The following is a 72089-nucleotide window of genomic DNA, read 5'->3' as shown; positions in this document are numbered from 1 at the left end:
GGTTATGCCATTTGGTCTGAAGAATGCTGGGGCAACTTACATGAGGGCCATGACTGCCATTTTTCATGACATGATGCATCAAGAAATAGAGGTGTATGTGGACGACGTGATAGTAAAGTCCAGGATGCAGGATAATCACATCCGATACTTGAGGAAGTTCTTCGAGAGACTGAGGAAATACGACTTGAAGCTGAACCCAGCCAAATGTGCTTTCGGAGTCCCATCGGGCAAGCTTTTGGGTTTCATAGTAAGCAGGTGAGGTATCGAATTAGATCCAACAAAGATAAAATCTATCAGAGATCTACCTCCCCAAGAACGAAGAAAGACGTGATGAGTTTGTTGGGCAGGTTAAACTATATCAGTCGATTCATTGCCCAGCTGAAGAGCACGTGTGAGCCCATATTTAAGCTATTGAGGAAAGACGCGGCGACCAAATGGACGGTTGAGTGTCAAGAAGCTTTTGACAAAGTCAAAGAATATCTTTCAAATCCCCCAGTCTTGGTCCCGCCAGAACTGGGGAGACCACTGTTCTTGTATCTGACAGTCTTGGAAAATTCTTTCGGTTGCGTCCTCGGGCAACATGACGTAACCAGAAAGAAAGAACAAGCGATCTACTACTTGAGCAAGAAATTCACCAGCTACGAGGCCAAGTATACTCTGTTAGAAAGAACGTGTTGTGCTCTGACGTGGGTTGCTCAAAAGCTGAGACATTATCTCCAAGCTCACACTACTTTCCTCATAAGCAGGCTGGATCCTTTGAAGTATATATTTTAGAAACCAATGCCTACTGGAAGACTGGCCAAGTGGCAAATCTTGCTTACTGAATTCGACATAATCTATGTCACCCGCACGACAATGAAAGCCCAGGCATTAGCCGATCATTTGGCCGAAAACCCGGTTGATGATGAATACCAACCATTGAACACTTATTTTCCGGACGAAGAAATAAACACCGTAGAAGTGGTCTCGGAAAACACCCATGTTTGGAAGATGTTCTTTGATGGGGCCGTAAACGCCAAAGGTGTAGGAATCGGGGCAATTTTGATTTCGCCCTCCGGTCAGCATTATCCTGCCACAGCTAGACTGCGTTTCTTCTGCATGAACAATACATCTGAGTATGAAGCCTGCATCATGGGCATGCATCTGGTGATCGATCAGGATGTCGAAGACTTACTGATTATGGGAGATTCTGACCTGATTATCCGGCAAGCCCAAGGCGAATGGGAAACTCGGGATGTCAAGCTTATTCCTTACCGACAGCACGTGGAGGGCCTCGGTAAGCGTTTTAAATCAATAGAGTTCAGGTATATCCCGCGGTGTCACAATGAACTAGCGGATGCACTTGCTACCTTGGCTTCAATGCTACCTTACCTGGGCAACGCCCACGTCGATCCCTTGGAAATCCAAATCAAGGAAAGACACGGTTACTGCAATGTAATCGAGGCGGGATCAAATACGCAGCCTTGGTACCATGACATCAAGAGGTTCCTGAAGACACAAGAATACCCCGAGCACGCTACTGGAGATCAAAAGAGGACCATTAGGCGACATGCAAGTGGTTTCTTTCTGAGCGGTGAATTGTTATATAAGAGGACCCCGGACCTCAATCTCCTAAGATGTGTCGATATCGAGGAAGCGAGAAAGATCATGCACGAAGTACACGCAGGTGTGTGCGGACCTCACATGAACGGGTATGTCTTAGCGAAGAAAATCCTTCGAGCAGGTTATTACTGGATGACCATGGAAAAGGACTGCTTTAGCTTCGTTCGGAAGTGTCATCAGTGTCAGGTGCACGGTGATTTGATTCATGCACCTCCCACGGAATTGCATCCCATGTCTACACCTTGGCCATTGTTGCCTGGGGCATGGATGTCATTGGTCCGATCGAGCCGAAGGCCTTAAATGGACATAGATTTATACTGGTTGCCATCGACTACTTCACAAAATGGGTAGAGGCTGTCACTCTCAAGTCGGTCACTAAAAAAGCTGTAGTGGATTTTATACATTCAAATCTTATCTGTCGTTTTGGTATTCCTGCAACTATCATCACAGATAACGCAGCGAACTGAATAGTCACTTGATAGGAGATGTATGCGAGCAGTTCAAAATAACGCATAGGAATTCTACTCCTTATCGGCCCAAGGCCAATGGCGCTGTAGAAGCAGCAAACAAGAACATCAAGAAGATTTTGAGGAAAACGATCCAGAGTTCCCGACAATGGCATGAACATTTACCCTTTGCATTGTTGGGATATCGCACTACTGTACGCACATCAGTGGGGGCAACCCCTTATCTTTTGGTTTATGGGACCGAGGCTGTGATACCAGCAGAGGTGGAAATTCCTTCGCTTCGAACCATTGTCAAAGACGAAATCGAAGACAGCGAGTGGGTTAAGACTCGATTGGAGCAGTTGACTTTGATTGACGAGAAACGAATGGCTGCTGTTTATCACGGGTAGTTGTACCAACGAAGGATGGCCCGTGCTTACAACAAGAAAGTCAGACCCAGGAACTTCGAAGTAGGCCAACTGGTACTAAGGCGCATTCTGCCACATCACCAGGAAGCGAAAGGAAAATTTGCTCCAAATTGGAAAGGCCCATACATCATAAGGAAGATACTGCCGAGAGGAGCATTGTATCTAGGTGATATCAAAGGAAATGATCCCGAAACAGCAGTAAATGCGGATGCAGTCAAAAGATACTATGTCTGAGTGACACCCCAGCGGTCCTGACACATTTGAAATGTAGGGGGAAGCTAAGAAGTGTCACGAATGGAGGCCGGTACACTCTAAATTGAGAGAAATAAAATGAGAGAGTCTCGTCGGTGAAAACCTTCGGGAACCATGAGGCGACGGGAGTAGAGAAACCAAAATGAGAGAGCTTGTTTAATAAAAACTCGCAAAGAGTGCTATCGAGCGACAGCAAGGAGGGAAATGAGAGAGGTCAGCTAGCGAAAACCCGCAAAGGGCGCTGTTGGCCGAAAGGAAGACTCCACCCCAGGAAGTCTCGGCAAAGTTCCATCGGTTTGGAAACACAGATCCATTTTGGTTCGGGAGGAAATGCAAGTTCATTGAAGGTCAGGCGTCCAGTCCAAAGAGCATGTCATGTCCATTTAAAGTCAGCATTGTTTTCCTCAGATAAGTCTTTCTTGTCCCGAAAGGGACACTTCTTTTCTGAAATTTTCTTTCTCCGTTCTTTGTTTTTCTTCGAATCCCTTTCATTTTTAACCCTAAGTTCCAGATATACCGGAAAGGATAGGTGGCAGGATTGGTTTCACGGAATTCCGTTTCGTAAGGGAAATGCCCCGCTTCGTTGGTACGTTTGTCCGAACCTGATGATGGTTCATGATGTTGACTGCATTCTAAGTGAAGTCACGAAAACAAAAAATATATATATAAAAAAAAAGAGAAAAAAAATCCCCACAGGTTTCCCCTTTGTACAAGTCGCCACAAAGCCTCCCTTTGTAAAAATTCCCCAAAGAGTCTGCCCCAGCAAAATCCCCACAGATTTTCCCTTTGTACAAGTCCCCACAAAGCCTCCCTTTGTAGAAATTCCCCAAAGAGTCTGCCCCAACAAAATCCCCACAGATTTTCCCTTTGTACAGATCCCTACAGGGTCCCCCTTTGAAAAAAAAAATCCCCAGCAAATCCGCTTTGTAAAATTCCCCAGCGAGCCTGCCCCAACAAATCCCCGGCAAGTCCGCTTTGTAAAAAATCCCCACAGAACCGCTTTCAGACAAATCCCCACAGAGTTTCCCCTTGTGCAAACCCCCACAGAGTCTCCACAATAAAATCCCCAAGCAAAACGAGGGGGAAAAAACCAAAGCCTTACAAGGCAAATCATCACGGAATCTGGAAATGCAAGCCTGAGCAGTCTAAAAGGGTTTCGCCATTTGAATCCAATCAATGGCAGAGTTTCTCAACAGAAATAAGGACACAACAAAGCAAATGGAACAATCAAGGTCACCGAACCAACCGCCATTTCCGAGCTAACAATTGTTCTTTGTTTGAAAAGTTGAAACAGGTATGATCCAAGACAACCGTGCAAGAAGCAGGTGTCGCCCAAAGAAGAAAGTACATGAGTGAAAGAAACAGTTTGGCAATAAGGAATCCACTCGAAAGGGAAGTTTCCACGAAATTCTCTTTTACATTTTTACTAAAACAAGAAAATTCAAAAAAAGGGGGTCAGTTAGTATCCTTGAACTTTTCCACTTTAGTCAGCATTAGGGCTCCAACCCTAAACTGAACTTTTTCCTGTTAGTCAGCATTAGGGCTCCAACCCTAAACTGAACTTTTTCCATTTAGTCAGCATTAGGGCTCCAACCCTAAACTGAACTTTTTCCATTTAGTCAGCATTAGGGTTCCAACCCTAAACTGAACTTTTTCCATTTGGCCAGCATTAGGGCTCCAACCCTGAACTGAGCATTGTCTGTTAGACAGCATTAGGGCTCCAACCCTGAACTGAACTTTTACCTGTTAGTCAGCATTAGGGCTCCAACCCTAAACTGAACTTTTTCCATTTAGTCAGCATTAGGGCTTCAACCCTAAACTGAACTTTTTCCATTTGGTCAGCATTAGGGCTCCAACCCTAAACTGAACTTTTTCCATTTCGCCAGTATTAGGGCTCCAACCCTGAACTGAGCATTGTCTGTTAGTCAGCATTAGGGCTCCAACCCTGAACTGAACTTTTTCCTGTTAGTCAGCATTAGGGCTCCAACCCTAAACTGAACTTTTTCCTGTTAGTCAGCATTAGGGCTCCAACCCTAAACTGAACTTTTTCCATTTAGTCAGCATTAGGGCTCCAACCCTGAACTGAACTTTTTCCATTTAGCCAGCATTAGAGCTCCAACCCTGAACTAAGCATTGTCTGTTAGTCAGCATTAGGGCTCCAACCCTGAACTGAACTTTTTCCATTTAGCCAACATTAGGGCTCCAACCCTGAACTGAGCATTGTCTGTTAGTCAGCATTAGGGTGCCAACCCTGAACTGAACTTTTTCCATTTAGCCAGCATTAGGGCTCCAACCCTGAACTGAGCATTGTCTGTTAGTCAGCATTAGGGCTCCAACCCTGAACTGAACTTTTTCCATTTGGCCAGCATTAGGGCTCCAACCCTGAACTGAGCATTTTCTGTTAGTCAGCATTAGGGCTCCAACCCTGAACTGAACTTTTTCCATTTAGCCAGCATTAGGGCTCCAACCCTGAACTGAGCATTGTCTGTTAGTCAGCATTAGGGCTCCAACCCTGAACTGAACTTTTTCCATTTGGCCAGCATTAGGGCTCCAACCCTGAACTGAGCATTGTCTGTTAGTCAGCATTAGGGCTCCAACCCTGAACTGAACTTTTTCCATTTAGCCAACATTAGGGCTCCAACTCTGAACTGAGCATTGTCTGTTAGTCAGCATTAGGGCTCCAACCCTGAACTGAGCATTGTCATTTAGTCAGCATTAGGGCTCCAACCCTGAACTGAGCATTTTTTCTGTTAGCCATCATTAGGGTTCCAGCCCTGAACTGAGCATTTTACCTTATGGCGACATCAGGGCCCCAATCCCGGAGTTGGCATTTTGTAGACTAAAATTTTCCAATCCCTTCATCAATTCTATAATCTTCCTGGCAATTAACTCACGAAATTTTCCTAGTGAAACTGGGGCAGAAAATTTTGTTCATCTGTTTTTCCCCGCAGGTCTGACCTCGAGACGCACGGATCGAGACGACCCATGGGATGAGTCTCAACCCAGAATAAAGAAAAGAAGAAAAGACAAAAAGAAGATGTTACGAGATATTGGGAAAAACGAAGGGCGGGTCGCTCCAAGATTTGATCAAGGTCCCGAGTTCTACCAATCCCGTCTCACTCAGTGTCGCAGAAATAAACAAGCGCCTACAACTTGCAAGTATCAAGATTTGGATTGAAGTCTACAAGCAGAATCAGCTAAGACCCAAGATCAAGTTGCAAAAGAATCATAGATAGGAATCTTGTAACTAGCGGTTGACAGGCATACGTAGTTAGTTCAGTTTCAATTTTCCTTTGGTTGTAATAAGGGAGTCGGTAAGCAGCAGCGGCTACATCAACAGCAGTAACGACAAGCATTGCAATCCCATGGTAGTCCCAGCTACCAAAGCTTCCCGAACTGCATTGACCTGATTCCTGTTTAGCCCAGGATATGTAGGAAATCTTTGAAGCGAAGATTCGGTCAAATCTTTCAAAAATGTGCTTCACACGGAGTATTCCAATAGGCAAAAATCGCTCATATCCGCTCACTTTATCTTTGCACGAAAACTCTTCATGTTTTCGAACAAAGAAGGGCAGCTGTGAGCACGTGATTTTTGTTTTCGCAACAATCACTCCAAAAGAAACAAAAAATAATAGCAATTGGTCTTGCTGTACAATTTTTTGGATTTTACGTGGCATTTTTGTTAGTTATTTGTGATCTTGTCCGTTTTTATTTTTATCAAACAAAATACAAAAAAAAATGGGTCGTGTGTAGTTGAACCATAATCCGGTTATTAAAAGAAAAATTACAAAATATGCATCTTTTGTCCTATTTGTTGACTTGGTGTGATTTTACCTATTTTAAATATTTTAATATGTGTGTAATAATTGCATTAAGTGTTAATTAATGGGGTTTAATTTTATTTAATTAGGTTTTGTGTTTTAAAAATTAGAAAATAAAAGAAAAGGGTGCAAATTGGTTTAAAATCGGATTGGGCCCGTTTTCATTTTTAAATCTGAGGCCCAAAAGCATGCCGGTCCAAGCAGCCCATCTCCCAGGCCACCAAAACGACGTAGTTTGACACAAAAACTACGTCGTTTCAAGGCCAACCCATCTCGGCCATCGAACCAAATTGATCTTACGGTCCAGATCTCTCACCCATAACCCCATTACCCGACCCATTACCCGAACCAACCCTGACCCCAATACTAAACCAAACGAAACCGTTTGGATTGGCCTTTGGATCCAGGCCGTTGATCTCGAGTGATCTAACGGCCAAGACCCAACCATTCACCTCGTATAAAAGCCTCCATATCGTACCCTGCCCCCTATCCAAGCACCCCTCCCCTTGAGTCGTCTCCCTCACCAGACCCCAAACCCCACGAAACCCTAACGCCGCCCCCTTTCCCCTCACCATTAAACCCGGCGGCAAGGATGCCGGTGACCACCACCGTAACACCATAGGACCACCTCACCACCCTGAACATGGATCTGTTATCCCTTTGCTTCGAATCAACCCCTAGGTTCTCGAATCTTTATTTGAAGATTCGAGCAAAAACTCGATCTACACCAAACCACCCCATATTAACACTAGACACTCCCCTGACCTCCCTCGTGACCAAACCAGGCTTGGTTTGGTCCGAATCTACCCACAAATCCCAAAACCCCAAATCTGAAGATTCAAACCCTAGAGCACAATAATCTGTGAAGTCCGTTTAGATTTAGCGGAAGTTTGGGGTCTAGTAGACCCTAATCGAAGTGTTCTCCGTCGAGAACACCTCAGTTAGGATTTGTTCGACTTCAAACGGGCAAATCAAGCCTGGGCCTGGGGTCATCTGTGTTTAAAGCTTTTCAGGTTTGTTCATTTGTCCCTTTTGTTATCCATTTTTAGTTTAGATTAATTTATCGGCATGTTTAGTTTGTTTGTCTATTTTTGGGATTTCTGTTATCAGTTTGTTTCCCCATCTCCATAAGACCTTTTATTTGGTTGTTTGTTTATTCTGTTATGTTAAATTCATGTAGTAGTATACTTATTTCAATTCAATTGATACCGTCGAACCAATAATGCCCGTTTGTTTTCCTGTATCGTTGCAAAATTGTCAAGAACAGTGTTATGCCTTGTTTTGTGTTGTTTTGTTTGGTCGACTGCTTGTCCTGTGTTACAATTAGTATAGTCGAGTCGATATACGTCGCCAATTAGTTTAGCTTTGAATGATAATAATCTGATTCATATTATGTTTTTTTTTGTGAAGTTCTGTCTGAATCCAACTAGGAACTAAGTATAGCTGTTTGTGGTTGTTCAATTTGAATCAGAAACATTTATGGTTTAGTTTATAGTTGCAGTTCAGACTTTGGCTTAAATGGATAGCATGTTCATTTGGTTTAGATTTTGGGCAGCATGTGCTTGGTCAGCTGTTAAGGAATTTGAATAATTGGACAGCATGTGCTGTCAGATTATATTCTTGCTGCCCATGTCTGGGTTAATTCAATAAAATGATAAAGGTTTGTCAGGGGAATCTCATGGGAGGTTTGTTATTTTTAAATAAGTTGAGTGGAAAGACAGCAGACCACATGAGAGGGGTTCTGATTTTCTTAACAGGCCGTAAATGGCCTGAGGCTAGGCCATAAAAGGAGGGAGTACATATAGAGAGATACACACATATACACAGGGAGACACATAGACCAAACACACACAGACACAGATACACACACATATACAAAGAGAAGCTGAAACTAGAGAGACAGCTTTGGAATAAGAAAGAGAAGTTTCAGAAAATCAGGGGGAGATAGATAGGCATATACAAATACACATTGAGAGAGGCATATATACAGGAGACAGTTAGAAAAACACACAGATAGATAGAGAGCGAGAGATAGAAAACACACAGACAAAATCAGAAACTGTTCTTCCTATTGTTGTCTTGATTTCACTTGTTTCGACCTGTTTAATCAATACTGATTTTTCCAAGTCCCAACTGAGGTTACTGGTTGTGTGTTTCATTGGTTTATTTCTGGATTTGGTCTGTCTGAGTTCTGATTCTACTCCACTGCTTGCTGCTGTCATTTGCTACTTTTTCCATCGGCTATAGTTGCATCTTGCACTGGAACTTGTTCTACTATTACTTGTTTGTTACTGCTGCTGTTCGTTTGCCACTGTTACTCTACTGACCTCTCTTCTTCTTCAATTATAAGCATTTCCAGGTACATACTTCTGAAACCATGTGTTGTTGAAAGCTTGAAGTTTGAAGTAGAAATAAAGAAATGAACGTCGTTTGCTTCGCAGTACTTGTGCTCAAAGTATAGCAATAGGTTGAATGATAGTTAGCCTGTATTTGTTTAAGCTCATTCCAATTACATTTGTTTTGTATGAGTTAATACATATCCTAATTGAGATGGACTACTAGATAGTATGTTGTTAGGTCAGACGTATCTCCATGTGTATAACAATTTAGTCTGATTTAGTGATGACAGTATAGCATAGAATCATGGCAAGCATCTGTATGTATTCCTGTCTGGACCTTTGAACTGCCAAACCTGTTATATCTGGTCCAATTTGATTTCAAGATAAACGTATCCCGAACAAATTCTCATATGGTGTTACGTTAATGGGTTAGCCATATATGCCAACTCTCTTGTTAGATTCCTTGCTTCGATATAGGTTTGATAAATACTGATATTGGCATCGGCCCACCATTTAGACAAAGTGGCTATTAATAGGATCAGCAAGTTTTTACCTATTTTGAAGCACGAAATAACGCAACAATTTTGGGGAACACTAATTTAATAGGCATGAGTTGGGTAAGATGGTCTGGTGCTTAGATCAAATAAACTCCCAAATGAGCATTAATAATTAAGGTTAATCTCAGCACTAATAGTCGCGGACGATTATTCGTTTGTTCACATAATTATGAGGAGTTAATTTAGCTATAGGATAATTAATCATGTTCGGATATATTATTTCATCATCCTCGATTTTGTTTATAATTTCTAGTAATGTTCCTTTCAGTAAATGCCGTAAACTAATAATTAATAAGTTACGTTTTTAGCATGTAATTAATTAAGAGATTTTCTTTTATTTTAGAGACGAACTTAATAGGAAAATATAGTCACTGTAGGTTTATCCTTTTAAATAAAAATGAGACGAGCCTCGACAAACAAAAATGCACAAGCTGCGGGGCCCTCTAAATGTATATATTAAAATACTTAGAATTCGGGACAGGCCGTTTAGCGAATTTTACGGCCTTCCCAAAATAACAATACGCTAGTTGCTTTAGGCGCACCTTTAATAATTTAACCTTCTTAAACACGGGTGCACATTGATGTGACCCAAATCCGAATCTCAACGGAGTCAAAATGTGTCGACGACCACGGGTGCATTGATTGTGACGTGGTTCGAGATGCATTTTCACGACGTTGCAATTCTATAAAAATAAATGATAATAATAAAAGCGGTTTAAACTTAATAAAAGCACATAAGTCACAACATGTATTTAAATCAGATATTTAGCCATTATAACAATTTAAGCGACCGTGCTAGAACCACGGGATTCGAGGGTGCCTAACACCTTCCCTCGGGTCAACAGAATTCCTTACTTAGAATTTCTGGTTCGCAGACTTCATTTGGAAAGTCGAAAATTTCCTCGATTTGGGATTCAAGATAAACCGGTGACTTGGGACACCAAGAGCCAAACCTTTCCCAAGTGGCGACTCTGAATTACATAAATAATCCCATTTCGAATATTGTCACTTAAATTGGAAAAACTCCCTCGCGCATTTACCCTTCGGGGCAGGCGCGCAAAAAGGAGGTATGACAATCTCGATTTTAACATGGAAAATCATTGGAAATTAGTGGAAATTTGGAGTTTGAATAAAATCCTAGAAATTTATATTTTTAGATTTTGACCACAAAATTGGACATGGAACTTGGAATAAATTATATATTTGAGTTCGTGGTGTTATGGGTAAAGTTTATTTTCAAAAAATTTCTGAATCCAGGCACGTGGGCCGAGGATGATTTTATCGACTTTTCAAGCGGAGTTGAAAATTATTGTAAATAGTATTATAATGGGTATTTGAGTATATATTAATGAGTTTACATAATTATTGACCAGTTTTGGAGCGTTGGGCATCGGTTTGAGTCGTCAGAAGGTCTTGGAGACGATTATCGAACTTCAGAGCGAGGTAAGTCTCCTTTCTAATCTTGTAAAAGAGAATTAACCCTATAGGTGAAATAAATTATTATGTTCTTCTATTTGTGGGGGCTACGTACGCACGAGGTGATGAGAGTCCGTATGTAGTTACTAGCTATACCTATGTCCGGGTAGTTTTAGGCTTATGTCATGCTTTGTTGATATTATTGTTGATTTATATTTATTGTTTGCCTTGAGAAGAAGCGATATTGAGTTAGCTTATTAAATGTTTTTTGAAAGGAGTCGAAAGTGAGGAAAAGTTGGGAACTTAAAAATTTTCATTTGAAATTCGTAATTTAAAAAGAATTGAGGAATACATTAATAACTTAAGAATTCTATGTGTAAGCGCATCACACCTATGATCCCCGAGCGGGGTAATTCCATAAACTTATAGTTGACCGTGTCGCAAGTATGATTCGCGACGGGGAAATCCCTTAAACTTATATTTGACCGTGTCACAAGTATGATTCACGAGCGGAGTAACTCCTTCTACTACTCTCATGGGAGCGGGCCGATCGCCTCAGCAGGTTAATATATGTATCTATGGTTCGCGCCGTTCGACCCTCGATAGTGCACAATTTACTTTTATGTTGGATCGGGCCATACGCCTCGGCATTTCCTATATATATATATATATATATATATATATATATATATTTCCTATATATATATTATCCCCATGGAATCGTGCGTAATATTTGGCAAGAAGTTAGTGTATTTGAGGGTTTTTCCCTGATTTGAATTATGACAACCTTTTTGATGAAATCCACTGTATCTATATATATGCTCCAGTTACGGAAGATATATATGTATGCTCCAGTTACGGAGGGAACTTGCTAGTTGAGAGCTTGAGTAAATCGTAAAGAGAGAAATTGTACCACATATTTTATACTTGTTTGTTTCATATAATTACTCTATTTCATATTTATTCACTTCTTTATTGTACCTGATATTATTGGACCACTAGTAAGTGTCGAAGTCGACCCCTCGTCACTACTTCTTCGAGGTTAGACTGGATACCTACTGTGTACGCATTGTTTTCACTCATACTACGCTTGCTGTATATTTTATTGTACATGCACATGTATGTGTAGTGGCCTCGTGGGCGCGGCGGTATGGTTGACACGGAGACTTAGGTGAGCTGCATCTTATAAGACGATCCGTAGCTAGCAGAGTCTCCCTTAGAGTATTTTCTTTTCTGTCCAATTTGTATTCCGGGCAGTTATTATATTTGATTTTATTTCTTAGTAATTGCTCATGCACTTGTGACACCGGGTTCTGGGATGATGATGGGATATTCAGTAATGAAATGGTAAACATTTTTATTTATTTTGTAAAGTTCATCTGTTACTAGTGAAATTGAAGGAAACTTTATGATTTCAAAAATATAAAAGAGAATTTAATTAACTATTTAGTGTTGGCTAGATTGACAGCGTGTCCGGCTCTATCACGACCTTTAATGGATTTTGGGTAGTGACAATATGGTATCAGAGCACTAGGTTCACTTAGGTTTCACGAGTCATGAGCAAGTCTAGTAAAGTCTTGCGGATCAGTATGGAGACATCTGTACTTATTTTCGAGAGGCTACAAGGCTGTTATGAGCACTTTCCTTCTTGATTCCTCATCCTGCAGTTTGATTCCTTTGAGGCTTATTCATTTGTTTATTTCCTACTCAATCTTATGCGACATGAAGCGCGTGCTATCGATCGAGAATTGAGAAATTGTAATGGTACTACAGATGTGGTACGGGATGTTCCTCCCTGCGTATTTTATTGGGCTATTGTCGTTGTGAGCACGTGATTTTTTTCCTATATGAATTATTCCCATAGATTCAACAAAAATAAATTTTTTCATTATTTGCAATTTCGTAGATTTTCGTAGCATTTTTTGTTATTGTTTGCATTTGTCTGTGCATGTTTATATTATTTAATTCATGAAAATACAAAAATACATTGCATTTGTATTTAAGATTTTTTTTACATTTTTAGAATTAACCAGTAATTATTTGTTTTATAGAAATTCTAAAATTACAAAAATAGCTCATTTTTACATTTTTTGTCTTTTAATTCTTAGCTTATTGATTTTTCTCTTTTAATTTAGAATTAAGTATTGTTTATAATTTTTATAATTAGCTAATTAGTTTAACTTCACATTTTTTGATAACCTAGAATTTTAGTTTTAGGATTTTTAATTAAAGAAAAGAAAAAGAAAAGATAAGAAAAAGAATTTGAAGAAAAGATTTAATTGGATATTGAGCTAGTTCTTGTACCCAAGTTAGGCCCAAATTTTCCTACCTATATAGGGAGAAGATTAGGCCACACAAAGATGAGAGGGATGGCACCCCTTTCTCTTTCAAGATCAGAAACAGCGCATCTGGTTTGGTCAAGCTTTTCTCTATTTTCATCAAAAAACCAAGAATCTGATCCTCTCCCTAAAACAATCAGTCACCTTACAAACCCCTTCTTCTCAAAAAACCAATTCCATACTTTCATTTTTCTCAGCTCCCTTCCTTTTCTCTGAATCTTTCTTTATTTTCTTCTTCAATGGGCTCTCGATTCGTGTTGCCCTCTCTGACTTTGATCAATTTCAAAAAAAATCTTTTAAAAAAACAAATTGAAATCCAAAAAATATTTTCTTTCTTCTTTGTAAGTATTTCTTTCGGAAAAAAAAAACAAATTTCAAAATCCAAAAAAAAGAGTTAGTTTATTTCCTTTATTTCTAATCTTCCCGAACTACGCAAGATCTGATTCATGTTCCCACATGATACGTAGGCAACCCACATCAGGTTTGATCAACCATTCAAAATAAAGATGAGGAAAAAAAATGAAGAAATGAAAAAATATTGATAATAATAAGGACCGACTGAGTCCATTCTAACATGTTTTGTTTTGAATTGTGAAAAAAGTTGAGGTAGTCGGTTTGTGGTAAGCTGGAAACACAAGATCCAAGGAAAAATGATAACTGACATCGAAGCTGTTACAAGTGCTCAAGAGACTCAGGGTTAGAGGGTTCAACAAGAGTCAACTGTGTTTGAGAAAAATAGAATACTGAAATAGCAAATGACCGAAATGTGTCAAGCATGGGCCAGTGGTCAAGGATAGCCTCGTCATGAGTCACAATTTGCAACACAGCAAGAGCAGTACCACTCTCCTGAGTACCACTCGTACTCGTTTGATCTTCCTGCAAACATTGAGAAGCCTGCTCGAAAGATGGTACGGGAAGAAATGACCCAAAGAGTGAAAAGCTTAGAACAACGGTTGAAAAACATGCAAGGGTTGGCAGGTCAAAAGAGTGTTGCCTTCAAAGATCTATGTATGTTCCCTGATGTCCACGTGCCGCCTGGTTTCAAGACTCCCAAATTTGAAAAGTATGATGGACATGGAGATCCCATAGCCCACCTGAAAAGGTATTGCAATCAACTGAGAGGTGCGGGAAGAAATGAAGATTTGTTGATGGCTTATTTTGGGGAAAGCCTTACGGGAGTAGCCTCCGAATGGTTTATGGATCAAGACATGTCTCGATGGTATGTCTGGGATGACATGGCACATGCCTTTGTCAAACAGTTCCAATACAACATTGACATTGCCCCAGACCGCAATTACCTTTCAAACTTGAAGAAGAAACCAACTGAAAGTTTCAGGAAATATGTCATTAAATGGAGAGAGCAAATGGCCAGAGTTAAGCCATCCATGGATGAGCACGAGTTAATCACTATCTTCTATTGTGAGAAAAAACACTCACGCAAGTGCACGTGATCGTCAAGTAATAGAGTGGTGAGTAGAGTATTGTTCCCACGAAGACTTATGATTAACTGTTGACTAATTCAAACTCAATTAATTTGTCTATTCAAGAGGGTTTTTCACAAAATAGAGATGTAATTGTTTCACTACCTAACTACCAAGCAATAATCTAACTAGAGCAATTAACCAAACAAATAACAATTTCGAATAACAAACAGTAGGAAAGAATATTCCAGGGTCACAGGCTAGTTAACAATCGTGTTATGTTCTTAGCTTAAAATGACTAATCGATTTACCTGGATTGTTGATTGACAGGGTTAATGTTACTCATAAGAATCTGTCGAGTCCTTACTCGCCTATTCAAGTTAACTCAATGCCTATATGTCTATGGAATTAAGATTAACAAGAATGCATTTACAATTCCTGTATTTCAACCAAGCAAGGCAATTGGGTATATGTCTATCCCAATTGCTAATCCGTTCCCCGAGGACCGTGTTCAAGAACTTGCTCTATTTAATTCTATATGCAATCTAAAGTTCCCACTTTCAAGTTCAACTAAAGATTCGTAGATAGTATTTCACTATTAGCTACTCAGCAAAATAATTAAAAGCAGAATTAAATAAACAACTCAATATGATAAACCAACTTTGTCAAATTAAACATCAAACAACAACATTCATGTTTCACCCATGACCCTAGAACAATGGGTTTTAGCTACTCATACTAGTGTTCATCACAAATAGGTTCAATTTCATCCCAAATAGCAAAAACCAAGAGAAGAAAAGAAGAACTTGATGGTCAAATCTCCTCCTTGCCTCTTGCCTCTCTATTTCTTGCACTAGACTATGAAAACCTTCCCTCTCTTCCTTGGGTGAGCTTGACTTTATATAGGTTAAGTGAGTTTTTCTCCAGGTTTCCAATTCTGCCCCTAAATAACTCTTCCCGGATTTTGGACTAGCGCGACCGCGCACTTGGACGCGCATCTGGCCACGCTAGTTGGCTGAGATTCTGTCATGGACGCGCTAAAAGGAGCGCGGTCGCGCACCTGGACGTACATGTCCAGTTCTGTGTTTCATCACTTCTGCTCCTCGTCTTCAAGTGTACTCAGCTCTGAGGGGTTTTTCTTGCTCCAAAATGGTTCCAATCACAACTGTTTAAGGCATCACCTAGGCTCCTCATCCTGCAATATATACAATTCACAATTAGAGCCTATTTTCATCAATTAACCATGTTATGATATTGGAATATAATCGAATGAGAGCATAAACAATCGCCAAATTACCTAGATTTAACCTATTATCAACACCCCACACTTACTTCATTTCTAGTCCTCGAGCAATCAAACTATACATTCTACAGGTTCCTTCACTCAACCATTTCCCCTAACGCCCTACACCCAGAACAATTTACATACATTACGCCTAGCAGTGAACAGTCCTAGCCTCAAAAGTCGACTCTTCAAGTGCCATGCAATATTCATACTTCCCTAACGTACTCTACACAGAAGTCAAGACTTGCTTTTCCGTCACGAATCATATGCCCTCACAATCACATCAACGAAAATTGAATTCAATCCACACATTCGCATCGTATGCTCACATATATCAAAGAAATCACTCACCCTCACAACAGAAGTCACATGCATGCAATTGGTACCATAAGCTTTCCCTTAATGTAAATCTCTACTAAAGTAGGCTTGCTCGACCCAAAATCAATTAGGACTTTTTCCTGGTTGTAATGTGGGCTAAGGGACGGGTAGGATATATTTAGGAATATTGACTAACCCTCCTAAGCACTTTAACACATCACATGAGCAACTTTAGCGCAAATTCTTCAACCCACTTCACTTCCATAAACAATATCACCCTACAAATACTCTCTTTTTCTTTAAGCACTATATTAATTCATACCCACTAGCTGGAACAAGACATAATATATTCCTCTTTTTTTTTTACGATATTTCCGCTAGTGGTGTATTAGTTTACAAAATAAGTGCACCTTTCTTCCTTTTATTGGTTCCACTCAAAAAGCCATCCCACATTTAGTTCCTTCTTACTTCTTTTAGCGCTCATCTCACAATTAAAGTGCTTTAAGAGGTAATAGGATCAAAACAATGTCGATTAAGAACAAAAAGGGTATAGGCTCGTAATGCGGGTGCCAAACAAAAGGCCATAGGCTCAAAAGGGTTAACTAGGAACAAATTTTATTTGTGACAAGCAATTAAGCTCAAAAAGATCAAAGAAAGCCTAAAATCATTTTTCAAACCGAGCATCACCTAAAATTTCGCTTCAACTCACATACTGAGCAAGTTCTAGACATAAGTACAATACATGGACTACACAAAAACCTCACCACACATGGCATACGACTCATTCCAAATTAGCTCATCAAGACGCTCCGTTACGAGCATTCAATTCAGCAACAAACATACAGATTAAGGCAATTTAGTGAGATTCAACAAATAAGATTAGGCGTTAGACTCCAGGGTCTATTGTGTTCAGGTGTGTCAACGCTATGGGTTCTCTTTTGATTCTCTAGCTCTTAGCCCATTAACCTAATCTACAAATCGAAAAGAAAACAAAATAAAAAGAAAACTACCTATACCCGGTTCAAGTTAAACCCTTGAAAAAGAACCGTGGCCTAAAGAAAAACCAAGGGGGAGTTGCTACACTATCTAAGAAAGAAAAAAGAATAAAAAAATCTTTTTGGTGTTTTGTCTAGACTAACTTCCCTCAAGAAAATTGTCTAAAGGATCCGTCATCAGGAAGAGTCTACGTATTTGCCCCTTTTTTTTCTCTCGACTCAGTCCCTCAAGAACCCCGTCGATAGGGATCCATCGTCGGGACGAGCCATATATCTATTTTAAACTAACGATTCCTACTTAACAACATCAAAATTATCAAAGCAGAATGAAACAAAACAAAACCAACAGTCAATTGATACAATCACATACATACAATGAAGGAATCCCCACCCCACACTTAAAAATGAAGACATGTCCCCATGGCTTAAAATTTGAAAGAGCAGTGAGGTAAAGGAACTTCCCCAAAGGTTCACTCCTGGTCAGAGATGGTGTCTGGGTTGACATGGCACGCACGACCCAGAGTTCGCAGCCAGCCCATGAATTTTTTTTCCGACTTCACTTGTCGGTCAGCTACCGTGTCTACTCAAGTGACCAAATCAGTCATGGAGGTTCACAAACCAGCCATCTCCGCCTCCATCACAGTAAAACGGGACACCCGGGCAGCTCCTGAAGATGTTGCTGTCCCAGAAAGTCCTGTTGCTGCCACATTTTGCTCTTGAGCCTGCAGTGCTCTCCTCATGTGCTCCTCAGCATCCTATCCGTCATGAGAATCATCAGAGCTACTACTCGTAGACTAGCCACCTCTCGCCTCCTCCTCTACTACTTCCGGCTCCTTGCTCGTGGTCACCTTATCAGCGCCGAATTGGCCTTTCCTTTTCACCAACCTATCCACAGCTAGATCTTCGGGCACCTGAGCATCCCTGCATAGTTGAGTAACTAAAGAAGGGAAAAAGAACCCATACCTTTTTACTTGGCTACGGACGAATATCTCTTCATGCATCACTTTGGCCACGTCGAAGTCGTGACCATTTACAAATCACCAAATCAACGCAGCGTAGGGCCCATTGACCTCTGTAGTATTGTGAGACGGAATCAAGCGGTTGTTTATAAGGTACAGCCAACACTTCCCTTCAAAGGTGAGTGCTGAGGAGTGAAACTTCTCTCCATAGTCCATCCATACCACTTCTTTCCCAGGTGCACAAATTGTCTCAAAGAATCGCGCCCATTTTTCGTTCGTTGGGTTGCGGCCGTATTCATAGAAGTCATCATAAACAGCTAGAGGTGGAGGCAGCTGGTAGGCCATCTGTATCGCCACAACAGAAGCATTCACTGCCCTTCGGCCGTGACTACTCCATTATCATGCTCCGGTACATTCGCATAAAATTCCGGCACAACCGGTGCATTGCCCTCACCGGGCTCATTGATGAATGTGTGCAACCTCGCCTCACCAACTCCTCGTACATGTGAGAACAGTGTCTCTGGAGCTGTCTAACGTTAATACCTCTCTCTGAAATTGGCTTTTTACGAGCCTTTTCCTCAAAGCGGGCCTGAGCATTGGCCGAAACAAATTTGGAACTATCAAAGGAGCATGCAAGTGCAGCCCCTCGTGACCTAGATGAACCAGCCTGGCTGCTCGACGAGGCTCCTGTGGCACGTCATTTCCTAGATGGAGTCATGATTCCTGCAAAACGGAGACACATTAGCACAGGCCAACAGAAATTTTGTGACTCAATGCAGTTACTCAGACTTCACACGCATAAGGGGTCACAAACTATATAATCATGATCATTGGGACCTTTCCACAAACACCTTGTGAGCATTAGGCCTTCACAACCCTATTTTAAACTTTTTAGAACAAGAATCACCCACTTACACTCACCAACATCACATATCAAGTGGGATTCTACCCCACACTTATCATCCACCAACACCACAACATCTTGCACCAATTTCTCTACAAAATCTAAGTACAACTACTACAACATAGGCATAAGAATACAACCAAAAAATTCTGAGAAATAGAGAGAGAAATAAAAATAAATAAACAAATAAAAAAAAGAAGAAAGAAACTAGGGCTCATACCTATGGTGAAGGAGAATGGGGAGGATGTTAGTGAACTAGGGGGGGGGGTCGTGAGATGGGGGACGGGAGGGGTTGGGATTTGGGAGTGTTGGGAGGAATGTCTTGTTGTTGTTTGGGTTGGAATGGGGGAGGGTATTGGAGGAGGGTTTATTAGATGGGGGAAAGAATAAACAAAAAAAATGAAAAAATTAAAATACACTTGAAAAACGCTGGATTTTTGACGAAACTAGCGCGCCCAGATGCACGAGCACTCTAAATTTAGTGCGTCCAATACAGAACCCAAGAGCTACTAGCACACCCAGATGCGCGGTTTCACTATTAACGCGTTTAACAACGCGATCAGGTGTGCGTCCAAGGCAGAAACTTTGCAGTTTAGCGCACCTAGTAGCACGTCCAGTAGTGCGGGCGTGCATCTAGGCGATTTTTTTCTTCAACTTTTCACCTGTTCTTACCTCGTTCGATGGCCTTAGCACCTGCCCTTTGTCACCTACATTGGTTATCTCTTCCTAAAACACAAAATTAACACTACTACTATCATTGGGTTGCCACCCAACCAGCGGCTTATTTAACGTCGTGGCATGACGGTTACAACAATTCAATGGGTTGCCTCCCATCTAGCGCCTGATTTAACGTCGCGGCACGACTCAACACGTTCTCAAGCATCCATCAAGTCCACCGAGGTCTTGTGACGTGCAAAGTCACCACCCCAGTAATGTTTTATCCTTTGACCATTCACCAAGAAAGTACCATTTGAACTCATATCCCGCAACTCCACAGCTGCATGAGGCTTCATACTTACCACAACAAAAGGGCATGACCAACGAGATTTAAGCTTTCCTGGAAAAAGCTTCAACCTCGAATTGAACAAAAGAACTTCTTGCCCTGGCTCAAACTATCGATGTTGGATGTGCTTGTCATGCCACCTCTTAGTCTTCTCTTTATACAATTTGGCATTTTCATATGAGTGCAAACGAAACTCATCAAGCTCGTTGAGTTGCAACAACCTCTTCTCGCCAGCCAAGTCCCCATCCATATTCAGCTTTTTAATTGCCCAATAGGCCTTGTGTTCAAGTTCGACGGGCAAGTGACATGCCTTCCCATAAACTAACTTATACGGAGAAGCACCTATGGGAGTTTTGTATGCAGTTCGATATGCCCACAATGCGTCATCTAACTTCCCTGCCCAGTCTTGTCTATTTGCACTCACTGTTTTCTCAAGAATCCGTTTCACCTCTCTTTTTAATACTTCCACTTGACCACTCGTCTGGGGGTGATAGGCAGTGGAAACTTTGTGCTTGACTCCGTACTTTGCAAGAACATTATTCAGCAGTTTGTTGCAGAAATGCATTTGTCACGACCCAAACTAAAGGGCCATGACTAGCACCCGACCACACTTGCCGAGCACCAACGTACATTTCATCTAACCTTCATTATTATCTTTTAGGGCTGACGAGATCAATATAAATGGTAGACCTAGATCATGGACAACCAGCAATAAAATATGACGGCATGAACATACATAGCAGGGGATGACCAGACAATCAAGAAACTACATATAAGGTATGAGCTACCACGCTACTATGAAAGACTATACAACAAAAACTAGCCGACAAGGCATACCAAACTATACATGAGCCGACACCTGTCTATGAGCCTCTAAAAGAACATAAGTGTTGCAACATAGCCGGAACAGGGCCCCGACATACCCATAATGTCTATAACAAAAATTGCATACCAAGACCAAGGCAAGTCCGGAGAAGGGATCTCGCCAATCACCGCTGAACTGGACAGTCTACTGTGGTGGGGGAGCTGCACCTGCCTGTCTATCAGGACCTGCAGCACGACATGCAGCGTCCACAAATAAAAGGACGTCAGTACGAATAAAGTACTGAGTATGTAAGGCAAGGAACCATAAATACGATCAGTAATGTAAGCAAGGATAGAGAATATACAACCTGTAACATCTTAGTACCTCTGAGGGCTACTTACATGAAATGCATGATACATATGTATAAATACATAAACCTTTAAAGCATTCGCCTCTGTGGGCATCATCATCATCATATCGTACCCGGCCATAATAGGCTCGGTAGAATCGTACCCGGCCACGTGGAGCTCGGTAAAACCCAACTGATCAGTGGTTGCACAATAGGTGCCGTACCCGGCCAACTATAGCGTGGCTCGGTAGAGTAAAATAGATACATATATATAATGCATGCTCGACTCATGGAATCACATTCTAAACCTTTCGGAGTGACGTAAGGTCGGTATCCTCTGTACACGTTATTAGGACTAACTCTTCACTATGAACCTTATAAGAATCAGGAAGTACCAACAACATTGATAACATAAGACTAAGAGAAGCAACATTAACATCAATCGTTCCATAAGAGGGAAAACAATGTAAGTACTGCTAGCTTCTAAGAGTAGAGTATCTTGGAAGATCGTTCATTACATTATGTACAATCGGAGTCGTGCAAAAGAAGGAAAGGGATAGCCTCACATACCTTGTATATACTGCCCCAATCTCAAGCTATGCAATTGTCAAAACTCCTTAGTCTACAATAAGAGAAACGATACTATCGTTATCATTTAAGCGTCATAACTATTATGTATCGACCACAACCTATTTTACGATGAAACGGACAGCACCTCCCCTATATATATGACCTCACACCATTCAAAACAGTCACCAAACAGCCCAAACAACATCAATAATAAACATATTGAGCCTCCCAAAATAGTCCACACACAGCCTAATCACTCCATACATACGACGACCACCGTAGTCGTGTCAAACAACCTGGAAATGTTACGAATAACTATCAGCCCATAACCCTACATATATATGGTGTTTCTCCACACCCTTCCTCCTCCAAAACTCCACAAGATAGTAGTAAAATACGCAGCCCAACAACAATGCAAAACAGTCCACAAAACAATAACATTACTACCAAGCCTTTCGATATATATCTCACAAGTTCTAGCTTCAATGGCTTAGCCGCAACTTGGATAATCTTAAATACATATAGAGTAAGAGGTTCCTTACCTTTATATAGAAAGAACAACTCCAATTTGACCTTAAATTTCCATGAAATATCCCTCCAATGCTGCCACAACAACAACAAAGCGAAACTAGCGATCAATTAGTGTTTTTCGGCACTAGAATCACTTTAGAAGGCCTGAAATCACCTAGGATTGATATTAAGAACATGAGGGAGTATTTACAGAACATAAACCCTTTAAAACCACCTCCCACACGAGCTGGAACGACACAAAAATGAGCAACAACAAGAAGAACAAGAGACTTACTAGCGCCACGGAATTCCCGACACTTGATTTGTGTTGTTTGCCCTTTTTTTGGGTCTTGAATCTTGAGAGAACCTTGAGAGGATGTTCCTAGGGTTCTAAGGTCTGAAAATAGTGAAAAGAAATGACTTAAAACGGGTTGGAGTCATCCTATATAGGTCCAAATATCTTAAACCGACTTAGTGGGCCCCATAGAGAGGTGCTTGGCGCAGTCTCGCGAAAATACGAATATCTCTCTACTCTGAGATTGTATCAATGAATGGTTTAATGTGTTGGAAACTAGACTCATAGATCTTTAATTTGGTTGGTATATCACCCCGTAATTCCTTGTAAATTATGAGAAAAGATTAGAAACATTTGACCTAATGTTTAAGTAAAATTATGAACCTAAGTTGCGACAACTTTTGTCGACTTTTGTTTCATAACTCGTTTGACTTCAAAACTTATGATACGGATATTATATGATTAAAATACCTTAATAAATGACCTCTTGAGTGTATTAAGCGCCGCTAGATTACCTGAAAATACGAGTTACAACATCCTTGATTCGTTTAACTTCTAATACTGGTTAATCACTCTTATACACTCTTGTATCACTTAAGACCAATAGGATTGACTTCTTATCATCTCAAAGATAATTCCTTTTTGGATTTATGTTAACTAATATATGGCATGAACTAACACATGTGGATATGGGTTGTAACAGCATTCCTCCATCACTGATCAACACTCTGGGAGTTCCAAAGCGTATGAAGAGTGCTTCTTAACAAAGCTTACCACCACTTCTGCATCATTAGTGGGAAGAGAAATGGCCTCCACCCACTTAGACACATAATCGACTGACACCAAGATGTACCTATAACCATTGTAGTACGGAAACAGTCCCATGAAGTCAATTCCCCAAACATTAAAAAGCTCCAGTACCAGAATATTTTGTAGCGACATCTCATGCTTCTTTGTGATCGTTCCAGTTCTTTGGCACCTGTCACACATTTTAACAAAGGCGTGTGCATCCCTAAACAATTTTGGCCAATAGAAACCTGATTGTAGCACTTTCTGGGCGGTCTTGTCTCCACCATGATGACCTCCGTATGGCGAGGCATGACAGCTATGAAGTATGGCATTCATCTCCTCCTCAGGAACACATCTCCGCACCAACTGATCTGCACAGAGCCTGTATAAGAATGGCTCATCCCACATGTAAAGCCTCACATCATGCAGGAACCTTCTTCTATTATCGGGTGTCAATTCTGGTAGTGTCACCCCACTTGCAATAAAATTCACATAATCTGCATACCACGGGGCTGTGCTTGAGGTGATTGCCAATAACTCTTCATCAGGGAATGTTTCTTTGATTACACCCCCTTCAGCTACATGATTCCGATTTTCTAATCTGAACAAGTGATCAGCCACTTGATTCTCTGTTCCTTTGCGATCTCGAATCTCTAGGTTAAACTCTTGCAAGAGGAGGACCCACCGAATCAGTCTCGGCTTGGCGTCTTTCTTCTCAAATAGGTATTTGATAGCTGAATGATCTGTATAGACGATGACTTTGGTCCCCACTAGATATGACCTGAACTTGTCAAACGCCCACACCACGACAAGCAACTCTTTTACAGTGACTGTGTAGTTCATATGAGGTGGATTTAGAGTTTTGCTCACATATTAGATGGAGTGGAAGATTTTATTTCTCCTTTACCCCAAAACAGCTCCAATAGCCAAGTCACTCGCATCGCACATCAACTCAAATGGCTGCTCCCAATCCGGAGCAATTATGATTGGTGCAGTCACCAACCTTCCCTTTAGCTCCTTAAATGCCTTCAGACAGGAAGCATCAAATTTGAAGGCGACATCCTTCTCAAGCAACTTGCACAAAGGAGAGGAAATTTTCGAGAAATCGATCTATCAACCAGCTGCAACATCACAGTAGTGGGCCTTGGAGCTCCCAGGCCTAATTGCTTGAACAAAGATAGGGGCATCAGATTTATGCTCGCCCCCAAATCGCAAAGAGCACAACCCACATCAATATTACCAATGCACACAGGAATCGTGAAGCTGCCAGGATCCTTAAGCTTTTGAGGGAGCTTATTTTGGACACTTGAAGTGCACTCCTCAGTAAGTGCCACTATCTCAAATTCAGTTAATCTTCTCTTGTGAGCCACTATATCTTTTATGTACTTAGCATACTTTGAAATTTCATGAAGCACATCAATAAGTGAGATATTCAATTGAACCTGGCTCAACATAGAGAGAAATTTTGTGAATATGCGATCATCATTCTTTTTCTGCAATCTCTGGGGGAAAGGTGGTGGTGGCCTTGGGGCCTCCACTGGCTCTGGAATTTCAGCATCATTCTTTGGCTCGTGAGTCACTTTAGGGATCAACTCTCCCTCAGGTATGGGCTTGTCTCTCTTTTTCTTTGGCACTTTCTCTAGCTCCCTCCCGTTTCTAAGTGAAATTGAATTCACTTGAGGTTTTTTTTCTGTATCAATGGGGAGAGCACCTGCAGGTCTAGTGTTTTGATTTGTTGCTAACTGCTCCATTTGCCTTTCAAGATTTCTGAAGTCGGTCCTGAGTTGCTGATTGTCAATCAACAACTTCTTTAGCAAATCATTGGTACTTTCTTCCATTTGTTGGGGTGGTCTCTGAGGTTGATTGAAACTCCCTTGGGGTCTATGCTGATTCTGATTCTACTGATTTCCACCCCATGAGAAGTTGGGATGATTCCTCCAATTTGGATTATAAGAATTCCTATATTGTGCATACTGATTCGGTGGACCTCTGTTCTGTTACCCCACATAATAGATGGATTCTAGATTCGTGGGGCACATATCACTCATATGATTGTCGCTATAGAGTTCGTAGCAAATAGTCATTTGTTGTACATGTTGCATTGTCTGTGGCTGTTGTGTCATCCTAGTCATCTGATTGGCCAGCTTTGCAATATCGGCTCTCATGGCTGACACTTCATCGAGCTCAAGTAACCCAGCTGATTTTTGTTTAACTATCTTTCGTGAATCACCCTCACCTTGCCAGTTATTATCATTAGCAGTGAAGTTATTCAGCAAGATTTGGATTTCACTATATGGTCTGTCCATGCAACTACCCTCACAAGCTGAATCAAGATTCATCTTTGAAGCATCATCTAACCCATCTACAAAAGTGTGACCCAATACCTCGTCCATCTGGAAATGATGAGGACAGTCTCTGAGCATCTTCTTGTACCTTTCCCATGCTTAACGAAGTGTCTCGCCAGCTCGTTGTTCAAACCCAAGAATTTGATTCCTCAATATCTTTGTTTTCTTAGTAGGGAAAAACTTGATTAAGAATTTCCTTGCCAGATCATCCCAAGTGTGGATTAAATTTGCTGGCTCCTTATTCAACCACTCCTTAGCTTCCCTGATCAGTGAAAAGGGGAAAAGTGTCAGCCTGACAAAGTCCTTGGAAATGTTCGGATAATTGTAAGTGTCCGTAATTTCCAAGAAATTCTGAATGTGCCTCTGCGGTTCTTCATGATATAAACCCACAAATAGCTCTGTGGATTGGATCAGCTACACCATGTATTGTTTTAGCTCAAAGTGCCCAGTGATATCAGGCTTCACAATAGCCTAAGTCATATTAGCCAGACTGGGCCTTGCGGCTTCGATCACCACGCGTTCCTCATTAGCTGCCATCTTAATTGGATGTGGTTGAACTACGATGTCCAACTCTCTTTAAATTCTAGTTCTAGCGTCCACCTCCCTCCTCAATCTGTGAAGTGTTCGTTCAATTTCGGGATCAAGAGGAAGGAGATTGTTTGCGCTTCTACTTCTTCGCATTCAAGAAAAGAAAACTTGTATTGGCACAAACAAAGTGAACTGAAAATTAAAACTTGAATAAATAAATAATAAAAGCTCAACTCAGTCAAGTAGCTAATTTCTAAGTCTCCAGCAACGGCGCCAAAAACTTGTTGCGACCAAAAACACTCACGCAAGTGCACGTGATCGTCAAGTAATAGAGTGGTGAGTAGAGTATCGTTCCCACGAAGACTTATGATTAACTGTTGACTAATTCAAACTCAATTAATTTGTCTATTCAAGAGGTTTTTTCACAAAATAGAGATGTAATTGTTTTACTACCTAACTACCAAGCAATAATGTAACTAGAGCAATTAACCAAACAAATAACAATTTCGAGTAACAAATAGTAGGAGAGGATATTCCGGGGTCACAGGCTAGTTAACAGTCATATTATGTTCTTAGCTTAAAATGACTAATCGATTTACCTGGATTGTTGATTGACAGGGTTAATGTTACTCATAAGAATCTGTCGAGTCCTTACTCGCCTATTCAAGTTAACTCAATGCCTATATGTCTATGGAATTAAGATTAACAAGAATGCATTTACAATTCCTGTATTTCAACCAAGCAAGGCAATTGGGTATATGTCTATCCCAATTGCTAATCCGTTCCCCAAGGCCCGGGTTCAAGAACTTGCTCTATTTAATTCTATATGCAATCTAAAGTTCCCACTTTCGAGTTCAACTAAAGATTCGTAGATAGTATTTCACTATTAGCTACTCAGCAAAATAATTAAAAGCAGAATTAAATAAACAACCCAATATGATAAACCAACTTTGTCAAATTAAACTTCAAACAACAACATTCATCTTTCACCCATGACCCTAGAACAATGTGTTTTAGCTACTCATACTAGTGTTCATCACAAATAGGTTCAATTTCATCCCAAATAGTAAAAACCAAGAGAAGAAAAGAAGAACTTGATGGTCAAATCTCCTCCTTGCCTCTTGCCTCTCTATTTCTTGCACTAGACTATGAAAACCTCCCCTCTCTTCCTTGGGCGATCTTGAATTTATATAGGGTACGTGAGTTTTTCTCCAGGTTTCCAATTCTTCCCCTAAATAACTCTTCCCGAATTTTGAACTAGCGCGACCGCGCACCTGGACGAGCTAGTTGGCTGAGATTCTGTCATGGACACGCTAAAAGGAGCACGGTCGCGCACCTGGACGTAGATGTCCAGTTCTGTGTTTCATCACTTCTGTTCCTCGTCTTCAAGCGTACTCAGCTCTGAAGGGTTTTTCTTGTTTCAAAATGGTTCCAATCACAACTATTTAAGGCATCACCTAGGCTCCTCATCCTGCAATATATACAATTCACAATTAGAGCCTATTTTTAATCAATTAACCATGTTATGATATTGGAATATAATCGAATGAGAGCATAAACAATCGCCAAAATACCTAGATTTAACCTATTATCATCTTCCTTCAGGACCAAGAGCCAGATTATTTTCAAAACATGATGTTCGCAGTGGGTAAATCCTTCTCGGAAGCAATCAAAATGGGGAAAATGATTGAGAATGGTCTTAAGATAGACAAAATTATAAGTCAAGCAATTCTCAAAGCCGCAACTTAGGTTGTCCCGATTGAATCCGATAATTTTAGTGACACGAATGAGAAGCACGAAGAAATCATGATGACATCAGGGTCGAGAAGAGGTCCTAGGAGAGCATCTCGAAGGTATGAGCAACCTCATCAGGTTTCCCATGATTTCCCTGAATGCTATTATCCACTTCAGAACCCTCAATACTCTGTTGCTGCACCTCAGTATATTGCCCGGCCACCAAGACACCCCAGAAGGCGAGCACTAGCATCGCAAAATCTCCACCAGCCTCCACAAAATTTTCAAATGCCCTATAACCCACATCCAAGCCAGGGGTATAGAGGGGAACAAAGGCTGAAGATAATTTTACACCAATAGGAGAGTCTTATGCAAGCTTGTTTGAGAAATTAAAGCAGTATGACATGATTGCACCTATTCCTCCAAATCGTGTGGACCCCCGTGCAAGAAGCTTTGACCCTTCTAAAAGGTGTGAATACCATTCCAATACCTAGGGGCACAATGTTGAAAGCTATCGAGATTTGAAAAGAGAAATAGAAAGGATGATCTAGGAAAACCTGATTATGATCCAAGACAGTGACATCCAGAATATCACGCAGAATCCTTTACCTGCACATCATGATACACACTTTGTGGGGATGATTCCTGGTGACATGGAGTATGAAAATCCTCTTGAAAACCTGCTAACTGAGTTAATGATGTTGAAATTGGAGAAGGATCTGCTGATTCTGATAAGCAAATTTGTGGCTAAATGCCAAGCCTAGCAATTGAAAAGTCATTCCCTCGTCACTAGGAAGGAATCTTGGTAGTTTGTTTTGATGCCTTTTCTATTATCTGGGTTATTTCAGGGTTGTGATTCAGATTTTATTTGTTTGATTGAGTCAAACCCTTCTATCCCTCCATTCTGTTTGTGTGAGTCTTGTTTTTCTGTTCTGTTGCTATTTTCATTATTCGAGTTATTTTAGGGTTGTAACTCGTATTTTGGGTTGCTTGTTTAGTTGTAAAACCCTGTCATCCTTTACTCAATAAAATACAGTTTGTTGTTTTGTGTCATTCTGTTCCTAGTTCTTTTGTCGCTAGTTCTAATGACATGACATGCATGCAGAAATATTGGCCAGATCTTAGGAACTGATTTAATCTGGAATTCGATAACTAAAAAATACTTTTGAGGATTAACAAAAAGTTGAAATACTTTGGAACTAAAGTCGAGTAAAATTCACCTTCAAATCATTGTGAAGATCGGGCTTGAGGATGTTTAATTAATTGAAGTTTGTTGGAAAGTTTGACATTAAGGGATGGAAAGTGTCTTGTGACCACGACACACCAAGAAGACAGACATGTTCATTAATGTTGTGATCGCGAAAAGAAACTATGTTTGGTGTTCTCGAGGTTGGGAGGCCCTTTTTCTGCCACCCAAATACTTTATATCCTTCGCTACCCCTTTTGAGCTTGTATTATTTTCTTTGACCACCCTCTTTTGGAATCAAGTTTAGAGTCGAGTCAAAAAAAAAAAAAAAAATGAAAAAAAAGTCTATGTCCCAAGAGTACAAACTGGGGCAATTTTCAAGTGAAAAAAATGAAGAAGAAAAGAATTGTCAAAGGTCCATGCCCTAAAAAATAGAAACTGGGGAAAACAAAAAAAAGAAAAAAAAAGAAAAGGAAAAAAAAGAGAAAAAAGGAAAAAGAAGAAGAGAAACAGAAATAAAGATGAAAAATAGTTTAGGTCAGATGTTTGAACTACGTTCGACCTGATTCCTTAAAATATAAGAATACATAGGCAGCCTCACGGTTCGGTCCAACCAAATAAGAATTTAGAAGAAAAAGCAAAAAAAAAAAATAGAAAAATCCAAAAATCTCCAACATCTGAAACTGAGGCAAAGATTTTATTTCATTTTTGAAGGAGTCGATTCCAAGAGTTGTAAGTCTACTACCCCTCATTTTGAGTTTATTTTGAGCCTTCATGCCGACCTTTCTTTCCAACCCTATCCAAAAACCTTCCAAATAAAGACCTCTTAATATGCCTTCAAGAATGCCAAGAGACGCATGTAATGAGCAACAGTTGTCACACGACGTAGAACATCGTCGAGTTGCTCACAAAAAGAGGGAAAGAAAAAGAAAAAGAAAAATGAGAGAGTCTTATTAGTGAAAACCTTCACGAGCACTGTTAGACAACGAGAAGCAAAGATGAATAAATGAGAGAGACTTGTTGGTGAAAACTCCTCGGGGCACCACTAGTCGATAGTGAGTTGTGAAGCTGATGCAAAATTAACACGAATAAGCCGAACTTCAAAGGTCGTAAGAATGGTAAATGGGAAGAGTGGATTAGTTTGGTAGATCGGTCGTTAAGTCCAAAATGCATGTCATCATCATTAAGGCTAGTTATTGAAAAAAAAGAAAAAAAAAAGAAAAAAGAACTCTTCCTTCTGTCCTTCCGACATGGGCATTTCTTGTTAATACTTGTTTCTTTGCATTGTTGTGTCTTTCACTTCGAGTCGGCCCTTGTCAAAACAAGCAAGAAAAGATTTCAAAATCTGTTACCAGCTTTTCAGTTGCACAAAGTAAATTTGGCCAGCGTACTCAGTTGTTACTATCAATATACCTTGAGGATTTGGTATATCAGCCAGAATCCTAAGAAATGGTCCAATTGGGTAAGCATGGCGTCAGATTTCATGGACCCTTTTAAAACTGACAAAGTTTTCTTTGTTTGAAACAGGAGCAAAGCAGTGCAAGGAAAGTGGTTTAAAGAAAAAAAAACAACAAAAAAGGAGAGAAGAAAAAGAAAAGAAGAGAAGAGCCGACAAAGGGACGTTTCTAAAATTTTTGCCTTTTTCTATCTTGCTCATGTGCATGAAATTTTGCTATTTGGTTTCCACATTTTTCCTCCTAGGATAAAAGTCATAGTCTGATGGATTTTCCTCTCAATAAAAATCTTAGTCTCATGAATCTTTCTCCTAAGATAGAAAAACCTAGTCTGATGAATTTTCTCCTAGGATAAACGTCTTAGGCTGATGAATTTTCTCCTAGGATAGAAATCTTAGTCTGATGAATCTTTCTCCTAAGATAGAAAACCTAGTCTGATGAACTTTCTCCTAGGATAAAAATCTTAGTCTGATAAATCTTTCTCCTAAGATACCAAAAAAGAGACCTAGTCTGATGAACTTTCTCCTAGGATCAAAATCTTAGTCTGATGAATTTTTCTCCTAAGATAGAAGACTTAGTTTGATGAACCTTCTCCTAGGATCAAAATCTTAGCCTGATGAATCTTTCTCCTAAGATACAGAAAAAAGTGACCTAGTCTGATGAATTTTCTCCTAGGATCAAAATCTTAGTCGGATGAATATTTCTCCTAAGATAATAAATTAGAATACCTAGTCTAATGAACTTTCTCCTAGGATCACAATCTTAGTCTGATGAATTTTTCTCCAGAGATAAAGGACCTAGTCTGATGAACTTTCTCCTAGGATTACAATCTTAATCTGATGAATTTTCTCCTAGGATAAATGTCTTAGTCGGATGAATCTTTCTCCTAAGATACCAAAAGAAAAAAGAAAAAAAAGGACCTAGTCTGATCAATTTTCTCCTAGGATAAATGTCTTAGTCTGATGAATCATTCTCCTAAGATAGAAAACCTAGTCTGACTAATTTTCTCCTAGGATAATTTGAAAAAAATATATTTATTTGTCTTGAAATCAGGACCCTCCTGGATAATGGGATGTAGTTTTTAAGACTCTCTCAGATAACAAGATTTAGCAGAAGTCACACCTTTAAAAGATATTATTTATATTTTAAAACCATCATTTAACTAGGAGTTTTCAGGACCCTTCTGGATAATGAGATTTAGTTTTCAAATTCAGCAATCAAGTTCAGCAATCAGGTGCCCACCTGAAGAACAATGGAATACATTTCAAGCTCAGCAATCAGGCGCCCACCTGGAGAACAAGAGAATACATTTCAAGTTCAGTAATCAGGTGCCCACCTGGAGAACAAGGGAATACATTCAAGTTTCAGCAGTCAGACATCCACCTGGAGAAAATGAAAACATCTCAGATTACAAGTTAAGGAGGCAATAAAGGGATTTCACCAGGAGAATACAAGTCAACAAGGCAACAAGAACCACAAGAAGCAAGTTTGAAGATATAGATAGGATCTCTTGTAAACTCCTAGATCATAGTCTAGCCTAGCTTCTTTTATTTTGACATGGTGTAATAAGGGGGGTTTAGTAAGCAGCAACAGCAGCAACAACAGTGAAATCATAACTTCATAGTAGTCCCAGCTACTAGACAGTCCTGAACTACAGTGACCTATTTCATTTATAGCCAAGGATATGTAGGCAACCTCGGAAGCAGGATGCAGTCAAATCTTTCAAAAATGCTTCTCATGGAGTATTCAAACGGGCAAAATCGCTCGTATACGCTCACTTTATCTTTACACAAAAACTCTTCGTGTTTCTGGACAAAGAGGGGCAGCTGTGAGCACGTGATTTTTGCCCTATATGAATTATTCCCATAGATTCAACAAAAATAATTTTTTTCATTATTTGCAATTTTGCAGATTTTCGTAGCATTTTTTTGTTATTGTTTGCATTTGTTTGTGCATATTTATATTATTTAATTCATGAAAATACAAAAATACATTGCATTTTCATTTAGGATTTGTTTTTACATTTTTAGAATTAACCAGTAATTATTTGTTTTATAGAAATTCGAAAATCACAAAAATAGCTCATTTTTACATTTTTTGTCTTTTAATTCTTAGCTTATTGATTTTTCTCTTTTAATTTAGAATTAAGTATTGTTTATAATTTTTATAATTATCTAATTAGTTTAATTTCACATTTTTTGATAACCTAGAATTTTAATTTTTGAATTTTTAATTAAAGAAAAGAAAAAGAAAAGATAAGAAAAAGAATTTGAAGAAAAGATTTAATTGGATATTAAGCTAGTTCTTGTACCCAAAATAGGCCCAAATTTTCCTACCTAGCCCAAATACATTTGAACCCGTTAGCCCAAAACCCATACCCCTCTTATTAAAACCTAGACTTACACCTATACAGGGAGAAGATTAGGCCACACAAAGATTAGAGGGATGACACCCCTTTCTCTTTCAAGATCAGAAACGGCGCATCTGATTTGGTTAAGCTTTTCTCTATTTTCATAAAAAAACCAAGAATCTGATCCACTCCCTAAAACAAAACCTAGCAGTCACCTTACAAACCCCTTCTTCTCAAAAAACCAATTCCATACTTTCATTTTTCTCGGCTCCCTTCCTTTTCTCTGAATCTTTCATTATTTTCTTCTTCAATGGGCTCTCTATTCATGTTGCCGTCTCTGACTTCGATCAATCTGAGAACGATGGTGAAGTAGCTGAGCGACCCCATTTTTTGAAGACCATAAACTCACTGGAAATGACGCAACTTAAGGAAGCCAAATTTCGAAAGCCGCTGAGCTCTGAGAGTGAAATCCAATTCAAATGATGATTTTTTTTACCCACTATTGTTGATAGTACTGCCCTTGCCAGCCTTTTCAAACGTGCTGGAAAAAGTCGAAATGGTTGAGTCGGCTTTAAAGGCAATTTAGAACTCGAGACTGAATCTGTTCGTTGATTTCTGCTGATTGAATCGGCTGTTTGGTGGCTGAACTCAGGCCTTTATTTTGGTTCATTTCTTCTGCTGCTGTACTCCCTTTTAGGTATGTACTGAAATTCCATCTTCTTCCAGATGTGTGCTAATACAAGAAACATCCTTTAGTATCACGTTTTCAAAAAAGAGGGTGAAAAGATACAAGTTGAAATCTGGCAGTTAGCATAAATGGTGTAAAGTGATCATATTGTTGTAGTTGATTGTACAATAAGCTGAGTGTTTTAAATTCAATTCTAAATTAGCCTTGTATTACCCTGTTTCAAATTCATGTGGTTGTACGTAAAAGTTAATACATTATGTTTGTTCAATGCTTTAAAAGAATGTGAGCAATTTAATCGAATTAAATGCACTTAATTCCACAACTGTGCGTTTCTCTTTTCCATAATCAATGCCTAAGTCTTACACTTTGTCTATAACAACCTCCTTAATTCGTGACCCTCACAAAGTTAAAAACGCGTAGTTGCTTTAGGCGCGTAATTTAAAATTATCCTCTTAAATTCGGATGTGCATTTCATGTGACCCAAATTCAAGTCTTAACAACGTTAAATAAAATATGTCGCGGATCGCGGGTACATTTCATGTGGCGCAATCCAAAAACGTATTTTGTATAATGTTGAAATTTTCCTGAAAATAAATTAAAAGTGGTTTAAAGTGTAAATGCACATAAGTTTAAAAGTGTTTTAAAATCAAATAATAGGTCAATTATAACAGTTGAGCGACCGTGCTAGAACCACGGAACTCGGGAATGCCTAACACCTTCTCCCGAGTTAACAGAATTTCTTACCCGAATTTCTGTGTTCACGGACTGTAAAACAAAGTCAATCTTTTTCTCGATTCGGGATTTGAACCTGTGACTTGAGACACCATAAATTATCCCAAGTGACGACTCTGAATCTTTAAATAAATAAATCCCGTTTCGATTGTCACTTTAACTGGAAAAAACTCCCTTATACCTCTTCCGGGGTGTATGAAAAAAGGAGGTGTGACAGTCGTCGCCTTGCGGAAAGTCATTCTATTTTCAACTCAGTATCAGTATTACCTAAGGTATTGAGATTTGGCATTAATTGTTACGACGATTCATGCATTGCTATCGCACAGTATTGGTGTAATGGTGGGGTGCTTGTCTATGCATTGAAGTAGTGAATGACTTTGAAGGATGTTTACTCAATGCAAGATTCAGAGATTCAAATTTTTATTTCCGGCGGAGGAGATGCAATCAGGATATGAATGTTCAAGTTTGGTTTGATGGAGTAACGAGACTTGGTATTTTCGAGCGTGGTGGAATTTTCATCTGTGATGTGGTGTCATTGTCCTTGTTGAATACGTTAAGTTTGTCGGTGTTATGGTTTTCTTCAATTCTCCTTTGGGGCAGAGTAGCATATGGGTTCTGTGGTAAGATGACTACACTCCTTGAGAAAAGTTTAGAGTGATTTGGGATTCATGGTGGACAATGACTAGGTTTACGGACTTAATTTGAAATATTGGCTAATATACGGCGGGAGATTGGATACAACAGAAAGGAGTTGCTTGATATGAAGAAAGATACACCATGACTTTGGATTTGAAGTTACTGTTGCACCTTTTAGTAGATGCCAAATGGGGAGTGAACGGGCTTGTACAGTTGGTGAATGGGCACGGACCCGAGATGGTTTATTGGTTTCATAGTAATTGTGCTTGGTGCAACATCGTTGGAAGATTTCGAGGAATTTGGCTAGTCGATAGTGCGAGGTTATGTCAGAGAGGAAGGATGAACCTTGGTGGGTTTCAGAGTTATGCAGTGGTGGCTTCGAGCTAAGTGGGAGAGGCCCATCGCCTACGATTGGATTGCATGGTTATCTACTTGTGAGGTTTCTGGTTATCGGTATATTGATGGATTACTGCGACTAAGGAAAGAGAACATCAGTGGTAATTTGAGCAAAGGAATTGAAGAATGTGTTCTATAATTGGCATCATCGATTCATGTTCAGGCTTTGGGAAGACTCAGGAATTATGCTTCGCGTAGAAATGAGTTGCAAGGAAGGTGATTCAGCCAAGTGCTTCTTTGAGAGGGTGATCATGTGCTAGAGGAGCCTTGCAGTTGATTATATTCGGGACCAAGTCAGAGTGGGTGACTCTCAACAATGGTCCTAGTGGGTTCAAAGGTTGAGGTGTGGTGCCTAAGGGTTTCGAGTCCATAGTATGGTTGAGTATCAAGTTTTTGCAGCGGATTATGATAATAAGCTTGGAATTTTCTGTGTTATCTTCGGTCTGCGGTGTAAATTGAGAGGAACGGGAGAAAATAACTTCAGATTCATAATGGGTGTACCAGTTGAGGATGCGAATACGCGCATAAGGAGGGTATGAGATGGTTCGTGGGAATTGAGACAACGTGGTCTCATGAAATAAGGTCACTCAGAATGAGTGCAGATTTGGGTTTGTGATGTTTTGAATGGGGCTATTATTATTCCTAAGTCAAGCCCAAAGTAAATTGGAAGAAGTAAAATCAGTCAGCAATGGTTGAATTGGTATAATGGTGGCAACGATTAGTTCCTTCAGCGTGTTAAGTTATACACATGGTTGCAGTAATACGTGCAAGGTTGACGGTCGCCATGATTGATTTTATTTGGAGGCTTTCGAGTGTTATGGCCTATTATGTGCAGATGGATCCCGGAAGAGTTATGGTGGTTTAAACCACTACTTGAGGTTGGTATTTTCTGCGGTTACGAGAATTTAGTCACGGTTTGCAATGGTTCTCTTGAAATGAGTTAAGTAAAAGGCTTCTATACGATGAAGTGTTTAACCTATTAATGGTTCAGGAGTTATAATGAAATTCTTATACTCTTGCGCATTGTCATGATTAAGAGCCGTAAGTAGCGTGTGATTTGGAAGTTGAGAATCAAGGTTGCGGTTCGGTGTTGACAAGGAGGTCACGTGCTCAGTTGAGCAGGAAAAGAATTTAGATCTTTAGAGTAAGCTGGTATTATCTTTAGCATCACATGAGATTAGTGTCATGAGTAAGAGGTTTTGTGTATTGACTTGCGGATCCTTGATTAGCTTTGCAGCATTTGTATGGCCGGTGGTATAGATGTGCAGACTTGTTACCTGGTGCAGAAGGCCATGAGAGCATATCCCACGGAAAGATTGTATAAGTGTGACGTGTAGTCACTTAATTGATTAAGGATTTAAACCAAGTATGGAGATTGTGGTACTATTGCTAATTGAGAATTTATGCCTGAAGGGCGCTCGATTCATTTGGTTGTGGACTGTGGAAGGTTGTTCCATATTTGACGGTTGTTCTTGTGTGTTAAAAGGGAGGTTATTATGGACCCTTGAAAGGCTATTAGCCTGCAGTGCAATCAGAATCGGCTTGAGGTCCGTGGATGGATCTAATTATGAATATGGGCTCTATATCAGGCCGGATGTGTTCATTTCAGCATAACGCTCCTTATGGAGGGCTATTCGAACGTTGGATGATACTTCATCGTCAGCTTTTTCATGTAATACTATATTGTGCCGTGTGAGTTGTGAAACGGCTTGATAAATTTCATGTGTTGAGGTTCTACGTAGCAATGGTGCTATGTGAGCAGGATGGATCTCAAGATTCAGATCATACATTGCACCTTAGTCGTGCATTAGTTTTGTAGCGTATGACGCTGTCGGTCACCCTAGGAATTTGCATTATACACTCCGCGTGCTCGTGGTTAATATTCGGGTACTTTGCAGGTATGATAATTCTAGCTCGGTAAGTAATTCCTTATAGATTATTATGTATGAATCAGGTGGCACACTGCCATGGATATGTTGTTTGGATCGGGTTGCACGCCGCAACTGTATGATGTTGAATATAGTTTCCTATATCTTTTCATGAGTGTTTGCTTCCCATTTTCTGAGGAAGGTTCATAACACCTTCAGTCATCTAAATTAGTTACGTGGGTTGAGTAGTTCTTTCCATAGTTCGTTTCCCTATGTATCACATTCGAGTTGTAGCTTATTGGCACGTTATGGCATCATATGAGAATTTTGGTAGCGTTTGAGGTGGCTTATTGCCTGGGCAGCTTATACTGGGTGAGACGAGATTATTGGACCTGAGATTAGTGCGGTCAGATTTATATGAAGTATATTAAAGAGCAAATATAGTTATTTGGTTCATAATGAGGAAATGGTTCTTGTCAGGAGGAGAAGCTCAATGAATTATTGACTCGGCAGTTGGTTATGAATTTTTACGCATCTCTTCCGTCGTGGCGGTATTGTAGGAGTGGGAACATGATTTATATATGTCATGAGATGCATTGGGAGCATCAGATTCGTGAAATTTCGGCTATTGTTATCAGAGGATATTATTATGGTCATGTAAGTTATGCAATGTTTAGTGTGGATTCAGCAAAAGTATGCAATCATGTATTGGTATATCGCATAGAGATTGATACAATGTTTGTATGTTGAAAGTAGGCCTGGGGGAAAATTCTGGATGTTGGAATTTGGCTCTAAAGCTAATTTGACTAAACAAAAGGGGAATCTTCAGATTTGCTCAAGCAAATGTGCTCAACTGAGTTGTGGTAGCACGTGTATGTGCATGAGGTGTTAAACAGTGATTTAAGACAACTCCAGTGCAGTTCTTAGCACGTTCGAGGGTGAACGTACGTATAAGTGGGAGAGAATGTAATGACCCGACCGGTCGTTTTGAGCTCTAGCGCGTTGTTCGGTAGTTTGAGGCCATGAGTAGCTTCATTTCAGGCATTATGACTTGCACGCATGGTCGAAATTTAATTTCGGAAAGTTCGGAGTTGATTTGGAAAGAAAATTCTCATTTCAGAAGTTTAAGTTAAAAGAATTGACAAAGGTTTGCGTTTTGAGTAAACGACCTCGGAATCGGGATTTGAAGGTTCCAACAGGTTCGCATGATAATTTTGGACTTGGGCGTATGTCCGGATCGGGTTTTGGATGACCCGTGAGCGTTTTAGCGCATATTGTGTAAGTTGGCATTTTGGAAGAATTTCATAAATTTGGGTTGCAGTGCATTTCAAGGTTCGTATGGTGATTCTGATATTGGGAGCACGTCCGGAAGTGGATTCAGAGGTCCGTAGGTCATTTTGAAGACATTTGGCGAAAGTTAGAAATTTGAAAGTTTTTGACAAGTTTGACCGGAAGTGGACCTTTTGATATCAGGATCGGATTCCAATTCCGAAAGTTGGAGTAGGTCCGTAATGTCTAATGTGACTTGTGTGCAAAACTTGAGGTCAATCGGACGTGGTTTGATAGGTTTCGACATTGAATGTAGAAGTTTGAAGTTCTAAAGTTCATTAAGCTTGAATTGGGGTGCGATTCATGATTTCGATGTTGTTTGATATTATTTGAGGCATGTCCGTATTATGTTATGAGACTGGTTTGTGTGATTAGACGGGGCCCTAGGGGCTGTCGCGCCCCCTTTTTCCTCCGTGGAGAAAGTCCGGGTTCCGATGTTCATGGGGGTAATAACTCATTTCCTTTGGGGAATTAGGTATTTGAAGAGTCTCCACCTAATGGATTATGGTGCGTTAGGGCACCTAGAGCGATTAACTCTTGGATTGGTTTGCATTACCAAAGATTTAGGGCAAGGGCTCGAAATAACCTTGAAGGGAAGGTGTTAGGCACTCCTCTCGGTCCACAACGATGGGTCCCGACCAAACTTATACTTATGAACTAGTCCATTAAGTAATAAATAGTTTTAAACACATAATTACAAATAAGAGCAGGTTTCGGACATTACATGCCTCAAATAATGAGACAAAGGAAGGGCTTAAACAAATTGTATACACATGGAGAGTAAAAGAATTTGGGAAGGAGGGGTCCTAGGTTGGTTAGCCTATAGGATCACCTCACACAATGTTTGGTAAACACTCCTCAATAAGGGGCTACACATGACATTAACGAGTAGTCATCATATCCATATCTACCCTTCCCACCCCTTAGCGGTTATTAAGCGAATGTTATTTTGCGATCTCTATGCGTGTTGTTACCCGTCCCTTCTTAATGGTCCTGGAGGAAATTAGGACCTCTACCTATAGGCAGTTCTAGATAGACCCCTAAGGTTTAAAGGGAAAAATACTATGGCGACAAGCAAGAACACATAGGACTTTAGCAAATAAAAGTAGGAAGGAGCAAATAAGAGGCTCAGGTTTACCTCCGCAGATAATGCATGTAAACATCACGACTCAAACACAAACAAGGGCAGTATTATTAAACAGGATCCTAAGACATGATGTCTAGGTGAGTATTAGAACACAAGAGACATGCATATTTATATTTTTTTAAACTTAGAAGCAGGGGTCTAATTAGTTTGCCTACTGATTTTAAGCTTGTTAACCATTAAGCAGTAAACACAAAGAGGCATTTTCTAGTTTTATAAGAAATTTGATTACCTAAGGCTTGCCTAGGCTTGGGATAATGCGCAATTGTTATCAGAAATATTAAAACAGGGTAGGAGATATTTTACCTAAAGCATGATGTTCTAAGTTTTAAAAGATATAGAATTATTACCAATTTTACTTAAACAGGACAATTAGACGTGAGATCCTAAATATGGTATCTAATATGCACATATAAGGTTCAGAATGGTTTATATGCAAAATTCCTAAAGCAGGATTTCTAAATACACAGTAGGTTACAACATGATTTCAAAATATGCATAAGTAACAGTTTATTTTAATGTTGTCGTTTATCCTAGAAACAACATTTCTAAGTGATAATAAGGATGTCAAAATGAGATGCTGAAGACAGTATACATGAAACCTAGGAGAATCGTATCTAATGCATGATATGCTTTGCATGTATTGGTCCTAAACATGAATTCTAATGCACATATAGAAAAATATAAACTTAAAACATGTTTTCTACCCTTTGATAACATGTATAGCTACCCCCCTTTTTTTCACTAGCTAGCCCCAATATTCGTTTACAAAGAATATTACAAACCAACATTGAATGAATTACATTAATAGATAAAGAAAAATAAGAAGTTACACTATAGGGAGCCTGCAAGTAGGCCCAGATTTCCAAAACCTCAACTGCTCAGATTGTTTCATATCCTTTCTCAATATCCGGGTGTGTCAGAGTTCCCTAAGGACCTCAAGGGATCCCGGGCAATGCTCATATCCAGATTTCACAACGATATTTGAGTAAGTGCAGTGTGAAAGGACCAGCTCTAATGCATCGGAGTTCAGAGGGATCTCATAGGGATCCCTAAGCAGTCACACATTAGAGGGGCAGAACTAAGGGATCTAAGAATAGAGTGAGAGTGCTTGACATAGTTTTGGAAAAAAGTTTAAGTAAGAAAACAATTTGAAAAGAGACTTGAAAATAGTTTTGTAAAACAATAGAGGAGTTATTCAATAAGACAATTTTGAAAAGAGTATGGCAATCAACAAACAACAGACCAACCTCAGAACCAAAATAGGTTCAACATCACACATAGAACAAAGAACCAAGACAAATTTAGCACCACAAGCCTTCACACAGAGGTAAATGGGAATTGGGGACAGGTAAAACACATAATGGTAAACACATAGCAGGCAGAAGTCTTTGGAATTGGTATAGATATGCTCAGAAACACTAATTAGACATAGTCACAGAATCAGCAATGCTTAAGGGGTTCAGTATAGGATCAACATAATTTAAAATCAATCCCAGAATCATACAAGTTTAGGAGTGCAGACTACTTTACAAGGAGATTCATACCAGAAAACAGATAGAGCAAGATCACATGGAGACAGACTACATAGAGGGGGGTAACATGTTCACACTGATCCTAAGAAAGGGGAGTACATAATATGCTAATAATATAAACATATCAACTACAGGTTTCACAACAAAACCATAAGTAAAAGCAGACTAGAAACAAGATGAATTGAAGTAATAAAATGACCATATTGTTTTTGGAACTTGAATTGAAATCAGAACATACCAGTAAAGAAGGTAGTAAACCCAAAGTGAGGAGCAAGAGAGTAGAGTAACCAGCCTTGGCTTGCAGCCGGCTGGCTTAGAACAATAGCAAGTAACCAGAGAAAAGAGAGCATAAGAGAGTTTTTGTGTGAGAGAGAGTTTTTGAACCAATGTGTTCATGTCTTTGTGCTAATGAAAGAGCAAGGTACTTATAGTTTGAAAACAAGTAGAAAAAAGGCAAGAATCATAGTTCAGCAGTAATTATGGAACTATGTACTAATTAGAATCAAATTAGTATAAGTACTTCCTTTAATTAAGGAGTTAAATTTAAATGGTAACAGACAAATACTAAATAAGGAAGGAAATCACATAAGGCTGAATATAACAAATAAGGAAATATTTTCACTATAGTACAAGTACACAACATGTAATAGAGACTAGATTCAGCAGATTCTAATCAAGAAAAATACTTAAGAATCAGTTGACAGCATGCTCGACCATAGATTAAGGTAAGAAAATATATTTTAAAGGTTAAAATCAGTAGAGAATATCACAAGAAATTGGTGAAGGGTCAGTCACAGAGATTCAAAGTTTCAAAAATATCAAATAGTACTGATTTAGGAGAAATTGACACAAATTTATGAGAACAAGCGGAATAAACACATAATAGGCAAGAATCAGAAACCCTAATAAGCCAAATAGGGTAAAATCACACAAAATTAGGGATTCACATAGAGCATAACATGATTTAATAGAATAAACATGGCATAGGCAGAAGAAGAAAAACTCAGATACACTAATGAACAAAATAGGGTAAAACCACAGAGAATCATAAGGCTCATGAGAAACAAGCACATATACAGATTAAGCGAACATATTGTCACAAAAAAGACTCAGAATCCAGGATTAAAACCAAGAAACTTAGGGTTTTCAGCATAATAACTCAGATAAAAAGAGAAAACTCAAATAAACGTTTAAACATAGTGAAAACCATAGATTAATACTAAAATCAAAAGGAGAAGCCATTTTTAAAAAGGGTTAAGAAACCCTGGTTTGAAGATGAAGAGCCATTTTAGAAAAATCGGAAAATCTTTAAGGAAAACAGCAAAATAACTCGGAATATACCTAGATCTATTACAGATCTAAGAAATCAAGAGCTAATAGTTAGGGTTTAGAGAGATAACCCAAAGAGGAAGAGAATCGGCCTAGAAACCACAGGTTCTAGCCGGAGATGGCAGGATCTTACTCAGACAGGCCAAGATTGGCCTGAGAATGACATGAAAAACCATGGGGGTGAGTTGAACCACCTCTGGTTCCTTTGAGGACCTCAAGGTAGTAGTAACCCGACATAGGAAGGAGCCATGGGGGCTGGGATAGTGGTGAGACCCCCATAGTTACCAACAAGTCAATGGCCGGTGAGAGCTTTAGGTTTTAACAGAGAGAATTTGAGAGGCGAGGGGAGAGTGTAACAACAGAGTGAAAGAGAGAAATGAGGGGGAAGGGGGGGGGGTAGTCTTTTAGGTTAATTATGGTATGGGAAGATCTGGATCGTTGATTAAAATTGATCAACGGTACATATTAGACAAGGGATTGGACCGGGTAGGATAAGGTATTGGGCATGGGGTATTTGGTCAGTTTTAATTGGGTTGGTGTCTGATTTAATTAGGCTATAATTGAAGTGAAAGTTGCTATTTGTTAAATACAAAATGTAAATTAATTAAAACAGTTTACAAAAATAGCTGTTAATTATAAAAATGAATTTCATGCGTAGAAAATAATTTAAAATGCTTATTTAGTATTTAAAAAATACATATGATTAATTTCTGGATGAAAATTGTACGAAATCATATGATTGGGCTATAATTGCAAAGTTATTGCAATTATAGCTAAAAGATGCCAATTTGTCTAATTATGAAATAATTTGGACCAAAAATAATACATTACATCAAGAAATGCTTTTGAAATCATTTGTGAGGTAATTTTGTAATTATTTCTTGGAAATAAAATGCTAGATAAATTAATAAAAATATAGGAAAATTGTGGCAAAATATCAATTGCTAATCAATGCATGATTTTGAAGGCATATATGCAATTTGAAATATTTTTTGGGAAAAATTGGGTATCAACAGCTGCCCCTCTTTACCCGAAAAGGATGAAAGAGTTTGTTGGGTAAAGATATGATGACCAATTTTGACCGAGCGAAACAGTTCAAGAGATTAGGTCGCACCCTGGATTAGCCTCATGCAGGTATGGAGGCAAGGATTAGCCTCATGCAAATATGGAGGCAGGGATTAGCCTCATGCAGATATCGAGGTAGGGATTAGCCTCATGCAAATATGGAGTCAAGGATTAGCCTCATACAGGTATGGAGGCAAGGATTAGCCTCATGCAAATAGGGAGGCAGGGATTAGCCTCTTGCAAATATGGAGGCAAGGATTAGCCTCATTCAGGTATGGAGGCAAGGATTAGCCTCATGCAGGTATGAAGGCATGGATTAGCCTCATGAAAATAGGGAGGCATGGATTAGCCTCATGCAAGTATGGAGGCATGGATTAGCCTCATGCAAGTATGGAGGCATGAATTAGCCTCATGCAGGTATGGAGGCAGGGATTAGCCTCATGCAAGTATGGAGGCAGGAATTAACCTCATGCAAGGAGCTAGTAGCAAATAAGAGTAGTGTATGTCTTAGCTGGAGATACATTTGGTGTATGATGTCCTGATTCATAGCGAATTTGTTACGTGTATGTATTTGCAGATGTTATTGCCATGTCAGATATTCCTGCGTTCAAAGAAAAATTTTAAGTTTTGTGGGGGTGGGGGAGGTTGGTTCGTGCTTCATCTGCCGGCCTTGCTTTGCTCCACCCTGAAAGCCCCTTTCAAGTTCCCCTAGGTAACACTTGACTGTTATGAAAATAGAGTTTTTCGAAAAATACGCAATTGTTGATAAAAAAAGAGTTATTTCAGAAATATATTGATACACGATTGTTTGTGGATAATAGGCCTTGCTGAACCTTCTTCCGAATTTTGATAATCCTTCTCAAAATTTTGCCCCAGTTTCTTAATTGATTACTGACCGTCTGACACATGTTGGCATTGGCTGGACTTGCTCCACAATTTTGAGGGCCCTCCTCAAAATTCTGACCCAGTTTCTGATCTTGGGGAAATGAAAATTTTATTATGATATGACCGAACCCATAAGGCTGCCTTCGTATCCCCTCTTAAACGAGAATCGGGTCTAGCATAGTTCAATTACATCAGATGAGAAAAATGTGAATAATCTAAGTATAGTATCTCTTGACTGCGTCTGAATTGATTGGTTTTGGCCAGATTTCTCCATCCATTTCTGCAACTATGAGTGCTCCTCCTGTCAGCACCCTGTGAACCATGTACGGACCTTGCCAGTTGGGAGAGAATTTCCCTTTGGCTTCATCTTGATGTGGGAAGATCTTCTTCAACACCAACTGACCTGGTGCGAATTGCTGCGGTTTGACCCTTTTGTTGAAAGCTCTAGACATTTTGTTCTGATAAAGTTGGCCATGACATACTGCGTTCATCCTTTTTCCATCGATGAGGGCCAATTGTTCATAGCGACTTCTTAACCACTCTGCTTCGCTGAATTCAGCTTCCTGTATGATTCTTAAAGAAGAAATCTCTACCTCGGCTGGAATGATGGCCTCATGTACTATAAACTAACATGCAGGGAGTTGCCCCGGTTGATGTGCGAATTGTAGTGCGGTATCCCAATAAAGCAAAAGGTAGCTTTTTGTGCCACTGTTTGTGATTCTCTACCATCTTCCTTAGTATCTTCTTGATGTTTTTGCTGGCGACTTCTATGGCTCCATTCATCTGAGGTCTGTAGGCTATAGAATTCTTGTGCTTGATTTTGAAAGTTTCACACATAGCTTTCATCAGATCATTGTTGAGATTGGCAGCACTATCAGTAGCAATGGATTCAAGAACATCGAATCGGCAAATAATTTGATCTTTGACAAAATCTGCGATGACTTGGTTACAGCTTTGTAAGATGCAGCCTCCACCCATTTTATGAAGTAATCAATGGCTACCAGAATAAACTTGTTCCCATTTGAAGCAGTGGGATCGATTGGACCAATGACATCCATTCCCCAAGTGGCGAATGGCCAAGGTGAGCTTGTTGCATTGAGCTCGCTTGGCGGTACTTTTATCCTATCGGCATGCACTTGGCATTGGTAGCATTTACGGACGTACTGGACGCAATCTATCTCCATGGTCATCCAAAAGTAACCGGCCCTAAGTATCTTCTTAGCCAAGACAACCATTCATGTGTGGGCCACAAGTCCCAGCATGTACATCCTCAAGTAGTTTAGAAGCTTCTTTTGCGTCGACACATCTTAGCAATCCCAAATTGGGAGTTTTTCTGTACAAATTTCCTCCGTTGTGGAAGAAGTGATTGGATAATCTTCGGAGTGTGCGTTTCTGAGTGTGGTTCGCATGCTCCGGATAGTCTCCTTTCGCCAAATACTCTTTGATGTCATGGAACCAAGGTTTTCCATCTGTTTCTTCTTCAATATGGGCGCAATATGCCAGCTGATTATGAATTCTAACCGGGATAGGATCAATGTAATTCTAATTTGTATGCTGTATCATGGATGACAAAGTTGCTAATGCATCGGCAAACTCATTCTGAATTCTGGGCATATGTCTGAATTATATCTTAGTGAACCTCTTTCTCAATTCCTGCACATGGTGCAGATATGGAAATATCTTGGAATTCTTAGTGGCCCACTCTCCTTGTACCTAGTGCACAAGCAAATCTGAATCACCGATTACTAGTAACTCCTGAATGTTCATGTCGACTGCCATGTTGAGCCCTAGTATGTAGGCTTCATACTCTGCCATGTTGTTGGTGCAGAGAAATCTGAGTTTAGCAGGTACCAGATAATGTTGACCTGTTTTTGATACCAAAACTGCTCCAATGGCCACTCCTCTGAAATTTGCAGCTCCATCAAAGAACATCCTCCAACCATCGTATGCTTCGGTAATGTCTTCTCCTACAAATGATACTTTTTCATTAGGAAAATACGTCTTCAAAGGTTCGTATGCTCCTTCCATCGGATTTCCAGCAAGGTGACTTGCCAATGCTTGCCCTTTGACCGCCTTTTGAGTTACGTAGACGATATCGAACTCACTTAATAGTATCTGCCATTTGGCCAATTTTCCAGTCGGCATGGTTTTTAGAGGGTCCATCCTGGATATGAGGTATGTAGTGTAGGCATAGAAGTAAAGACTCAACTTCTGGGCCGTCCAAGTCAAAGCACAGCAAGTGCGCTCTTGCAGAGAGTACCGTACTTCGTAAGGTGTGAACTTCTTACTCAAGTAATATATGGCTTGCTCTTTTTTTCCTGTCTCGTCATGTTTTCCCAGAACACATCTGAAGGCCCCATCCAACACAAATAGATAGAGTAGCAAAGGCTGTTCTGGTTCCGGCAGGACCAAAACTGGTGGTGTGGACAGGTACTCCTTGATCTTGTCAAAAGCTTTCTGACAATCCTCGGTCCAGCTTGTCTCGACAACTTTCCTCAGCATTTTGAAGATGGGTTCACAGATAACTGTGGACTGTGCTAAAGCTACTGATACAGCTGAGACATCCTAGGAAGCTCATCACACCTTTTTGCTCCTAGGTGGCGGTAACTCCTGAATAGTCTTGACTTTGGACGGATCTAATTCGATCCCTCGACGACTGATGATGAATCCCAATAACTTCCTTACGGGAACCCCGAATGCACACTTTGCGGGGTTCAGCTTCAGATTGTACCTCCTTAACCTGTCAAAGAACTTTCTCAAGTCTGCTATGTGATCCGCCGCCCTCTTAGATTTGATGATAACATCATCCACATACACCTCTATTTCCTTGGGTATCATACCATGGAAGATAGTTGTCATGGCTCTCATGTAGGTGGCCACCGCATTCTTCAGACCGAACGACATTATCTTGTAATAGTATACACCCCGAGGTGTAAAAAGCTGTATTCTCTGCATCTTCTTTATCCATCCAAATTTGGTACCCGCAAAGCAATCTACAAAGGATTGGAGTTCATGCTTGGTGCAATTATCGATCAGGATGTGTATATTTGGTAGTGGGAAGTCGTCCTTGGGACTTGCTCTGTTTAGATCCCGATAGTCAACACATACCTTGACCTTCCCATCCTTCTTCGAAACTGGCACAACGTTAGCTAACCAGGTTGGGTACTCAACCACCCTGAGAACTTTGGCTTTGATCTGCTTTGTAACTTCCTCCTTAATTTTCAGGCTCATGTCTGGTTTGAACTTTCGGAGTTTCTGCTTGACTGGCGGAAACATGGGATTAGTAGGCAACTTGTGAGCTACTATAGACGTGCTCAAGCTGGTCATGTCATCGTATGACCATGCGAAAATGTCCTCATATTCCTTTAGAAAATGAATGTATTCTTTCTTCTCTGTTGGTGACAAGTGAATGCTGATGCAGGTCTCCTTCACGGTCTCGGCGTCCCCCAAATTTACTGTTTCGGTCTCGTCCAGATTGGACTTAGGCTTATTCTCAAAGTTTTCAACCTCCCTGACAATTTCCTCGGGTATCTCATCTTCTTCATCTGAATCACTATTCTCATGTTGCGTTGCCTCATTACATGTCACAATCACTAGTTCATTAGGAAAAGTAACAATAATACTGTAGAAGGAAAAATGTAAAGATAGTAGTGAATAATAAAGAGCAAATGAATTTGATTAAAACTGAAATATCATCCAGACAAAGTACAGCTCGACGAATCGAGCATTTATTTTGAAGCAAGTAAATCTTAAAACAAAATTACGGCAAATCTTAAATGCCTAGAATGGCTATAGAAGTAAAATCTGCCAAGCTACCCAGGGACTCGGCAAACTCAGGATGGTGTGGTAGTCCAGTTCTTGAAAACGGCTCCCTTCTTCATGGTCTGAATAGTGAGGCCTTCTTCCTCCTCCTCCTCAATTATGGCACTGCAATCCATGTCTTCATCTTCCAAGAACAAATTCCTCAACCCGGCTAGTGCTTCCTCTTTGGCAGTCCCCCATATCGTATCAGCTTGGTGAAAAGCTTGTTCCAAACGTGGCACTAGCTGCTCGAGAGGGTAGTACGGTCCACGCCATGGAGGCAACCAATTTCTATTCTCTTTCCATGTGTACTGGTGTCCGAGCCCAAAAGTGGTACCATGATTTTTCAACTGTATTACCCTGGCAATGAACTTGTCTTCAAATTGCACTGTGATATGCAATGCTCGATTGTGATTCAGCCCCTCAGGTGGTAGTTCATCTTCGTGGAAGATAATCTTATGACTTTCCAATATTTGCCCCACCATGTTGGCCATTTCTCCGCCAGTGATGTTATTGGGTGCATAAGCGTCGCCCAACACTTTCATTAAAGCGTTCTTATGTGCCTCTGAATTTTGCAACAGTGACAGGATAGATATCTGAGCTAGGGTTTTGTTCAGATGGTCAACAACGGAATGATCCTTTGCATGTACTTTCCTCCACAGGTCATCTGGCCCTGTCTCAATGACGGGCTGCCTGGTAGTGGCATCCTTGCTTGATCCTCCCATGTGTTTAGGCATATAGACTCTTCCGGTCCTAGTCATTCCTTGTGCGGTGTCAGATTCCTCTACCTTGGCCTTCACTTTTTGTCGAGACTCGGCAACATAATCCCAGGCTATTGCTTTTGAGTTGAATGGAGGTGTGGTTGATACTGTCACAGTGAAATGTATGACCACTTCTACTTCAAATGGAGCGGGGGTGGCTACAGGCGGAGCCACCTCCACCTCGAATGAAACTGATGCGGTTACCTCAATCTCGATTGGTGACTGAGTATGTACCACAATAGGAGTAAGTGTGACTGCAACTTTAAAGTCATCACCTTCTCGAAGAAGCCCAATCGACCCCTTAAGGTCCCATTCTTCGTTCGTCTCTATCACATGTACACCATTACCTCTATGGTCAGGGAGGGGGTTGTTGCAGACATTAGGTGCGGCTTCCTTCGCCTGTATGACCTTGTTGTCAATCAGCGTCTGGATCTTATCCTTTAATGTTCGACACTCAGTAGTGGTGTGCCCCTTCATACTAGAATGGTACGCACAAGTTTTGTTCGGATTGACCCATTGGAATGGGTTTTCTAATGCCATAGCGGGAATATGAGTGACGTAACCCTCAACTTTCAAATGCCACAGCGGGAATTTGCCCCTTTTATTGTTTGGGTAGCTTGCGGTCGAAGTTGGGTCTTGGTCTTGGAAAGTTTTGGCGAGTTGGAGGTGATCAGAAATAGGATGGTTGAGAGCTATAGGTATGGTGGACAGTGGCTAGTTTGGAATATCTGGGAGGTGAGGGTTGATATGTGGGTGGCGGTGCTTGGTACGTGGGAGAAGGTGTTTGATATGTAAGTGGAGATTTCGGGCCTTGGGCCACCATTACTGCCCCAACATCTCTCTTCTTTGATATGCTGTCTGATTGTAATGCCTTATTTGTGGCCTGTAGTGCCTCAAAATTTGTTACCATCCCGCTTTTGATCCTTTCTTCGATTCTTTCTCCATGTTTGATAATATCAGAGAATTTATGATTTTCGATAACCATCAACCTTTCATAATATTGCGGATCCTGTGCTTTGACGAAGAATTTGTTCATCTGTTCCTTGTCCAAAGATGGCCTGACCTTGGCCGCTTTTGACCTCCAACGAGTAGCATACTCACGGAAAGTCTCAGTAGGTTTCTTCTTAAGATTCTGAATGTAGAAAACATCCGGTGCGTCTCTGTATTGAACCTGAACCGGTCCATGAAATCTGACGCCATACTTACCAATTGGACCATTTCTTGAGATCTTGGTTGATGTACTAAGACAAAGCATCCCCGGTAAGACTCCTCATAAAGAGTTTCATTCGGATATTTTCGTCTTTCCCGACCCCCACAAGTTTGTCGCAATAGGTCCTTAGATGGACTATGGGATCACCTGTGCCGTCAAACATCTCAAACTTGGGAGGTTTGTATCCCTATGGAAGTTCTACATCCGGATGTATGCATAGGTCTTCATAATTCAAACCTTCTATTCCTTTGCTGCCTTCGACACCTTGAACTCAGCTTGTCAACTTCTTAAGTTCTTCAACCATGTTTTTAATGAGCATGTCCTTTTCGGAGGTTTCCGGTGTATAGGATATGGTTTGGATGGAGTGAGGTACACTTTCTACGTATGCAGGGTTGCTTTGATGGGTTCCAAGAACTTGAGCATAGTGATGGTCGTAGGTGAAGTTTTGGGGATCGGGAATGGGTTGTGGTGTGTTTTGGGGAGTATGGTAAGTGGTGATTGGTGGGTACTGAGTTGGCTGATGGTGATGTTGTTGCAGAGTCAATATTGGCAATAGATTGAGATTTTGGGGTGGAGTTGCGTATTGATTTGGTGCGGGAGGATTTTGTGGATGTTGGTTTTGTGTGCTTTGGGGAGGTGCTGGGTTCTTTGTGTTTTGTTGGTGGATGTCGGAGACATTTAGGGTGAGTGACAAGTTTGCCAAGTTGCGGACCTGCTCAAGTTCTCCTTGCAATTCCAATATCTTTTGTTCCAGTCTCAAGACTAGATCATTTGGGGCCGGAGTACTTCGTCCATTTGAAGTCTCTGCGTTCTCAACATTCTCCTTTCGGATACCACTTAAGTCACCCATTTTTGCTTTTCCTCTGCCTTTTGTATTGCTTGGAGGAGGAGGTGGTGGAGGGCCTCTAGATCTGGTATGATACGCTGATGAGGCCAGTATGAGTGAACCAACCTAAGGAGATGGGAATAATAAAAAATAAGAAAAAACAAAAAGGTAACAAGTCAGTGAGGGTCCTGAAATGTTTGAAGTATTTAAACATATATTACAGAAATGTAAATTTGTGTCCTACTTTGGGAATCTCGTTGTGCCCGAGGTAGGCCTAGCGACAAATAAATTTGGAGAACTTTAAATGCCAATAAATGCTTCATTTCATAATATAAAAATAGACGAATCCCAAAACGACACTAAGATAATAAAACAAGTCACTATTGGCACTTGGCCTTATTACACTTTAGGAAAGAGAGTAAACCTAATCTATTTGGTCTCGAAAGGACGTTCCTTAGGTTGAATGCTCTTGTCGATCAAATCCTCCAGTTCGCATAGGTTCATCAGTAAGAATGCCTTTGCCAAATGTCCTCCTTCGTTTCCCTCAACGTTCTGGCAGTCGGTGACTCTCTTCCTCATTTTTCCTTCCAATTCTATCAGACTGTATTCCAGATATTCTAGTTTTTCACTAGATTTGACGACCCTATCTTTCCATTCATTGATCTAGTCACTTGATGCAAGATTCCTCCACCAGTCTAGAAAGAGTGAGAGTGTGACCAAAGCTGGGGACCTCGTTCTTCATTTTTTGCGAAACAAAAGGGTTAGGCCTTTCTCCCCCACCAGAGTCGCCTATTTATACATTCATGATTAGCATACTGGCATTTAGTTCTCCAAATTAATGCACAAAACCTAGTTGTGTCCGTTGGGATTATGGAAACCCCGGTGGACTTTGGATAAGGCTCATCTTAAATGATCATTATGTGGACAACATAACTGATCCGACTTGGTTTGACCATGATGCATGCATAATTTCGATTAGAGTAATGTTACTATAAGGTTTTAGACTGGTACCCACAAGCGGACAACTTGAGGGGGAAAGACACAGAACTGTTGACTGCACCGTTGATCGACTGGTTTCACTACAAATAAGCCTTTCCAAATTTAAGGGTAATAAATAGAAAGAGCGCAACCACTCATTAAGCGTTGCTATAGGATTTGATACGCACGAGTGGAATATGATATGGAGCATGATTATTCAGCAATTAATAGCATGTAGTCAGGTATTTGCATGTAGGAAAAAATAAATACAGTATTTAAATAATTGAAATACAGTTACGGAAAAGGAAACATAGAGACAAGTCAGTTTCATGAATAAAAGAAACATAAATGCTTAAAATAGGCAGTGAAATTCAAATAAGGGGAAAGGGTACGGGGTAAAACATGCTTGGACTGATTCACAAAAGACAAGTTCGTTATGGTAGGAGCCTAAAGGTATCCCCAGCAGAGTCGCCATGCTGTCGCGCCCCCTTTTTTCCTCCGTGGAGAAAGTCCGGGTTTCGATGTTCATGGGGGTAATAACTCATTTCCTTTTGGGAATTGGATATTTGAAGAGTTGCCACCTAACTGATTATGGTGCGTTAGGGTACCCAGAACGATTAACTCTTGGGTTGGTTTGCATTACCAGAGAATTAGGGTAAGGGATCAAAATAACCTTGAGGGGAAGGTGTTAGGCACCCTTCTCGATCCACAACGATGGATCCCCGCAACTTATACTTATGAACTAGTCCATTAACAAATAAATAGTTTTAAACACATAATTACAAATAAGAGCAGGTTTCAGACATTACATGCCTCAAATAATGAGACAAAGGAAAGGCCTAAACAAATTGTATACACATGGAGAGTAAAGGGAATTTTGGAAGGAGGGGTCCTAGGTTGGTTAGCCTACAGGATCACCCCACGTAATGTCCGGTAAACACTCCTCAATGAGGGACTACACGTGACATTAGCGAATAGTCATCATATCCATATCTACCCTTCCCACCCCTTAGAGGTTATTAAGCGAATGTTATTTAGCGATCTCTATACGTGCTGTTACCCGTCCCTTCTTAATGGTCCTGGAGGAAATTAGGACCTCTACCTATAGGCAGTTCTAGATAGACCCTAAGGTTTAAAGGGGAAAATACTAAGGCGACAAGCAAGAACACATAGGACTTTAGCAAATAAAAGTAGGAAGGAGCAAATAAGAGGCTCAGGTTTACCTCTGCAGATAATGCATGTAAACAACACAACTTAAACACAAATAAGAGCAGTATTATTAAATAGGATCCTAAGACATGATTGTTTACCGTGAAAATGGTAACAACAATTAAATTTATAAATGGGATTCTAAAAATACGTGATCTATTCTCGGGCTAGTTATTAGAGCAGTTGATGCTAAGAACATAAAATATAATGATAAAATGCGAGCAAAAATAGGACAGTGATCCAACCGAAGGGGACTGTTGCCCAGGTGCGGAGATGGTCGATGGGACCTCGGGGTCGGCGTTAGTATCGATCTCGAAGTATCGGGGACATGCGGGGATGGGATAACAATTAAAGATATAATAAGATAGGCTCTTTCGGCCAATATTAGGCTAAAGAATGAAGAACAAGTTAAGAGATGATGAATACGAAGATGGCCTCGGGCCAGTGCCAAGTGATAAACAAGGAGAATGACCGAAGATAAATGGATCTGAGCCAAGAGGAATAAGCAAATTAGAGAAGAGAAAGAGAGAGAAGATATTATTGTACTTGAGACTAATGATTGGAACTCTACCTTACAAGGTGTTGGTGACCCCCCTTTTATAGAAAAGGGACGCCCAAACTTAGTACAAGATGTGTAGCATGACAAAAAAGAATGAGATGTGATAGCCCATTAGTTTTACGCCGTGTGTGGGCTGCCGTCAAGCCGCTTGGATAGATTTTATTGACCCCGGGTGCATTCCTCGGGGGATTCGTACATTCGTCGGGGCTTCAACCGATGTTTATTCTTGGCAGGGCATCGACAGGTTTCGAGGGAAATGACTGACCCGAGATCCCGTGCTTCTGGGGTCACTCTCCAAAGCATTATGTCGAGGGAAAACTGATTACCTGGTTTTTACCGCACACAGATAGTCTCCGCGTTTCTTAGAGGGAAGTGATAAGAAACGGTATAGACATATCATTTCCGATCTCCTGTAGTAGCATCATGTCGATGGTGCAGCTCTCCTTTGGTAGGTATCGACGTACTTCGCCTTTTCGCTTCTTCAGGATTGCCCGAAATGCTACGACCCTTCATTTTTTGGAGTCATATCATTATTATCGGTTTTGCTTTTATGAACACATTGATTGCACCTGCCATTACGTTTTTCGAGGGCGATGATGGCACCGCCGATTGCTTTTCCCTTCTATAAATAGGGCTCCTTGCGGCTAGCTTTTTCATTCAAACTCCCTTCGATACCTATCTCTTCTCCTTCCTTGCTATCTTGAATTTCTAACATCTTGCCATGTTTGAGGCCCCAGGCTTTAAGATTTTACGCCATATGCGTCTTGACTCCTTTCTTGATCTTTTTTTGGTTGGACGGAGTGTTGCCATCGTGATGTTGCTGTTGTTGCTGCAATCGTTGTCAGCTTGGGGCGATGAGCTAGAGGGCCGATTCTTCCCGACCCTGGGGGGTATTTTTCAGACTATACACCGCTGCTTAGGAGGGGGCTCGGATTTGGAAGATATTGTCTTTGAGGTCATATGCCTGAGGGGATGACGACAGAGATGCTGCATAAAAAGTAGGCTAGACTCTTAGGCTTTTGCTGTATGTATACCTTTGGATTTCTCTTTTGCGTGATGATCCCCTTACGGGCTTTTGTAACCATATGTAAGGACCCCTCGATGGCTGTTGTTTATGGATTTCTTACGAATATGAATGTACTTTTTCTTGACTCCTTTCAATTCTTGCCTTGCTTTTGTATGTTCTCATGCCCTTCGAGGCCATTGAACGTCTTCTTTCGTTGTTAACAGGCGATGCCTGGCTTGGAAGCGAGCGTTTTTCCCGATCTTCTATTGATTGGTATGGCTCTTTTCCGAGCCTGTTGTTATACTTCGGATTGATCCTCAGTTGACCTGATAGGCTCGGGTAGTTGGGTTCTCCGAATCGCATGGAGATAGTTGGTGGAGTCCTGGGTCTTGAGAATGGTATCCTGCGTGAAAGGTCATTTTTTGGTACATGGGGGTCCCTTTCGGATTGATTGCGGATAACCTTTTGGAGCATATGCGATTGACTTCTGTCGAGGAATTGCCCATGCTCAGGTGCTACCTCTATCCTTCCTAGAGCCTTTGATTGATAAAAATGGCTCTGCGTAGGGTTCTTTGTGTTCTGCCCCAGAATAAGACCAGTAACATCAGGCCGCCGGATCCTTACGGTGAAGGCGTGTGTAGTGTCTTTGGACTTCGTAGTGGACTTTGAGAAGAGGCTTGCCCGAGGGTTGGTGGGTTTAGGGACGTCGGTGGCTTCTCGAATGCGGTCTCCGGGCGGAGATCTGTTTGTGTTTGGATCATCCAGATCGACATCCGGGGCCTGCTCCACATGAGTGTATGTTAAAAACAACTATATTTGCTAGCTGACTTTCTTTGGTGGAGGCCTTTGAGGCCGTGCGCTGATTCGGTGTTGGTGGAGGCGTCGTTGGCCTTCTAGGGCTTTATCTTACCGTGATGGAGGCCTCTGGGGTTGATTATTACATCGGTGCCAGATATGGTGCGGATGGCTGGTGCCCTTGGTTGTTTTTGAATTATTGCCTCTTTTCCCATATGCAATGTGAGGCTGCTATTGCCTCCTTGGGGGTCGTTGGAGCCTGCCTTTGGGGAAAGCAGAGGTCGGGCTCGAGCGAATCGTTCCCCCGAGGTGTTAGCTATTGGTGCCCTGCCTTTGAAACCCTCGTTATCTGTTTGAAGAGATGAAGAAGATGCACTTCAAGCGGTGCTCCTCGTGTTTTGCCGGCTCTACCTGCGACGATGGCGAATTTAGCATCAGTGCCTTCCTTCCTCTGCCGCATTCGTACGGGCATTTGTCGGTGTCGGGTTGTTCCTTAGGGGCTCGGTTGTGCCTCCTTGGGGAGTCGTAGATTTCCAGGTAGGCAACAGCGATAGTGAGATATGTTCTTCATGGTGTGACAAAGCTTTCTTATTATGGCGAGTCCGTTTCACGCTTCTGAGGAGAATGTATCGACCGAGCCAGGTGCTTCTGGAGCCCTTGATTCCGGTGTGGCGGTTCTCTTCGGGCCCAGTAAGGTTGGACCAATAGGAATGTGTTTGGCCGCCGAGTAGGTTTGCCGGTCTTACCTCGTGGTGAGTTTTAGCATGGTTCTTCTGTGTATTCCGTGTCCTTCTCCCTTTGCCGAACCTTTCTTGTGTGGAACTGTGATGGGCTCAGGTCCGAGCCGCTCTATCAAGGGGCCAAGCCTCAGAAAATTCTGGAAGAGATCGAGTCCCTTGGGCTCTTTAGCAAAGAGAAGGAGGATGAGCTGCAGTTTTGGCGATATGAGGCATATCAGAGCCTAAACCATGAGAGCTATTTGATGGAGCAGGCGACTCCTATAGTACGCGCTTCACCCCTTCTGTCCTTAGGTCTAACCCCCTTATTGTTGTATCAGCTGTAGAAAAAAGCGGAGGTTTTGGAGTACCTTATGGGCGATGTCAGCCGTGCCAGAGTTGCTTGTGGGGAGCTAAGGGCTCAAGTGCAGGTCCAAGCTTTGGAGGGGATGAATGCCTCGACCGAGGTCTCTACTTTCGAGATCAACTCCTTTTGACTCATGATGGTGCCAAAGTTCAATCCCGGTATGATTGGGAAACTTCGAATCTGAGCTTCCGATGTTTTTAGACCCGAGATAATTGATGCTTGGGCAGAAATGGCACTAAGCCGAATTCAAGGCTCGTCGGGAGATGGTGATTCGCATGAAGGGCGCTGCTGATGCCCAAGTTGATCTGAAGCGAACCCTCGATCGAGAGAAGAGGATCGAGGAATATGTTTGTTGCAGATCCCAAAGAGAAGTACTTGGGAGGTTGGCGCACGAGGCTCCTGCTTTCCCTGAGGAATTGGCTCGAGTAAAGGGGGAGTAGTCGTGGCGCTTGGTTGCTTCTCGCTGAAGTCGCAGGGGGCGAATTTTGACAGGCCGTAGCCCTTTTAGTGCGGAGTGTGGATTCTGTTGCTTTGTCGCTTTGTTTCTGATATATGCAGGATATGCCGGTAGATGGAGAATGCGCCTTTTTTGCGCATGCAATATATAAGAAAGAATTTGAAGTTACATCTCTTTTGTACCTTTTTGTTTGTGATTGATTTCAATTGGGCGGTCTGGTTTTGATGTTCAGTGGGATCCTTGCATGTCCGGAACTGAGCGGACAGGTCCAGGGTCTTTTAAGCGTGATCCTTGATGTGAGCAGGCACCGGGGCCTCTGTGCTTGGCCTGCCTTCTTAGGCTTTGTCTCCGAGTCAGGCTCCGACTCGAACCTTTTTGTCCTTGAATTTTTTGTGCCCGTGCGGGCATGTATAGTTGTTTTTATCTTTTGCCCGTTGGCATTTGCCGTTCCAACTGTTTTGGGTTCAATCTCCAAGTCGCATTGTGACTCGAGCTTTAATTGACCCTCAAGCTCTTACTGCCTACATGGGCGGATGATGATGGCCATTTAGGCTCTGGGTTGAAGTGACCTTGCGGGCGCGTGGTCTGGAGATTTAATCGGCTGACGATGGTATTTGAGCCGTGCCCTTAGGCATATTGTTGTTAACTATTTTGGGTCCAGTTTCCGAGTCGCATCGCGATTCGAGCTGTAATCGACCCTTAAGTTTCCATGATTCTCTAATCGGCGATAGTGGCATTTATGCCGTGCCCTTAGGCATATTACAATTTTTGGGTCCAGTCTCTGAGTTGCGTTGCGATTTGAGTTGTAATCGACCCTTAAATTTCATTGAGTTTCTGGTTAACGACAATGGCATTTATGTCGTGCCCTTAGGCATATTGCAATTTTTGGGTCTAATCTCCGAGTCGCGTTGCAATTCGAGCTGTAATCGACCCTTAAATTTCATTGAGTTTCTGGCCGGCGACAGTGGCACTTATGTCGTTTGGTCATTGAGACCTTTTAGTATGTGGCCTGGAGGCTTGCGTAGTTAACTATTTTGGATCCGATCTCCTAATCGGGTTACGATTCGAGCTCATTTTAATCCTCAAGTTGTCAATTTTCAAGCTGACAACAATGGCTCTTATGCTGTTTTGTCATAGAGACCTTTCAATATGAGGCCCGAAGGCTTGCTTAGCTGGAGACAATGGCTCTTACGCTGTTTTTGCCCATAGGCTTTTTTGTAGGCTTTGTTTCCGCTTGTTAAAGTCTTTTATAGTATTTTTGCCTGACCCATCGTCGGTTCCAGAGGAACCTCGATTTCAAGTCGTTGTCGGCGATGTTTCGAACACCTCGTAAGGTTCATAGCTCGTAGGTCGGGTAGATCGAAGCTCTTGCATTTTGGAGCCGACATGGTCGGAGCTTGTTTTTGCCTGTTGAGGGAAGCCTGTTTTAACCGGTTCTTTCCGAAGTATATTCGAAGTAGTGGTCTGCGATTTTTAGCGACAATCGGGCGTCCTAGAGACGCGTTATTTTGGCTGTATCAGCAGTTTTGACCGTAGTCATATGCGTTTGGCCGTAGTCATTTTTGATCCCCAGTGATAGTTTAGGCATCTACATCGAGGGTATGCCCTTTAGGGATTCTTACAAATGTGATGTATAACCTAAACTTCGGGTTTTTCATGCCTGTTGAGGTCTTATAGTTTCTCATGCCTATTGAGGTCTTACAGTATGTCATGCCTATTGAGGTCTTACAGTTTGTCATGCCTATTGAGGTCTTATAGATTTTGTAATGTAGAATAGATCTGGTTACACCGAGGCTGCCCGCTAGGGGTCTTACAGTTTGTGTTTTCCAGTCGCATGGCGATCAACATCAGTCTCCGAGTCATCGAGTTTGTTTAAGCTTGAAGACCACTTCTCGTGAGCTCAGAGTTATCTTTTAAGGGCTTGATGAGCCCGCAGTTGCCTTATAGGGGCTTGATGAGCCCGGAGTTCCGGCCCTGGGGTCGCATGGGCGCTGAATCGTTTAGGTCTCTGAGCATCTCGGGACGTATTTGGCGGAGAGGCCTTTGCCGTGAATATGCCTTTTTTGAAGTATGAAATGCTAAAAAGGTATTCTTCATTGCTTGGCGTAAATATATGCTGTGAATACATGTTGTCCCGTTGTTGTGAGCTTGGACCGCATGGGTGCGGCTTCTCTGATCATCTGATCCGTTTACATGGTTCCGTTTCGAAACTTAGCCTGCCATTTATTGGCCTTTCCAGGGTGACTGTAGAAGAAAGGACTGCGATCTCATTGGATCCCTTTCTGTGGAGTACGCTGCTCTGCTAATAATCTTACTGGTGGGGCCTTTTTTAGGTTGGAAGCCCAGTCGAGGGAAGAGAGCTCGGCAGGTCCTGCAGAGGCCCCAGATCTCCGAGTGGAGTTCGGAACTTCTGAATGCCTCGGCTGATTGCCTGCATATAGGTTAGTAAAAAAAAGAAACAACAAAGGAGCGGAGTAGTTCTTCCTTGTTGTGGGATGCATAGGCGACATTTCGAGGCGTGAGCCCTGATACAACCTTCTGCTATGTTCGACCATGCTTGGCCGAAGATGTGGTTCTGCTTACCCTTTGATCCCTTCGAGGGCAGTGGCATTGATACCGGTGATGGGTCATGTGGTGAGGGATTTCCTCTCATCGCATGTAGCTCCTTGTCGAATGCTTTAGTCCCACCTCTGTCGGGGAGTTTCATCCCTTTTGGCGAAGTGGGGTCGAAGTCGCCTTTGGGCGGTATGCCCGTTGTCATTTGAATGAAAAGTTTGTGTTTCGCGGGCTCGATGTTCCAGTCCGAGCTCAGGCGGGCTTTATAGAGGGAGCGGCCTTTCTGATTGTTGTGGCGATCGGCGTCTGGAATCCATCAAAGATTCGAGGTGCGGGAGTGATTTGGTTCATTAGTCCAAACTGCCCTATTAGCTTTGGTCTGACACCGTCAGTATAGCTGATCGAATCACCTGTACTCATGAACACATGCTTTACTTAAAATAGGTTAAATGAGGGAGGGGGTTACCAACGCGTTAATACGAGGCCGAGGCAAAGTCTCGGCATCCCTTTCCTTGGATGCAAGGGTGTCTTTTGGGAATATTCCCTGGACCCGTCTTTTCCCTGCAATGAGCACTTTCACTCTACACTTTATGGATCTTTAAAGGGTGCCGCTTCCCCTTTACCGTCGTGGCAATACGTCGTGGCTTGTCAGCTTCATTTTTCCCGATATCCTTCCTCCCTTGGAGCTGGACTCGAGCTTGACCGCTCGATGATACTTGGTTGCGATCTCTATTGGATAGTATGGTTGTTATTCTTTTGAGTCGGTGACCTCGCGCGCCCTGCGGTTCCTGCGCCGGGCCATAGTTCTTTTGAAGGGGTTTTGGTCGAATAGGTCTGAGCCGCTTGGCATTCCTGGTTTCACTTATGATGATCACGATGTTTGGCATAGCAATTCTAAAATCGTACTCGACTGGGCGGGGTTTCTCTGCCAGCTGTGCCTTGTTGAATTGGTTCCATTGGAGGTTCCTCGAGGGTGCTATCCTCGGGCTATTTCCCTATTGTTGCAAGGTGGGTTGCATCTCGAGCTGTTCCTTCCATTCACAGTGCATGGATGGTACCTCCATTCATTTGGCATCAGCTTCTTTATTGGGAGTCTGCTTGGATATACTGGACCCGAGGAGGTTTTCGGACGGTTGTCCACGACCCTAGTTCGTGGCTGATGTCGGGTGTGCGTCGCGTCATGGTTTCTTTCGAGAGAGTTTCTTTGAACTTCCTTAACGAGACGGGCTCGAACTCATCATCTTGGAGGTCGCTGCCTTTGAGATAGCACGCGTAAGTGGTGGCGCGCCCGTAGGGATCCGAGGTCCTGTCTCACCTAGGGAGTTTCGACGTTTCGGATTTCTGTGAAGCGAGTTCCGAGACTGTTTCCTTGGGAGACGGTTGCTGTAAGAGCTTCCACGAACCTGATTCGATACTTTTGAAGAGATTCCCAAGCATTCTGACTGCGGCGGGGTTGGTTACCGATCCGTCGTTACTTGATCTCTCGAGCTCTAGCTCGACGTAAGGAGATGTTTCCGACGCTACTGCGTTGGGAGTCTCCGGGCGATTTTGCAGCCGAGCGATAGCCAGCTGTCGTGCCTGCAACATTTCAAAAATAACATGAAGACTAACTTCCTGTTCTACCCGGGCCAGGGTTTTTTGAGCTTCCTGTTGGTCAACACGCTGTATGCTATCATTGGTGCGCGAGGCTTCGTTGAACTGTTGCGAGCCCGCGTCCGTTTGAATCGATCCAAATGCGTTGTCAGGATCCTACGGTGTCGTGCCAACATCTGGAGCAGCCATACTATTTTCGCTATGATTTTTGGGGTAGTCTTGCTTGATTTTGCTTATCGAGCCGGACATTATCCTGAAATCAAAAGATCTTGGGAAAGAAAAGTGTGAAAGATAACATGCGTTTGTGTGACGAAACCAACAAGAAAATAATCACTATTATTTTTAGCCCCACGGTGGGCGCCAAACTGTTTACCGTGAAAATGGTAACAACAATTAAATTTGTAAATGAGATTCTAAAAATACGTGATCTATTCTCGAGCTAGTTGTTAGAGCAGTTGATGCTAAGAACGTAAAATATAATGATAAAATGCGAGCAAAAAGGTACAGTAATCAAACCGAAGGGGACTGTTGCCCGAGTGCGGAGATGGTCGATGGGACCTCGGGGTCGACGTTAGTATCGATCTCGAAGTATCGGGGACAGGCAGGGATGGGATAATAGTTAAAGATATAATAAGATAGGGCTCTTTCGGCCAATATTAGGCTAAATAATGAAGAACAAGTTAAGAGATGATGAATACGAAGACGACCTTGGGCCAGTGCAAAGTGATAAACAATGAGAATGACCGAAGATAAATGGCTCTGAGCCAAGGGGAATAAGCAAATTAGAGAAGAGAAATAGAGAGAAGATATTATTGCACTTGAGTAGGATGATTGGAGCTCTACCTTACAAGGTGTTGGTGACCCCCCCTTTTATAGAAAAGGGACGCCCAAACTTTGTACAAGATGTGTAGCATGACAAAAAAGAATGAGATGTGACAACCCATTAGTTTTACGTCGTGTGTGGGCTGGCGTCGACCGCTTGAATAGATTTGATCGACCCTGGGTGCATTCCTCGAGGGATTCTTGCGTTCGTCGGGGTTTCAACCGATGTTTATTCTTGGCAGGGCATCAGCAGGTTTCGAGGGAAGCGGTTGACCCAAGATCCCGTGCTTCTGAGGTCACTCTCCAAAGCATTATGTCGGGGGAAAACCGGTCGCCCGGTTTTTACCGCACACAATGATGTCTTGGTGAGTATCAAAACACTAGAGACCTGCATTTTTTTTATTTTTTTTAAACTTAGAAGCAGGGGCCTAATCAGTTTGCCTATTGATTTTAAGCCTGTTAACCATTAAACAGTAAACACAAAGAGGCAGTTTCCAGTTTTATAAGAAATTTGATTACCTAAGGCTTGCCTAGGCATGGGATAACACACAATTTTTACCATAACTATTAAAACAGGGTAGGAGATATTTTACCTAAATCATGCTGTTCTAAGTTTTACAAGATACAAAATTATTACCAGTTTTACTTAAATAGGATAATTAGACATGAGACAGTTTTATATCCTTTTTCATGCATCAGTAGTTTAACTAGGTGTGACTGAGCAAGTATGAACGAGATCCTAAACATGGTATCTAATATGCACATATAATGTTCAGAATGGTTTATATGCAGACTTCCTAAAGCAGGATTTCTAAATGCACAGCAGGTTACAACATGATTTCAAAATATGCATAAGTAACATTTTATTTTAATGTTGTCGTTTATCCTAGAAACAGGATTTCTAAGTGATAATAAGGATGTCAAAATGAGATGCTGAAGACAGTATACATGAAACCTAGGAGCATGGTGTCTAATGCATAATATGCTTTGCATGTATTGGTCCTAAACATGAATTCTTATGCACATACAGAAAAATATAAACCTAAAACATGTTTTCTACTAGAGAAAAGAGAGCAAAAGAGAGTTTTTGTGTGTGAGAGAGTTTTTGAACCAATTTGTTTGTGTCTTTGTGCTAATGAAAGAGCAAGGTACTTATAGTTTGAAAACAGATAGAAATTAAGGCAAGAATCATAGTTCAGCAGTAATTATGGAACTATGTACTAATTAGAATCAAATCAGTACAAGTACTTCCTTTAATTAAAGAGTTAAATTTAAACGGTAACGTGCAAATACTAAATAAGGAAGGAAATCATATAAGGCTGAATATAACAAATAAGAAAATATTTTCAGCATACAAGTACACAACATGTAATAGAGACTAGGTTCAACAGATTCTAATCAAGAAAAATACTTAAGAATCAGTTGACAGCATGCTCGACCATAGATTAAGGTAGGAAAGTATATCTAAAAGGTTAAAATCAGTAGATAATATCTCCGGAAATCAGTAAAGGATCAGTCACAGAGATTCAAAGATTCAAAAATAGTAAATAGTACTGATTTAGGAGAAATTGACTCTAATTTATGAGAACAAGCGGAATAAACACAGAATAGGCAAGAATCAGAAACCCTAATAAGCCAAATAGGGTAAAATCACACAAAATTAGGGATTCACATAGAGCATAACATGAATTAATAAAATAAACATGACATAGGCGGAAGAAGTAAAAGTCAGAGACACTGATGAACAAAATAGAGTAAAATCACAAAGAATCATAAGGCTCATGAGAAACAAGCATATATACAGATTAAGTAAACATATTGTCACAAAACAGACTCAGAATCCAGGATTAAAACCAAGAAACTTAGGGTTTTCAGCATAATAACTCAGATAAAAAGAGAAAATTCAAATAAATGTTTAAACATAGTGAAAATCATAAATAACTAAAATTAGAAGGAGAAGCCATTTTGAAAAGGGGTTAAGAAACCCTGGTTTAAAGATGAAGAGTCATTTTAGAAAAATCGGAAAATCTTTAAGGAAAATAGCAAAATAACTCGGAATATACCCAGATCTATTACAGATCTAAGAAATCAAGAGCTAATAGTTAGGGTTTCAGAGAGATAACCCAAAGAGAAAGAGAATCGGCCTAGAAACCACAGGTTCTAGCCGGAGATGGCAGGATCTTACTTTGACAGGCCAAGATTGGCCTGAGAATGACATGAAAAACCATGGGGGTGAGTTGAACCGCCTCTAGTTCCTTTGAGGACCTCAAGTCAGCAATAACCCGGTTTAGGAAGGAGACATAGGGGCTGGGATGGTGGTGAGACCACCATAGTTACCGGCAAGTCGACGACCGGTGAGAGCTTTAAGTTTTAGCAGAGAGAATTTGAGAGGTGAGGGGAGGGTGTAACGGCGGAGTGAAAGAGAGAAATGAGGGGGAAGGGGGGGGGGGTTAGTCTTTTAGGTTAATTATGGTATGGAGAGATCTGGACCGTTGATTAAAATTGATCAATGGTCTAGATTAGACAAGGGATTGGGCCGGGTAGGATAAGGTATTGGGTCTGGGGTATTTGGGCCGTTTTAATTGGGTTGGGGTCTGATTTAATTAGGCTATAATTAAAATGATAGTGGCTATTTGTTAAATACCCAATGTAAATTAATTAAAATAATTTACAAAAATAGCTGTTAATTATAGAAATGAATTTCATGCGTAGAAAATAATTTAAAATATTTATTTAGTATTTAAAAAATACACATGATTAATTTCTGGATGAAAATAGTACAAACTCATATGATTGGACTATAATTGCAAAGTTATTGCAATTATATCCAAAAGGTGCCAATTTGGCTAATTATGAAATAATTTGGACCAAAAATAATACATTACATCAAGAAATGCTTTTGAAATCATTTGTGAGGTAATTCTGTAATTATTTCTTGGAAATAAAATGCTGGATAAATTAATAAAAATATATGAAAATTGTGGCAAAATATCAATTGCTAATCAATGCATGATTTTGAAGACATATATGCAATTTGAAATATTTTTTGTGAAAATTTGGGTATCAACAGGGACCTCGGGTGTGTTTCAGGGTGGTTTCGGATCATTTCGGGCTTTTTGCAATAGCTGATACTGGTGTCTGGTGTTGTTCTTCCTGTTCGTGAGGATCCTCTCGCGTTCGCGAAGAAGGATTTGGCTACAGGGACTTTGTTCTTCGCGTTCGCGAAGATATCCTCGCGTTCGCGAAGAAGGAAATATCTGTTGCACAAGTCTGACTTCGGAGGTTCATATCTCGCAATCTATAAGGAATTTAGGGATGATCAAAAAATGAAAGTTGTAGCTCTTTGTATCTAATTTTCATAAAAGTAAACCATTTAGAATTTGGATTTGTGTACAAAAATTAATGGTTGGTACACTACAGGCTGTCTGGGAAGATGAAAAAGAAATTTGTGTTGCACAAGGCTGATTTTGGCGGCTTATTTCTCAAAATCTATAAGGAATTGGGAGATGACCAAAACACGAAAGTTGTAGATCTTGTTATCTAGGTTTCATGAAGTTAAACCATTTATCATTTGGAGTTTTGTACAAAAGGATATGACCATTATAATAGAGGTTATCTGAGAAGAGTTTGAGAATGGCTTTCAAGAATTTTGTTCATCGGGAACGCAATGGGAGGCCTGTGAATGCGAAGAAGGGTTGTCTGGTAGTGTATAAGTTTGCAAAAATGGGTTTGGCTTATTTCATCTCATTTCCTCCATAGGAGACGACCTAGGAGCGATTTTGGAGCTCCATCTTCATCATCTATGTCAAGGTAAGTGATTCACACCTATTGCAAGTTAATTACTTGGATTATATCTCGATTTTAACATGGGAAATTAGTGGAAATTTGGGGTTTTGAATAAAAACCTAGAAATTTATATTTTTGGATTTTGACCACAAAATTGGATATGGAAATTGGAATAAATTATATATTTGAGTTCGCGATGTTATGGGTAAAGTTTATCTTCGAAATTTTTCAGAATCTAGGCACGTGGGCCCGAGGATGATTTTATTGACTTTTCAAATGGAGTTGGAAATTGTTGTAAATAGGATTTTAATGGGTATTTGAGTATATATTAATGAGTTTGCATAATTATTGACCAGTTTTGGAGCGTTGGGCATCGGTTTGAGTCGTTGGAAGGTCTTGGGAGCCGATTATGGAATTTCAGAGCGAGGTAAGTCTCCTTTCTAACCTTGTAAGAGGGAATTAACCCCATAGGTGAAATAAATTATTATGTGCTTCTATTTTGTGGGGCTTACATACACATCAGGTGACGTGAGTCCGTACGTAGTTACTAGCTATGCCTATGTCCTGATATTTTTAGGCTTATATCATGCCTAGATTTAAACTCATTAATATAATTGTTTTATGAAATAATCTTGAAGAAGATCCAACCTAGATTTGTTCGAAACCATTTATGAATATACCTACGGTCATCTCCGTTTGTGAGTACTATTATCTTGTGTTTATGGCTCGAATCTCTGGTTTCAAACTAGGTTTTCTTTCATCTCTGTCATTCTCTTAAAACCCTAGTCTCTTACTTCTCAAATCCGTTCAGATCCTTGTAGATCTAAGATAGTTTTAAGTTTATTTTGTTATTTCTCTTAAAAACTTTCCGTGTTTCTTATTATTAACCGATTTCTTTTGTCTTCCCAAAACTAGGGTTTCACCCCTTTAAGTTTCTATAAAAATACCAAATTTTAGTGTTTAACCCTAATTTCTTTGTTTGTTCGACTGATTCTCATGACTATGTTCTTTACCCCAGGGTTTTGATCTCTAACGAGTTTTCTGAGAAATGCTCAGACATTTAAGTGCTTTGAACTATGGTTTTCTTCTCTACTATTTTGACCGATTCGTTTGAGTTTCATCTCTATGCCTTTGACATACTCTAGGATTTTGATTCTCTGACTATTTATCCTGTTGTCTTTTTCCCGTTGCCTTTAACTCTGGCAATGTGATGACCCAAAAGGTCATCACCCATTTTGAAAGAAAATTCTGTGTTCTGAGGCCTTAAAATCTCTTTTTTATCACTTAGATTTGCGTGTGCAGTCCGGTCACATTTCCGAAAAGCTTTTATGTGAAAACTAAGTAAAATAAGGAAATTGGCTTTTAAAATTGAATAAAGTTGACTTTGGTCAACATTCTTGGTAAACGGACCCGGACCCGTGATCCGACGGTCTCGTAGGGTCCATAGTAAAATTTGAAACTTGGGAATATGCCCGGAATCGAATTCCGAAGTCCCAAGCCCGAGAAATGAATTTTTAAAGAAAATTGTTTTCTGGAAAATATAAAAGTTTTTAGAATTGAATTGATGCATTTCTTGATTGTATCGGGCACGTACCTTGGTTCCGGAGCCCGGTACAAGTTTAAAATAATAATTAAGATGAATCTGTAAAATTTGGTAAAGATCAAAGTTGGTTTGCTATAAAATAGACTGATAGTTGAGAAAATAGTAATTTTGATGTTCTTGAGTGATTTCAAGAATTTGAAGTTTAATTCATAGTTGTTGATGTTATTTCGATGATCTGATCGCATGAGCAAGTCCGTATGATATTTTTGAACTTGCGTGCATGTTTGGTTTGGAGCCCCGAGGGCTCGGGTGAGTTTTGGATAGGCCACAGAGTGAATTTAGACTTAGGGAAATGGCTGTTGCAGGTTCAGCTGTGTTGCAGGCTCTGATCTCGCAATTGTGAGGTCATGTGTGATGATCCCAGAAGGTCATCACTTGATTTTTGAGTCAATTTTGTGTTTCAGGGCCCTAAAAATCTCCTTTTATCTCACCTCGATTTTCGTGTGCGGTCCGAGCGTATATCCGGAACGCTTTTTTGTGAAATTTGATAAAACAAATATGCTAATTTGGCCTTTAAAATTTAATTTAAGTTGATATTGATCAACATTTTGGGTAAACATATCTGGACAAGTGATTTGACGGTTGCGGAGGGTTCGTTGAAATATATGGGACTTGGGCGAATGCCCGTAATTGAATTCCGAGGTCCCAAGCCCGAGAAATGAATTTTTGAAGAAAATTGTTTAACTGAAATTTTAAGAGTTTTTGGAAATTTGAATGTGTTTGAAATTGATGGTATCGGGCCCGTATCTTGGTTCCGAGCCTGGTACAGGTCTTATATGGTATTTAGGTTGAGCCTGTAAAATTTGATCAGAAACAGACTTGAAATGACGTGAATCGGACCCTCGGTTGTCAAAAATTTGAACTTAAGAGTTCTTTAGATTCTTCTTTGATTTTAATGGTAAATTCGTTGTTAAATGTGTTAATTTGGTGATTTGATCGCACGAGTAAGTCCATATGATGTTTTTGAGTTAGTATGCACATCTGGTTTGGAGCCTCGATGGCTCGGGTGAGGTTCGGATAGGTTTCAGGATGTTTTTACACTTGGAAAAGTTGCAGGTTTTGCTGTCTTAGGTGCACAGAGATTTTGTTCTTCGCGTTTGCGTGGCTTCACTCGTGAATGCGTAAAGCAAGTTTCCTCCGATGCCAGATTGTTCTTCGCGAACGCGGAGCTCAGGACGCGAACATGAAGCTATGGGGGGAGTTACCCTTTGCGAACGTGTTCAGTCTCTCGCGAACACGTAGGGTTAGTGGGCCTGGGGGAGGGATTTCAAATGGTTCTATGCGAACACGACCACCTAACTGTGAATGCGAAGGCTTGAGGAGCTGAAGCTCCACGAACGCGAGCCTTTGAACGCGAACGCGATGTCCATCTGGGCCTGACCCATCGCGAACGCGATGAAGGCCTGCTCAATTATTTTAAAAACAGAACCAAAAATCGAGCAGAAACCATTTACTCCATATTTTCGAACTCCCAAGGCCTAGAGGCGATTTTCTTCACACCAATTCATCCCCAAAGTGTTGGTAATCAATTCTAAACTTTACTCTTTCAACTACCCAATATTTTTCATCACTTTTTAATCAAAAATCAAGAGTTTTCGTGGTAGAAATTAGGAATTTGGGTAGAGTTAGAGCTTTTTGAATAATTGAAATTTAGACCTCGTTTTGGGGCCGGATTCCGAAACTAATTGCATATTTGGGCTCGTGGGTGAATTGGCGATCGGGTTTTGGTCCGAACCTCAAGTTTTGACCAAGCGGGTCTGGGGTCAATTCTAAACTTTACTCTTTCAACTACCCAATATTTTCCATCACTTTTTAATCAACAATCAAGAGTTTTCATGGTAGAAATTAGGAATTTGGGTAGAGTTAGAGCTTTTTGAATAATTGAAATTTAGACCTCGTTTTGGGGTCGGATTTTGAAACTAATTGCATATTTGGGCTCGTGGGTGAATTGGCGATCGGGTTTTGGTCCGAACCTCAAGTTTTGACCAAGCGGGTCTGGGGTCGATTTTTGACTTTTTGGGGAAAATGATAGAAAACTTATAATTAAGCATTGGGTATGACTTCTTTAGCAATTATTGATGTTGTTAAATTATTTTGGACTAGCTACATGTAATTTGGAGGCGAATTCTAAAGGAAAAGCGGTGTTTGAGGCTTGAGTTGGCCGTGAAAGTTCGAGGTAAGTGTTTTGTCTAACCTTAGCTTGATGGAATAGGTAATGTGCCTTATTTGCTATGTGCTAGTGTAGTATAGTATAGGTGTGATGACAAGTATCTATACGTCGGTGTCAAGCATACCCGTGAGTCTTAAATTGTAAGTGTTGTATTTCTTAATAAGTACTAAAATTGCCTAAATTGTTGATTCTCCGTGTTGAGGAAGACCTATGATTAACTCGTGGTATTTGTTTATTGTTGAGCATTGGCTCCAGTTGAGGTTTTGATTGTGAAGTTAAGTGTTGGTACAAGTTTGGTTATAACTGATTCCCTTGTTGGGACATACTTAATTCTTACTGTTGATTCCCTTGTCGGGATGTGTTTATTCTTGTTGTTGATTCTCTTGTCGAGAAATTGTTGTTGCTATTGTTTGGATGAGGAAAGAGTGATAAAGCACGAAGGGTGATGCTGCACATTTTCATTACTTGATTGCATTGGTGAGGATTGAGAGTAAAAGCACGAAGGGTGATGCTGTGCACTTATTGTCTGTTTATTTTGATTTCTTGACGCTTCGGTTCAAGTTCCTTAATTGTCTTATTCCACTACTATTGTGATTCATTATGTTAATGTTTCCCTTGTAGCATGTTACCCTTTCCCCGTTACTTTTGAATTGCTTTTATTACTGTTATTCTGTTAGATACTGCTTAGCTGCAGGTTGTTTGGTTGTGGTGTCCTAGCCTCGTCACTACTTCGCCGAGGTTAGGCTCGACACTTACCAGCACATAGGGTCGGTTGTGCTGATACTACACTCTGTGCTCTTTTATGCAGATCTCGGTTAGAGTATATAGACCTTAGCTAGGGGTTCTGCCTTCAGTCCACCAGGAGACCCGAGGTAGTTCTGCAGGTGTCCGTAAGCCTTGGCATCCCCTCCCTATCTAGTTTTCATCTGTTATTTACTATTTCAAAGACAAACATGTACTTTCTTGTTCAGACTTTATTTGTAGTTTTCTTAGACAGCCCGTGAGATTGTGACACCAGTTCTGGGTAGTTTATGTTATGGATTCGTATTGTTATTGGCTAAAATTATTAAACTTTCATTCTTCCTCTCTATTAATTTCCTCTCTTTATAAATGTTAATTTATAATTGTTAATGGATTAAAAATGAAAAGGGTAAAATAATGGGCTTTCCTAGCTTACACTAGTAGGCGCCATCATGACTCCCGAGGGTGGGAAGTCCGGGTTGTGACATCAGGCTTTGCAATTGCAAGCTCAACAGACTTGGCAATTGCGAGGGCTTGATCGCATTTGCGAAGAAAGCCTTCCTGCCAGTGTTCGCAATTGTGAACCACCCTTCGTAAATGTGAAATCATCAGAGGAGGGATAGTATTGCAATTGCAACTATTTGTTCGCAAATGCGAGGCCTTGTTCGCATTTGCGAGCTTCGCAATTGCGACATCTGTGACCAGTTAATTGGGACTTAGTCGGATTTTTCTTCATTTTTCAAACTCTCTCAAACCCTAAGCTCTCTTGGGCGATTTTCTAAAGAAAAGTTCTTCTCCAAATCAATTGTAAGTTATTTATAACTCGTTTTCTTCAATCCATAACATCTTTTTACATGATTTCAACTCAAAATCAAGGGTTTTCATGGGGGAAATTGGGTGTTTTGAGTAGAACTTAGGATTTTCAATTTTTGGGGATTTGGACCTTGATTTGAGGTCCGATTTCAAAACAAATTATATATTTGCGTTCGTGGGTGAATGAGTAATCGGGTTTTGACCATGTAGGTCTGGGGTCGATTTTTGACTTTTTGGGGAATCTTTAGAAAATCTATTATCATGCATTAGAATTGATTCATTTAGCATTTATAGATACAAGCGAATTGGTGGTGGAAACAAGAGGTAAAGCGATAGTTGAGGCTTGAATTATGTTCGTGGCATTGAGGTAAGTGTTTGGTCTAACCTTAGCTTGAGGGATTAGGAGTTATGTCTTATTTGCTATGTGTTAAATGTTGAGTACGACGTATAGGCATGGTGACGAGTATCTATACGTCGGTGTCAAGCATGCTCGTGAGTCTTTACTATGATTAATGTGACTCTGTTTCGTATTATTCATGCTCTATATGATGATTTCTATTATTGAACAAGGCTTGTGAAAGTATTATTGGTAATTGAACATTGTAGAGTGTTGGCTCAAGTTGAGAATTTAGTTGTGAAGTAATTGTGGAAAAGAGAAGAGGTTTATGATATTGTCTCCCTTGCCGGGATGATATTAATCATGATATTGTTTC

The 72089-nt window shown here is 40.7% G+C and overlaps 1 long non-coding RNA gene and 1 other non-coding gene across 2 annotated transcripts; both read left to right on the top strand.

Annotated features, from left to right (window-relative positions):
* The first annotated feature begins 25800 nt into the window (after nt 1–25800).
* On the top strand, nt 25801–25904 carry LOC138881958 (small nucleolar RNA R71). The gene has a single exon (XR_011403404.1). It is a non-coding gene; the product is annotated as a small nucleolar RNA R71 (small nucleolar RNA).
* Nucleotides 25905–32998: 7094 nt separating this feature from the next.
* LOC104231757 (uncharacterized) lies at nt 32999–70905 on the top strand. Its single transcript, XR_712172.2, has 4 exons — nt 32999–33697; nt 65684–66073; nt 66406–66476; nt 70631–70905. It is a non-coding gene; the product is annotated as an uncharacterized lncRNA (long non-coding RNA).
* The last annotated feature ends 1184 nt before the right edge of the window (nt 70906–72089 follow it).

Source organism: Nicotiana sylvestris, chromosome 1 (genome assembly GCF_000393655.2).
Source record: "Nicotiana sylvestris chromosome 1, ASM39365v2, whole genome shotgun sequence".
NCBI classification, from domain to species: domain Eukaryota; kingdom Viridiplantae; phylum Streptophyta; class Magnoliopsida; order Solanales; family Solanaceae; genus Nicotiana; species Nicotiana sylvestris.
This window is presented reverse-complemented; position numbering and strand designations above follow the sequence as displayed.